This window comes from Tenrec ecaudatus, chromosome 7 (genome assembly GCF_050624435.1).
Source record: "Tenrec ecaudatus isolate mTenEca1 chromosome 7, mTenEca1.hap1, whole genome shotgun sequence".
NCBI lineage: Eukaryota > Metazoa > Chordata > Mammalia > Afrosoricida > Tenrecidae > Tenrec > Tenrec ecaudatus.
Window position 1 is genome coordinate 138,716,283 of NC_134536.1, and position 72,089 is coordinate 138,788,371.

At 39.6% G+C, this 72,089-nt stretch overlaps 1 protein-coding gene across 8 annotated transcripts; it reads right to left on the reverse strand.

Moving 5' to 3' along the window:
* Nucleotides 1-8,103: 8,103 nt before the first annotated feature.
* On the reverse strand, nt 8,104-57,618 carry LOC142453675 (histone deacetylase 8-like). Of its 8 annotated transcripts, none has more exons than XM_075555218.1 (6): nt 57,212-57,604; nt 56,674-56,726; nt 42,360-42,490; nt 41,284-41,425; nt 30,567-30,614; nt 8,104-10,453 (listed from the first exon to the last, which is right to left on the reverse strand). In XM_075555218.1, the coding sequence occupies exons 1-6, from the start codon at nt 57,311-57,313 to the stop codon at nt 10,387-10,389; spliced, it is 543 nt and encodes a 180-aa protein (XP_075411333.1). In that variant the 5' UTR covers nt 57,314-57,604; the 3' UTR covers nt 8,104-10,386. The 8 variants fall into 8 exon arrangements, with proteins under 8 accessions (XP_075411333.1, XP_075411340.1, XP_075411335.1 ...); XM_075555221.1 differs by lacking the exon at nt 8,104-10,453 and adding an exon at nt 10,461-17,338 and having other exon boundaries at nt 57,212-57,602; XM_075555224.1 differs by lacking the exon at nt 8,104-10,453 and adding an exon at nt 22,427-23,388 and having other exon boundaries at nt 57,212-57,602.
* Between the last annotated feature and the right edge of the window lie 14,471 nt (nt 57,619-72,089).

Here is a 72,089-nt window from a genome sequence, read left to right on the forward strand (position 1 = left end):
CAAATATGATGAAGAGAAAAGTATCCGAGCTTAAATTGTGAACACCCAATTTATAGAAGGCTGTGGAGGAAATGAGAGCCCAGAATCCATCTGCAGAGTATCTGGTCAGATTAAGCCTCTGGCAGATCCCTTCTAGCCAAAGGTGAGGAACTCAAACTGCTTTGCTAGCAGGCAGTGACAGTTTCTAATTTGATGGCAGTGGATTGAACCATGGTGTGATATGATACTTGATCAGTTGACCTCCCTCTTGAACCAATCTGAATTTGCTGTAGGCTCAAGTATTTCTTGCTTGTTCCATGATAGAATTTTTTTCTCTGGCTTTTAAAATATTGTCAGTAGTCTTTTCTTCCTTACTCTTTATTTTTGTTTTTATATTCTTATGATTTTCTTTCTGTTTCATTTTGTTTTATTGTTCTTGTTAGGTTCAGCACAGAAGGAGTGGATGCATAGAGACAATAACTGATAGAATGACTAATTGGGGATGGGGTGGGGTGGGGTGGACGAGGGTATTGAGGGAGCAAACAATGAATACAAGAGAGGGAAGGGAGCATTAGAACTGATTGTGATGATGTACATGTATATACAACTCTTTTAAAAAGTGATTTAATTATGGTGGTGTATGATTTGTGAATATTATATGAGGAAGACTTGAAAAATAAGAAAACAAACTTGAACAATGATTAGCAGAGATGAAGGAGGAAGAGTATTTTCTTAGCGGGCATTGAGTTTATGTTAATGGTGGTGGAATAATTTGGAAAAAAATCAGTATTGGTTGTACAACACAAAAAGTATAATTGATGACACTGAATTATACACATAGAAGTTGTTGAATTGGAGAATATTTAGTTGTGTATATTTTTACCACAATTAAAACAACAAATTAAACCATGAATAACAATGATTATAAGGAAGAAGAAAGTGCACTAAAATTGATTGTGGTACAACCAGAGGAAAGCTGAAGCAAAGGAAGGAGGAAGAACGGTACGGAGCACACCTGGGTCCACCAAGCTCAGAGGACGATAGCCCGGCTCGAAGGGCCCAATGTACAGAGAGGACCATATAGCTGGCCCCATGGCGAGATGCAACATCCTGCACTGACCCATGGCCCTACATGGGACAGCACCTGAGACACAGTGGGGGATGTGCGACTGAGCTGACCCCACCACACTGAGGCAAAACACTGGGGGCGTGCAATGGAGTGGCGGGGGAAGCAGAGTAAGGATGTCCCGAGGGAGTATAAAGAATGGACTTTGGGGCCAGGATGTGGCACCCCATCAGACTCATCCAGAAAACACTCCTGAAGGTCAATAAACATACCTCGAACTACTAACAGGTGTTTTGGTTTTTTTGGCTTTTTTTTCTTTCTCTTCTTTTTAAATTTTGTATGTTAGTGGCTTTTTTGTTTATCAGCGTGTTGGTGTTGCTGCTGTCGACGCCATGTTCTTATGTGCCACTTTGGTGCTTTCGAAGCCATCTGCATTTGTATGCACATATTACTATATCAGCAGGTCCACCTAGATAAGATAGGCTGGACAAACAATGTGAGAAGAAAATAGCGGGACCAACGGTCCCGGAAGAGGCACATGAAAGTGTGGGAGGTAGGGGAAGGGAGGAGGTGTTGGCCAACACAGGGACAGGGAACAACGAGTGGTTTAAAACTAGTGGACGGAGGGGATGGGAGGACTGGTAGGGAGTGACCAAGGGCAAGGTAACTGAAAGGAATTACTGAAACCAGAATGAAGGCTGAACATGGTAGTGGGACAGGAGGAAAGCGTAAGGAAATAGAGGAAAGGAGTAGGAGGCAAAGGACATACATAGAAGCCTAAATACAGACATGTACATATGTAAATATTTTTATAATTATGGGGAAAATAGACCTAGGTACATTATTTATAGGTTCAGTAGTAGGGTAGCAGATGGACATTGGGCCTCCTTGCGCATACTCCCTCAATACAATAGCACCTTGCTCAGGTCATTCCATGACACCCACCTTCCCGACATGATCGCTGAAGACAGATGTGTGCATTAGCAAATGTGGTGAAAAAAGCTGATGGTGCCCGGCTATCAAAAAGATATAGCATCTGGGGTCTTAAAGGCTTGAAGGCAAACAAGCGGCCATCTAGCTGAGAAGCAAAAAAGCCCACAGAGAAGAAGCACAAAAGCCTGTGTGATCACGAGATGTTGAAGGGATCAGATAACAGACACCAAAGAACAAAAACCATCATTGTGTGATCACCTTCTCCACATAAACGCTGAAGACGAATGTGTGCATAAGTAAGTGGTGAAGAAGGCTGATGGTGCCTGGCTATCGAGAGATATAGTGTCTGGGGTCTTAAAGGCTTGAAAGTAAACAAGCGGCCATCTATCCCAGAAGCAACAAAGCCCACATGGAAGCAGCATACCAACGGATCATGAAGGGCTGAGGGGACCAGGTTTCCAACAACAAAGGTGGGGGAAAAATTTGAGGGGAGTGCGTGATGGGAACCCAATGCCCATCTGTAGACCACTGGACATCCCTTGCAGAGGAGTAGTGGGGAGGAGATGAGTCACTCAGGGTTCAATGTAGCAATAATGAAACTCACAACCTTCCTCTAGTTCTTAAATGCTTCCTCCCAACTATCATGATCCCAATTCTACCTTGCAAACCTGGTTAATCCAAAGGATACACAGCGGTACAGATGGGAACTAGAAACACAGGGAATCTAGGACAGATGAACCTCTCAGGACCAGTGGTGAGAGTGGCGATACCGGGAGGGAAGGAGCGGTAGAAAGGGGGAACCAATCACAAGGCTCTACATAAAACCTCCTCTCTGGGGGATGGGCAACAGAGAAGTGGGTGAAGGGAGATGCCGGGCAGTGTAGGATAAGATAAAATAATAATTTATAAATTATTAAGGGTTCATGCGGGAGGGGAGAGTGGGAAGGGAGCGGGAGGACAAAAAGGTAAATGAGCTGATTCCAGGAACACAAGTGGAAGGCAAATTTTGAGAATGATGAGGGCAACGAATGTATAAGAGTGCTTTACTCAACTGATGTATGTATGGATTGTGATAAGAGTTGTGAGCCCCAATAAAATGATTTAAAATAAATAAGTAAAATGGATTGTGGTAATGATTGTACAACTCTTCTTGATATGATTGAACTATTGAATCACATGGTATATGGATGTAGTGCCAATAAAACTGTTAGAACAAAAGTGGATAGCATTGTGAATGATTGAAATCCCAGAACACCTATTTGAGTTCTCCCAGAAACTACTCATAGACCAATAGACAATTCTTCAAACAAAACTAGGGGATACTGCATGATTTAAAATCAGGAATGGTGGTGTAGCCTGTCATCGTACTTAAACAATGTGTGTGCTATGCAGATGATTAGAGAAACTGGACTGTGTGAAGAATATGATATCAGGATTGGAGGAAGACTAACTATCTGTAATATGCAGATGATACAACCTTGCTTGCTGAAAGCAAAGAGAAACACAACTGTTGAAGATCAATGGCTACAGTCTTCAGTGTAATTGCACCTTAAAATATAAAATGTAAAAGCACTGGTTTGACACAGTGATGTTGGTACATGGGATCTTGGGAAATCTTCAACTTATTAAAAATCTTTTATTCATTTTTATTTTTTTTAAAGATCATTTTACTGAGGGCTCATAACAAGCCATACATCAATTGTATCAAGCACATTTGTACATGTTATCATCATTATTTTCTAAACATTTACTTTCTATTTGAGCCCTTGACATCAGCTCTTTCCCCATACCCCCGTCCTCCCCTCCCACCATCATTACTCCTTGATAAATTATTATTATTTTCATATCTTACATGCACTGCTGTCTCCCTTCCCTGATGGTTTCTTTTTTGTTTGTGTTTATTTTTTAAACGTTTTATTAGGGGCTCATACAACTCTTATCACAATCCATACATACATCAATTGTGTAAAGCACATCTGTACATTCATTGCCCTCATCATTCTTTTTTAAACATTTTATTAGGGGTTCATACAACTCATCACAATCCATACATATACATACATCAATTGTATAAAGGACATCTGTACATTCTTTGCCATGATCATTTTCAAAGCATTTGCTCTCTACTTAAGCCCTTTACATCAGGTCCTCTTTTTTCCCCTCCCTTCCCGCTCTCCCCTCCCTCATGAGCCCTTGATAATTTATAGATTATTATTTTGTCATATCTTGCCCTATCCGGCATCTCCCTTCACCCCCTTTTCTGTTGTCCGTCCCCCAGGGAGGAGGTCACATGTAGATACTTGTAATCGGTTCCCCTTTCCAACCCACTCACCCTCTACTCTCCAAGTATCACCCCTCAAACCCCTGGTCCTCAAGGCATTATCCACCCTGGATTCCCTGTGCCTCCAGGTCCTATATGCACCAGTGTACAACCTCTGCTCTATCCAATTTTGCAAGGTAGAATTTGGATCATGGTAGTTGGTGGGGAGGAAGCATCCAGGATCTGGGGGAAAGCTATATTCTTCATCGGTGCTACATCGCACCCTGACTGACTCATCTCCTCCCCTAGACCCCTCTGTAAGGGGATCTCCAGTGGCCGACAAATGGGCTTTGGGTCTCCACTCTGCACTTCCCCCTTCATTCACTATGGTAATTTTTTTTTTTGTGGATATTGCCTTATACCTGATCCCTTTGGCACGTCGTGATCGCACAGGCTGGTGTGCTTCTTCCATGTGGGCTTTGTTGCTTCTGAGCTAGATGGCCGCTTGTTCACCTTCAAGCCTTTAAGATCCCAGACAGTATCTCTTTTGATAGCCGGGCACCATCAGCTTTCCTCGCCACATTTCCTTATGCACCCGTTTGTCCTCGGTGATTGTATCATGGATTGTATCATGCAGCCAATGATATGATATTTTGTTTTTTGATGCCTGATAACTGATCCCTTCGGGACCACGTGATCACACAGATTGGCGTGTTCTTCCATGTGGGCTTTGTTACTTCTGAGCTAGATGGCCACTTGTTTATCTTCAAGCCTTTAAGACCCCAGACACTATCTCTTTTGATAGCCGGGCACCATCAGCTTTCTTCACCACATTTACTTGTTCACCCACTTTGGCTTCAGCAGTTGTGTGGGGAGGGTGAGCATCATAGAGTGCCAATTTAATAGAAGAAAGTATTCATGCATTGAGGGAGTGGTTGAGTAGAGGCCCAAGGTCCTTTTGCCACCTTAATACTTAACCTATAAATATAGACACATAGATCTATTTCCCCATCCTCATATATGTATTTGCATGTACATGTCTTTGTCTAGACCTCTATAAATGCCCTCTGCCTCCCAGCTCTTTCCTCTATTTCCCTTGACTTTCCTCCTGTCCCACTATCATGCTCCGTCCCCACCTGGGTTTCAGCAATTCCTCTTGTTTACATTACCCCTTGATCATACCCTACCAGGCCTCCCACACCAACCTCACCACCAATTTGGTTCACTTGTTTCCCTTGTCCCTGGGTTTGTTAACACCACTTCCATTCCCCCCACGTGCCCCTATCCCATGTCCTCCTGGAACTGTTGGTCCCGTTGTTCTTTCTAGATTGTTCATCCAGCCTATCTACCCAGTAGTTTTTAAGCAGTTTACTATTCATTTGCTTATATTTTATTTATTTTTCTTGAGTTTCCTGTTGATTTCTAATAGTACAGCATTGTGATCTGAAATTGTGTTGTAGAAATATTCTGCATCTTTGTTGAGTATTTTTCTAGTTATTTTGTTCTTCATTGAAAGTTTATCAAATCCACCCAGTATTATTGTGGAGTTATCTATTTCTCTTTTCAGTTTTGTTAGAATTTGATTTATGTCTTTGGACTCTTTCATTGGGTGTGTAGATCCTTATCATGGTTATGTCTTATTGTTGGATTAACCATTTAATCATTAGATAATGCCCTTCCGTATTCTTTATGGTGTTTTCCTTGAAATCTATTTTACCAGAAATTAGCATTGTCACTTTGCTCCTATTTTGCTGCCATTTGCTCAGTATTTTCTTGTTCTTTCATCCCCCCAGCAATTTTATTAGTATATAATTCAAAAATCATGCAATTCAGTAGTTTTATCACATCAAGAAGAGTGTTACAATTATCGGCATAGTGTGTTTGGCATATTTTCTTCATTCTTGTACTAATCGCTATTAGCTCCCCAATTTTCCCCAACCTCTCCTGTCATATCATCAAGGAAGCAGTAATCTAGTTACTGTATCTATACATTTACCGATTCTGGGTATCATATATAGAAATGCACTATAAAACAAACCATCCTTTCATTTTTAGCTTATTTTCATTTTAAGATATGTCTTTTACAGATATCCTATTAATGGATCATGGTTGCTTATCCTTTGATTCTGTGTTTCTTGCCTGGGGCGTTTACTCCAGTTACAGTCAATGTAATTATTGATAGATATGTAGTTACAGCTTTCCTATTACTTATTTTAAAATGTTATATTTGAGATATAAAGAACATATCATAGAATTCAATAGTTTAATCATATTAAGAAGGGTAATATATTCTTCACCACAGTCAACATTGGAACATTTTCTTTCTTTTTGTACCCATTGCTGTTGACTGCCCATTTCCCCCACCTCCCCTTTTGTACCTCTCAATAATTATTAATAGTATTATTATCTTCATAGAGCCACCCTTCTTGACTTTCCTATACGGAAAAACATAAAGCGTGGACAAAGAACAAAAAAATTGGCCAAATAAAACAGAGACAACCTCAATAGAACAGATAGCAGAAAATATTTTAAAACCAGAATAAATTCAGGTGGGAGATATAATGACACGTTGTTACATTCTAGCCTAATGACAGCTGCCAATATCAGACAATACTCTTTTCCTGATAGTATGGCTATTGACATTCCTACATTATGGTCAGTGGGGACTCACCAGATACTCAATCCATGTGTGGATCCTGCAAATGGATTTAGGGCTTCCACTATTATTCGTAACATTTTAGGATCTGGTCCAGTTCCTTCCTCTGGGTTTTATTCTTTATGATCTTTGGATCACTCAAGCTGTCGTGCTTCTTTGTGGAGTAGCTGATTGCTCACTTAAGTGGCTGCATGTTTGGAGACAAGCCTTTAAGACCTTAGATGCTATTTTTCTAATAGCCGGGCACTGTCTAATTTCTTCACAACACTTTGCTGTAGTACGCTTATCTTCGGTGATCTCAGAGCAAGTACTGAGCATGGCCATCTCACAAGAACTAATTGTTCTTAAGGTCACAATTAAGTGGGAGCTCAAAATCCATTCATATATGTAATATATTTATATATCTCCCTGGTTTGCTTTGTAGATACCATTATCACTTTATTAGAGTGCATCATAAATCATCCCCTGAGGCATATAGTAATTCTATTGATAGTTACATTATTTTAGTCAGTGGTATAGAAAACACTGTTAAAAAAGGAGACTACATGTTTAGGACATCTTTTTAGACCCTATACTGTACAGCTTTGAAAATTAGGTGATTGGACACTAGTTACACAAACCATGAGGGTTAGAGATATGGCAATATTTTCAGTAACACTCATTTGCAAAGGAAGGACCATGCCTGGTTGGCTAACATGTCCCAAATAAGTAGAGAGAGCATTAAAAAGGCAAGTACATGTTGATCCTAGGTTGCCTTTTGTTGGACAACCTCTAAGCAATTGGTGTGAACCAATTTCCTAATCTTGGGATAGAAATCATCTGCTTCTTTCCCCATTAGATCATTTCACTTTTAAGTTCAAGAGAGTATTTCAGTCCTTTAGATCAGCTACAAGTGAGTTTAAGGTAAATCCAGTTCCCTTAGTGGAATTTCCCATTCAAATTCTGCTGTGGTGTGGTCTGTGAATGGGTATTGTGTATCTTGAAAGGACAGTCTAGTGTTACAGTTGTCTATAATATGTTGTGCGGGTCACGAGAGGTTGGAATAGAAACTAGGTCAAAAGTGCCCACTTAGGAACATAATACTGGGTGTATTTGTGTCAGTGGTGGGTTGCCTCACCAGATTGACCCAACATCAGAAATGTAATCTTCTCTAATACAGACATGTCCCACCCTTCCTCTTGATCTGAGTTCCCAGTAAGGTTCACTAAATACTCTTTAAAAAAAACATTTTATTAGGGGCTCATACAACTCATCACAATCCATACATGCATCAATTGTATAAAGCACATCTGTACATTCATTGCCCTCATCCTTTTCAAAGCACTTGCTCTCCACTTAAGTCCTTTGCATCAGGTCCACTTTTTTCCCCCTCCCTCCCCGCTCCCTCCTCCCTCATGAGCTCTTGGTAATTTACAAATTATTATTTTGTCATATCTTGCCCTATCCAATGTCTCCCTTCACCCTCTTTTCCATTGTCCGTCCCCCAGGGAGGAGGTCACATGTAGATCCTTGTAATCGGTTCCCTCTTTCCAACCCACTCTCCCACTACCCTCACAGTATCGCCACTCACATCACTAGTCCTGAAGGGATCATCTGCCCTGGATTCCCTGTGCTTCCAGCTCCTATCTGCACCAGTGTACATCCTCTGGGCTATCCAGACTTCCAGACTTGCAAGGTAGAATTCGGATCATAATAGTGGGGGTGGGGGTGGGTGAGAAGGAAGCATTTAGGAACAAGAGGAAAGCTGTATTCTTCATTGGTGCTATATCACACCCTGATAGACTCATGTCCTCCCCTAGACCCCTCTGTAAGCGGATCTCCAGTGGCAGACAGATGGGCTTTAGGTCTCCACTCTGCACTTCCCCCCCTTCATTCATTATGGTAAAAATTTTTTTTGTTCTGATGATGCCTTATACCTGATCCCTTCGATACCTCGTGATCATACAGGCTGGTATGCTTCTTCCATGTGGGCTTTATTGCTTCTGAGCTAGATGGCCGCTTGTTTACCTTCAAGCCTTTAAGACCCCAGATACTCTCTCTTTTGATAGCCGGGCACCATCAACTTTCTTCGCCACATTTACTTATGTACCCGTTTGTCCTCAGCGATCATATCATGGAGGTGTGCACCCAGTGATATGATTTTTTGTTTTTTGATGCCTGATAACTGATCCCTTTGGAACCTCGTGACCACACAGGCTGGTGTGTTCTTCCATGTGGGCTTTGCTGTTTCTCAGCTATATGGCCACTTGTTTATCCTCAAGCTTTTAAGACCCCAAACGCTATATCTTTTGATAGCCAGGCACCATCAGCTTTCTTCACCACATTTGCTTGTTCACCCACTTTGTCTTCAGTGGTTGCATCGGGAAGGTGAGCATCACAGAATGCCAATTTAATAGAAGAAAATATTCTTTCATTGAGGAAGTACTTGAGTAGAGGCCCAATGTCCATCTGCCACCTTAATACTAAACCTATAAATATAGGCACATAGATATACTTCCCCATTCTCATATATATATTTGCATATGTACACGTCTTTGTCTAGACCTCTATAAATGCCCTTTGCCTCCCAGCTCTTTCCTCTATTTCCCTTGACTTTCCTCCTGTCCCACTATCATGCTCCATCCCCACCTGGGTTTCAGCAATACCTCTTCGTTACATTACCCTTGATCATGCCCTACCAGGCCTGCCACACTCACCTCACCACCAATTTGGATCACTTGTTGTTCCCTTGTCCCTGGGTTTTTTTGTTTTTTTTAAATTTTTATTTATTTTTTATTTTTTTAAATTTTTTTTTTAGTCCCTGGGTTTTTTAACACCACTTCCTTACCCCCCACGTTCCCCTATCCCATTTCCCCCTGGAACTGTCGGTCTCGTTGTTTTTCCTCCAGCCTATCTTATTTAGACAGGCCTGCGGAGATAATAACATGCACAAAAACAAGACAGAGCAAAACCAAGCAGCAATATACAACAAAACAACAACAACAAACCAATGACAAAAACAAAACACAACAAGAAAGAAAAGCTTGTAGTTAGTTCAAGGATCATTTGTTGGCCTTTAGGAGTGTTTTCCAGTCCAGTCTGTTGGGGCACCACACCCTGGCCCCAAAGTCCACCTACAGCATTCCCTGGGGACCTTGCCGCTCCATTCCCTTGCTTTTCCGCTGTACTCCTCCAGTGCTTTGCCTGAGTGTGGTGGGATCAGGTCGAGCGCAATTCCCACACTGTGTTTCTGGTGCTGGCCCCTGCAAGGCCATGGGTCAGTGAGGGACGTCAGGTCTCATAGTGGGGCTGTCCATGTGGTCCTCTCTGTGGACTGGCTGCTCTAATTGGGGTTATCATCCTCAGGGCCTGGTGGGCCAGAATGTGCTCCACTCTCTCCTCCCCCTTCATCTGCTCCCGTGTGTTCTGGTCAGATATGTCCCTCTCCTGGAGCTGCAGATTCAATGCTGTCCTTTGAAATAAATACTTCTGGGGGGAAGTTCAAGTATCCACTTAGTATTCGGTACTGGGGCCAACCCCCCAGACTACTCCACGCTGGAATGTTGTACATGGTAGACAACTGGGGAGGAGGTGGGGAAAGGAAAAAAAGGATGAAAATAAGGAAGAAATGGGTAGCGGGGGCAAAGGGGTGCTTACCCACTAAATACTCTTATAGGTGTGTCTGCTAATTTGTATGATCATAGTACACTTCTCCCATCCAAGTACTAACCAGGCCCGACCCTGCTTAGCTTTCAAGATCAGACGAGATCGGGCGCGTTCAGGGTAGTATGGCCGTGGACGATCATAGTACACTTCTATGGCAGGAATTGATTGATCTTCTCCCGCTCCCCCAAACATGGGAGATTGACCCCATCTGAGGTGAGGCTACCTTACTAGAGGTGCTTTTTAAGATACTGAAATATGTGGTTTATAGTAACTAGGCAGGCACACTACGTTGTTGTTTGGGGGCCGTATTAGAAGACTACATGACCTGAGAACAGTAGCTTGCCTTTGTCTTGTTTTTTATCCTTACAGTAGTAGACTCATACAAGATATGTCCTTTTCAACATAAACATTTCCAAGTCCATCCATGTGAAAAGATGTTTTGTTTTTTCATCACTGTGTGTACACTGTGCATGTACCAGTTTCTTTATCAACTGATGGGCATTTGGGCTATTTCCAGCTTCTTGCTAGTGTGAACTGTGCTGCAATGGACAAGAAATAGCATGTGTCTGTTCGTGTTTTGTCTCCTACTCTTTTGGGATATATGCTCAGCAGAGGTATTGCGGGATTGTGTGGTATTTTTATTCCCAGTTTCAGTAAGTGCCATATTGCTTTCCACAGTGGTACATGTTCACAGTCCTGCCAACACTGTATGAGAAATTCCAATCTCTTCATACCCTCTCCAGCATTATTCATTCTCTGTTTTGTTTGTTTTTCAATTAGGCTATTGTTATGGGTGTCAGATGGTATCTCATTGATTTTAGTTGCACCTCCCTGAAGGCTAGTGATCCCTGAGCATTTCTTCATGTGGTTGTTAGCTGTTCGATGAATTCTATGTTCATGCTATTTGTCAACCTTTTAATTGCATAATTTGTTTTTTTTTCTTATTGAAGTATTGCAGAGTTCTGTAGATTTTAATGATTAGCTCCTTATTTGTTGTATCATTGCGAAAAAAATTCCAGTCTGTGAGTTCTTATTTTACCTATTTTGTAAAGTCTTTTGATGTGTGTGTCTTGTTTTTATTAAGTCCCAGTTGTCTATTTTGCCTTATATGGATTGTGTTTCTTTTATTGTATTTGGTAGTGTATGTATGCCCCTGCTGCATGTGGACCCTTACATTTGTCCCAGTTCTCTTGTTGGTGATTCATCTAGCTCTGGAGTTTACATTTAGGTGGTCTCTAATGCACCTTGAGTTTGTTTTTGTACATGGGGCAAGTTATAGGTCCTGTTTCATTTTTCTGCAAATGCAGATCCAGTTTTTTCCAGAACTACTTGTTGAAGAGGTTATCTCCCATTCAATTATTTTTGGTCCTTTGTCAAAAACCAAATGTCTGTTGGTGGATGCTTTTATTTTTGGGTTTTCTATTTTGTTAACATTGATTTATTTATCTATCATTGTATTAGTACCAGGCTGCTTTGACTACTGTGGCTGTATAATAAGTTTAGAGGTTAGGTCGTATAAAGCCTCCTACTTTGTTCTTTTTTGTGAAGTTCTTTGCTTATCCTGGGCCTCTTCCACACCGTATGAAGTTGGTTATTAGTTTTCCATTTCTTTAAAGAATGAAGTTGGGATTTGGATTGGAATTATGTTGTATTTTTAGATTATTTTAGGTAGTATTGACATTTTTCATATTATTAAATCTTCCTATCTGTGAACACAGGATATTCTTCCATTTGTATAAATCTCTTTGGTTTCTTGTAATAATGTTCTGTAGATCTCTTTGTATAGGTTTTTTTTTTGGTGTGTGTTTGTTTAGGTTTATTTCTAGGTGTTTCATTTTTATGTGACTATTTTAAATGATTTTGTTTTCTTGATTTTTTTTCAGGGCTGTCATCGTTATATAGGAATGAAATTTATTTCTACTTGCTAATTTTATATCCTGCTACTTTACTAAATCTCTCAATGGTTTCCAACAGACTTTTTGTGGACTCCTTTGCCTTCTCTAAATATAAGATTATATAATCTGTAAATAGTGGGAGCTTTATTTCTTCTTTGCCCAATTGTATTCATTCCCTTGATTTCTTTGGTGATTCTGGTTAGGACTTCCAGCAAAATGTTAAGAGTGGTGATGAAGGCACCCTTGCTTAGTTCCCATTCTCAGGTAAAAATACACTTTCCCATTGAGTGTGATGTTGGCTATTGCTTTTAAAAAATATGATCATTATTATGTTGAGGAATTTCCTTTGATTCCTAGTTCATCGAGTGTTTTCTTTATCAGAAATGGGTGTTGGATATTGGCAAACACCTTTTCTGTATCTATCAATATTATCATGTGACTCTTTCTTTGCCTTGTTTATGTGGTGCGTTACATTAATTTCGATATTTTTCTAATGTTGAACTCTGTCCTTGCATCCCTGTTATAAATTGCAATAGGCCACAATGAGTTTTTTTTGGATATGTCATTTGTTACATCGATAAAAATTATGTTGAGAATTTTATATCTTTTCTTGAGGGATATAGGTTTTTAATTTCCTGTCTTTGTGGAGTTTTTGCTTGGCTTTGGTATCAGGGTTATGCTTGCTTTGTACAATAAGTTTGGGAATTTATTGTCTCTATATTCTGAATAGTTTTTGCTGAAATGGTGACAGTTCTTCACTGAAAGCTTGGTGAAGCCATCTGGTCTTGGACTTTTCTTGGTTAGGAGTTTTTTTCTTCTTTGGTTAATGGTCTGTTTAGATTTTCTACTTTGACTGTGTTCATTTGGGTAGATGTATATTTCCAGGTATTTTGTCCACTTGTTTTAGGCTATCAAATTTGTTGGACTACAGCTGTTTGTAGTAGTATGTTGTTGTTCTTTTTATTTCTTTTGAATCTCTTGTGATGTAGCCCTTTACAACTCTAATTCTAGATATTTACATCTTCCTTCTTTCCTTTGGTGTGTTTGCCAGTAGTGTGTCAATTTAGATGATCCTTTCAAAGAAGCATTGGAGCCCTGGTGGCATAGTGGTCATGTGCTATCTACAAGGTCAACGTTTTGAAACTGCCAGCTACTCTGAGGGAGAAAACGGGGCTTTCTACTCCCATAAAGAGTTACAGTCTCAGAAACTCACAGGAGCAGTTCTACCCTGCCCTATTGGGTCACTGTGTGAGTCAGTAGTGACTTGATGGCAGTGAGTTTGATTTAGCTTTGGTTTCAAAGAATCACCTTGTCTTGTTGATTTTTCCCCCGTTGTTTCCCTGCTTTCCAGTTAATTATTTTTTGTACTAATCTTTGTGATTTCTTCTGATATTGGAGGGTTTATGCTGTTGCCCTTCTTCTATTGTTGGAGGCACTGTGTTAAGGTATTGATTTTGTTTCTTTCCTCTTTTCATGTGTGCCTTCATTGCTATAAATGGCCTTTTGATACCTGCATTTGTTATATCCTAAAATATTTGATATTTGTTTCAAGGAAATTCTTAATTTCATCCATCATCTGTTTTATTACCCTGTCATTTTTAAGGTGTGTCTGTTCAGTGCTTGTCTTTATGTTCCCGTTATTTCTTTTTTTAAAACAGCCTTATTAGCTCTTTATCCATGTCATAAAATTCAATAATTAAATCATATCAAAAAGAGTTGCATAATTATCTCCACATTCACTTCTAGAAAATTTTCTTCTTACTTGTACTCATTGCTATTCATGTAAATTTTTTTCTAATTGTGGCCAAAATATCCACAACAAAACATTCTCCAATTCCATAACTTTACATGTATAGTTAACTGTGTTGATGCACTTCATGTTATATAACTTTATTGATATCTTTTTCCAAATTATGCCACCACCATTGACATAAACTCAATGTCCCCTAAGCAACAATTCCTTCTCCTTCACCCATGGTAACCCTAGGTCAAGTTTGGTTTCTTTCATTTTTTAAAGTAGTTTTCTTGATATAATAGTCACATATCATACATTTCCATGGTTAAATTGCTTTAAAATTGTATATACATCATTATAATGAGTTCTAATGCTCTCTCCCTCCTCCCGCATTCATTATTTGCTCCCCAAATTCCTCAACCTCTCCCCCTCTAAACACCCTCCATTGACATCACTGATAAACTATTTCATCAGTTATTATCTCTATGAATCCATCCCTTCTGTGCTCCACAAACTGGGAAACCCAACAGAAACAAAAATAAAACAGCAAGAAGTAATATAATAATATATAAGGAAAAATACAAAGAAAGAAGAAATTTCTGTCATGGAACAAGTGAGAAATACTTGAGCCTAGAGAACATTCAGGTTGGGTCAAGAGGGATTTCAACTGACCAAGTATCATTATTACTGTATACCATGGTTGGATCCACCATAATTAAGGTTACAATGATCTCTGTCTGATAGTAAAGCTGTTCCAGTCCCTCGCCTGTGGTAAGAGGGGATTTGCCAGAGGTGTAATCTGACTAGATACTCTATATATGGATTTTGGGCTCCCACTTCCTCCATTGCCTTCTATAAATTAGCTGTTCACAATTTAAGCTCTGATACCTTTTCCTTCATCATATTGGGATTTTGTTATCATCATCTTTGGATCACACAGGCTGGTGTGTGCACTTAGTTGCCGCTTCACGTAGATGGCTGCTTGTTTGAATACAGCCTTTAAAACCCCAGACACTATTCCAGTTGATAGCCTGGCACCATCTGCTTTCTTCACCACACTTTGCTATCTTTGATGATATTTTCATGAAGGTAAGTATCCAGTAAATGTTCCTGAAATTTCTATAGTTGATATCTAGTTTTATAGCATTGTGATATGAGAAAAATGGATCATAGGATCTCAATGTATTTGACTTTTTTAAGGCTTTCTTTGTGGCCTAGCTTGTGTTTTTTTACTTTGGAGTATGTACCGTGTGTGCTGCAGAACATACACTGTACAATTGTCAGATGGAGTGCTTTATGTATATCTAGGAGTGACCTGATTGTATTGTTTAGTTCTTCTGTTTCTTTATTGAATTTCTCTCCCAATGATTTGTATTTCCTTGAGAGCAGTATATTGAAATCTCCTATTATTGTGAAATGGTTGCTTTATCTCTTCAATTCTACAAGGATTTGGTTAATGTATTTTGAGGGTCTTTCATTGGGTGTGTATGTGTTTTTTATGGTTTTATGTTCCTGGTATATTATTTCTTTAATCATTATGTAATGTGTATTCTTTTCTCTCATTATGTTATTTGCCTTCATGTCTATTTTACTGGAAATTAAATTTTACTACTCTAGCCTTTTTATGGTTGCCATTGGCTTTGCAGCTTCCCCCCCCCCCCCAATCCTGTGGGTTTCTAAGACTGTAGCTGTTTATGGGAGTAGAAAGCCCTAACTTTTTTTCTGAGGAGGGGCTAATGGTAGACCTTGCAGATGACAGTCCAGTGCCTAACCATTATGCCACCAGAGGTTCCTGGGTTTAATCATTTGGCTTACTGGGGTGTTTGCCACCGGTTTCTAGGTTGATTTGGTAGTGGGGAACTCACGAACTCCTTCTGGGTAAATTTGGTAGTGGGTGAGAGTGCTGGCACAAGTCTCTAATCATGCAGAGCAGCATAACACAGGCTGTGTGGTGTTGGCTGCCATCTGTTGTTGATCCAGTGGTGCCAAAATAGGTAGTGGCATTTGCCTAGCCACTGGTGCAGTAGATATGGTGTGTATGGCTGAGTAGGGTCTCTGGCTCCTAACTGTTAGGGAAAGAGAGGGGAGGAAAAAGAAAGTAATTATAAAAAGGGGGATGTGAAAGAAAGGAGACTTAATAAGAAAGGAAAAGAAGAAAGAATAAATCATCAAAAGCAGAATAATATTTGCATAAGTGCTAGCTGCCAAGTGGGAGTGGTGTCAGGGAGCAGTGTGCTTACTCGATGGATTGGAAAAAATGAAGAAGGGAAGAGATAGTGGAAAGAAACTAAATAAGAGAAGGTAAAGACAGAATAACTAAGACGAAAAGGAAAAAATGGCATCATACTTGTACAAGCCTTAGCCACCAAAAACAGCTGCAGCTGGATTGTGGAGTTTACTCTGCTTTCCATGGAGGGATGAGTGGGTGCTGCTGACCCTAGATGCAGGGGGCATGGGTATAGGCTCTTGCTTCCTGGCTCAAAAAAAGACTGGGGGAGGAAAACGAAAATGAAAAAGAGTAGAGGGAAGAACTAAGAAAGAGGAAAGAAGCATAGTACTGGTTAAAGTGCTAGCTGCCCCATCTAGGAGGGATGAGGGTTGGCACTACTAACAACAGAGTCAGTGGAGGGAGGAACATCTGCTCTATGAGAACAGAAAAGAGGAGGGGTAAAGGAAGAGGGAGAAAAGAAAAATAGAAACGAGGACAAGAGGGAAGAACTATGGAGAAAGTTAAAAGGAAAGAAAAAGTCGCTTAACATTGGCAGTATATGTGGGGGGGTATAGTTGGGCTGGCTGCCAGGTGGGGAGACTGGTCTCTCCCTCTGGTCACTGGGAGGTTTTGCAAAGTAAGCAGAAAGATCACACCGCTCCTGTCACTGATCACTGATGTGGGTGCGGGTACAGTTGTAGGCGAGTAGAGCCCATTAATCTGGTTCCTGCTCAGATCAGATTCTACTTGCGATACCAGTTGGCGGTTCACTGCTCCATTTGCCTATTTGCCATTTTTGTTTCATTCTTCCTTGTCAATGTTTGATCTACTTCTTTATCCTCTCCTTTGAAGCTGTGGGTTCAAGGATTATCATCAGGATCCCTTGGACTTAGTTTCTTGAGCCTTTGTTTTAGAAAGTCTGTGTATCATATTTGCCTAGTCCACTATGTTTGGATCATCCTGTAATGATAATATATTAATATATTAATAGATATGAAATTCCCAGAAAGACACACAGCAATTCACTGCACATAACAGTCAGAGATTAGAGTGCTCACAGATTCAAATAAGCAGAGTTTCAGCATAGTGGATGTTAAAAACCAAAAATACCAAACTCAGTGCCATCGAGTCAATACTGACTCATAATGACCTTATGCCCCTATGAGTTTCTGAAGCTGTAACTGTTTATGGGAGTAGAAAGTCCTGTCTTTCTCTGTCAGAGGTGTTGGTGGTTTTGAACTGCTGACCTTGCATATCACAGCTTAACACTTAACCACTACATCATCAGGGTTCCATTCAAAGTAGACATTACCAAACTGTTATGTAAGCTTCACATTTTAACCGAGACCACTAGAGGGCATGTGATGTTAAATCAAGAATGTTTCCTATTTAACAAGATTTTATTAATGTGCTTCACATTTCTATTTATTGATTTGATGTTCCTCTAAACTATTTCATCAGTTCACAGTGTTCTCTTGAACTAATTTATTTTCATCAGCCTAATATCTGGCTCATAATAGATCTTCCATAAATATTTATAATTTGAACTAAGGGATTCATATTTTGAATCAGTAGATTCCAAATCATGACATGTGCTTTCTATTAATTAACTGTGGTCAGTAGTTTCAAGAAACTATCAGTTTTTATAACCTGGCTAATAATACAATATCCATGATTTTTATTACCTAAACACATCTACGAAAGAGGATGAAAAGATTCAAGCTTGGAATTTATATTCTTTATTTGTGCAAATGATAGTATCAGACAATGATATATGTTGTAATGTGTGAGTTAATAGTCATTAAAGCCCCATGAACGGACTCTGCTCTTGCACTAAATTCCTCTCTCCAGGGTTTGCCAGCTAATAGAGGATATAGTTCAATTAGAGTTTTTGTCCCTGCCAGAATTGTTAACTCTGTTTCTCCAAATGGGGATTAAGCTGCTCATGAAACCTGATTTCCACGATGTGTTTTAGAGCTGGAGGGTTGTTTGGGATAAAGAAATTTATCAACAACAAGCTTCCCTGGCTGCCTTTTAATAATTAATTGCTTTCATTGAAATTCTCCACTGAAGGGATTTTGGATGTCTGGCCTGGTTCTATTGGCACTGGTGGCTGAAGTCTTTGACTGTCCTTGATCTAGCCCCATGAGCCTAGGCCCTCAGTATTGCAGTACCGTGCAACCATTTCAAATAGCCTGAGAAATACAGCCCAATTTTTATGTTTTGATAGACTATTTTTTCAGAGTAGTTTTAGATTTACATCAACATTGAAGAGACTATAGAGAGTTCCTACCCATAGCTTAACGTCTTGCCTTAGTATGATATATTTATTATAATTGATAACTAATGTTAGAACATTATTATTAAGTGAAATTCTAATTTATCCAGATTTCCTTAGTTGTCAGTTAGTGGCCCTTTATTGTTCCAGAACTTCACATTACATTTAATCACCATGTCTCCTCTTTGGCTGTGATAGTTATTCGATATTCTTGCTTTTGATAACCTTGATAGTTTGGAAGAATGGTTATAGTTCTCAATATTAGCAATTTTTCTATTTTACAAGGAGACTTCAAGAAGTTTTGTGGAAAATGGAATTAAATGATAGTGGAATTTTCCATGAACTTTTTTGAAGTCCGCCTTGTATATATTTAAAAATATTTCTCAATATGTTTAATGGGATCAATCCAAATAGCCTGAGAAATGTAGCCATTTTTATTGTTCTTTCTAGCATCTGATTTTAAAATATGAACAGTTCTTGAAGCTGCTTCTTGCTAGAGAAGGGTAACTGCCCATGCAGTTGTTTCCCAACGTGGGTGATACTGCCCCCCTGGGGTATGTGTGTGTGTGTGTGTGCTGCAATGATCCATCAAATCCAAACTTACTGCCATCCATTCAATGCTGACTCATAACCCCCCTGTGGGGTTCAGAGACAGTAACTGTTTATGGGAGTAGAAATCCCAGTCTCACTGAGTTGCTGGTGGTTTTGAACTTCCGACCATGTGGATCACAGCCCAATGTCTAACTACTACACCACCAGGGCTCCAGGGGTCTGCAAAAGCAGATACCTATATTTTATCCTGGATTATGGACTACAGGACATAAGTTTTTGATTGCCAGGGGGGTTCTGAATAATATTTTTCTGGAAAGGAGGCAGTAGATCAAATAAGTGTGGGAACCTATGGTTTATGGTTTATGGCATTGGCAAATGTTCTAATATAGAATGCCATAGGAGTAAACTTTTCTGTTTATTATTTATAGTCACCAAACCCACTGATGTGTTCATAATTTTTTTAAAGAAAACAAAATGGAAATTATTGGTTGAAATTCAAAGCCAATATCTAGAACTATGGTGTTTTATTCCCTACCCCAACATCTGAACTATAGTGAGAGTCTTAATTTTTAGTGTCAGAATTTAAATATAAGAACTTAAAAGAAAAAGAAGAAAGTATCAACTAGATAAGTCACATATTGTTTCATAGCTTTACCTAAATTTAATTTTTTATCCCAACCTGTCTTTACTATGAGATAAAAATTCAGCTTTCTTTTTAAAGCATAGTTTCACATGTTTAAATCCAATACTGACACAGATTCTTATACAAGTGATACTACTTAATTTAGTTGGAATGCTAGTATGGTACATTAGCTTTCTAAATTCTTTGTTAGAGTTCAATGAATTTTTCTTCTGTGAATCTTTACTTTCCGTGCCATATATAATTTAGTCTAAAAAAAGATATGGTCTTTTGAATTTTAGTAAAAATGGCTCTTTAAACTCTTCTGGAGACTTGAAGCAAATCAGGGTAAGGTATAGATTGAGAAGAACTGAAATAACTAATCTTTTGACTTATGTGCTTTATAATAATAGTAATAACAAAACATACAGGATGAGTCAAGTGGTAGTTGTGGACTTTATTCCAGACAACTAACAAAATGTCTATGAGGGATTATTACAGCTTCCTCTAGGAGTTAGCTTGAAGATTCTGAAGCTTTTATTAATGCCTGGGCCCAGGATTCCTTATCTGTAAAATTTCTATAAGAGGATGTACATTCATAAAGAACTTACTAAACACTTGTTAACTTTATAGACTTCTGTTTGCCCTTCCAGGTGTACTTCATTTTAAAGAATGGCAACATTTACTAAAATTTTCTTTAAAATGTATATTACTTTTGTAGTAAATGTGGTGTGAATCTTTGGAATTTGCATCATTCAAATGAAATAAAATTGTTAGGAGGAATGATACAAATTGTGGAAAATTTAAAACTGTTCAGATAAGTCAGAAGTCTTTCTACCCTATTAGATTATAATTTTCCAAAAGGCTCAACATTGAATGCAGTTCATTCAGGTGGGATGATTTACCTCACATTACATGCTTGAATGGATTTTTGTTCCTGATGAAAGATTTGTTTGCTTTCTGGCAATATCTGTGGCTATTTAGCTCAGGCAGTTAGAATATAGTGCTAACAAACCCAAGATGGTGATTTTAGTTCCCGTTTTAGTAATCTTGTTTAGTAATCTGCTATAACAGAAACTATACAAGTAAAATTGCTTTAACAAAAAAAATCCATTTTTTTCAGTTAAGGAGGCTAGAAATCTGAATTCAGGATGTCACCTAAGGAAAGGTCCTTGTCTCAACTGTGGGGCTAGTATTAAGTAGAGATCTGCAAGTGTCTTGCTTTCATTCTTTCCCATGGTGTCGTAATCCCCATGTTCTAGGGAAGTACTCAGCACAAGGTCTGGATCTAAAGGTCACGTTCTTCCCTTAGCTGTTTTTTCTTGGCAGTGGTGAAGCCCATCTTTCTCAGTTTGCTTTTCTTTCCATGCATTTCTTGTAAGATAAAATGTGTGACTTTAATCAGAGTGGCGACTTGAGTCAACTGGTGATTTGAGTAATGGAGGGACCTGACTCACACCCTCTAGCAAGTCTGTGACTCTAGGTATACTTCACACTAATCATGCCTCATTAATGTATAGAGGTTAGGATTTTAAATGACTAACAAAAGTGGAGGATAATTATATCAGATACAACCTGGAGAACAATGACACAAGACTAGGTATTGGGAACTGATTACAAGGATCCACATGTGACCTCTTCCCTGGGAGAGGGACAGCAGAGAAGGGGGGAAGGGAGACTCCGGATAGGGCAAGATAGGACAAAATAACGATGTATAAATTACCAAGGGCACATGAGGGAGGGGGGAGCAGGGAGGGAGGGGGAAAAAAAAGAGGACCTAATGCAAGGGGCTTAAGTGGAGAGCAAATGCCTTGAGAATGATTGGGGCAGGGAATGTATGGATGTGCTTTATACAATTGATGTATGTATAAAAGAAATGGAATCCTTAAGAAAACCTAAAAAAAAAAAGACTAGGTATCATGGCCTAGCTATGTTGAGACATATTTTGGGGGAACATAATTCAATTCATGAAATTTCCCTATATAAACTGGTTAGTTTTGGCTCATTTTCATGCTGCTAACTATAATTTACCTTAGCCAATCATTGCTTAAAAAATAAAGCATATCTATATTACAAGGGAGACCGAAGTTGAGATGTAGCTATTGTCATTATTGTTAGCTACTGTTGAGTCCACTCTATCTCACAGTGACCCTATGTGGAACAGAAGAAACCATCTCCTATTTCTACAGCATCCTCACAATTGTTCTTATGTTTGAGCCCATTGTTGCAGCCACTGTGCAAATTTCATCTCATCAAAAGTATTCTTCTTTTCCCCTACCTCTCTACTTTGCCAGGAACAATGTCCTTCTCCAGGGACTGGTCTCTCCTGATAATATATCTAAAGTATAAGATGAAGTCTCACCATCCTTGCCTCTAAGGAGCATTCTGGTCGTACTTCTTCTTTTTTTTTTTTTTTTAACATTTTATTAGGGGCTCATACAACTCTTATCACAATCCATACATATATATACATCAATTGTATAAAGCACATCTGTACATTCTTTGCCTTCATCATTCTCAAAGCATTTGCTCTCCACTTAAGCCCTCTGCATCAGGTCCTCTTTTTTTCCCCCTCCCTTCCCACTCCCCCCTCCCTCATGAGCCCTTGATAATTTATAGATTATTATTTTGTCATATCTTGCCCTATCCGGCGTCTCCCTTCACTGCTTCAAGACAGATCTGTTTGTTATTTTGGTAGTCCATGGTACTTTCAATATTCTTCACCAACACCATAGTTCAAATGCATTCAGTTTTCTTTGATCTTCTATGTTCATTGTCTGACTTTCACATGCATATGAGGTGATTGAAAATACCATGGCTTGGGTCAGCTGCACCTTAGTCCTCAAAGTAACATCCTTGCTTCTTAGCACTTTCAGGAGGTGTTGTGTAGCTAATTTACTTAATGCAGTGCAGCATTTGATTTCTTGACTGCTGTTTTCATAAGCATTGATTGTGCATCAAAGCAAAATGAAATCCTTGGTAGCCTGAACCTTTTCTTCATTTATCATGACGTTGCTTATTGGTTTGGTTGTGAAGATTTTGGTGTTCTCTTCATTGAGCTGTAATCCACAGTAACTATTTCAATCCATGAACTTCATCAGCAAGTGCTTGAAGTCCTCCTCACTTTCAGCAAGCCAGGCTGTATCATCTGCATATCACACGGTGTTAATTTAAGCCTTCCTTCAATCCTGATACCACATCCTTCTTCATATAGCCAGCTTCTTTGATGATTTGCTCAGCATACAGAATGAATAAGTATGGTGACAGGATGTAACCCTGATGCACACCTTTCCTGATTTTAAACCACGCAGTATTCCCTTGTTTTGTTTACACAACTGCCTCCTGATTCATGTACATAAGCATAATTCCCATTCTTCTCAGGGCTATCAATAGTTTGTTTTGAGCAACATAGTTGTATGCTTTCCATAGAGTTTTCACAGACTTTGGAAGCAGAGGACTGCAGAGTTTTGCTCCAAATCGTGAGGGTGTGCACTGGTTTAGAGCACATCCAGCTCCTGGGCTGTACTCAAAGCTGGTAGCTCTTCAACTCACTCGGTGTATCTAGGCGAGAGTAGCAAACCCAAATGAGGGACATGTTGCTTCCAAAATCCAAAGATGCCCACTAGGTGCTATGCCTCCCTCCTTTCCTTTCTTCCTTCCTTTAATAAAACCTGTTTTATTGACATATAATTTGTATAACATTCTATTCAATAGTTTAATCAGATTTAAAGAGTTGTACATTCGTAACTACGATCAATTTTAGAACATTTTTTCTTTATTGTAAACATTGTTATTAGCGCCACATTTCCTCCCATCCTCTCTTGCCATACTGCTAAGCAACTCTCTAAGGTGTTTATATAGCCCCGTTCTGCTTTAGTGGTAGTATTATCAGCTTTTTGAGAGATAATAAAGTAACTTCCATGGGGTCTGTCCTGTTCTTAATGGAATTATTTGGCTTTTATTTGTTTAGGTGATAATGGTTTCTTAAATATTTTCGAAATTAGTCCTTTGTCCAATGTGTCATTTCCATTTTCCACCCTGGTCTCTGGGTTCTCATTTTATTCTTTTAATTAAAATGTTTGCACACAAGTGCTTTATTTTTAGTAGATTCCAGTTACCTAGTTTGTCTTTCTTTATGGTTGGTAGTATGTTTCTGCAATAAATTAGGACCCTTACATGTGTCCTTATTTTCTCATCGATGATCTATATAATTCTTGGATTTACATTTAGGTCTTCAATACATCTTGAGTTTATTTTGTATATTGCATGAGTTATAGGTCCATTTTTGTACAGGTAGAAATACAATTTTGCCAGCACCAGTTGCTGAAGAGACCATCTCTTACCCATTGAATGTTTTTAGTAGCCCTTTCTCAGTGATCAGTTAGGTAGAAGGTTCCATATAATTTACTTGAATATGGAAGACCAAAGGAAATTCAGTACCTTTGAACTATAGCATTGGTGAAATTATACCATGGACTGCCAAAATTATAAACAGATCTGTCTTGGAAGAAGTACAACCAAAATGCTCTTTAGAGGCAAGGATAGTGAGACTTTGTCTCATGTATTTTGAACATGTTATCAAGAGAGACCAGCCTCTGGAGAAGGACATCATGACTGGTAAAATGAAGGGGCTGGGAAAAGGATAAAACTTTTGATGAGATGAATTGAACAATGGTCTCAACAAGGGTCTCAAACTTAAGAACAATTATAAGGATGGTACAGGAATGGGAAGTGTTTCCTTCTGGATACCATGCACCTTATTTACATTATTGGCAAGCTATGGAATCCCCTTGGTGGGCCACAAACACTACAAATTTGCATACTGTTACTCAGTGATTTAGTTGCAATTAGAAAGATTCCAAGTGGAAGAGCCATATTTTGTATTTCATTGCTTACATTTCTTAAAAGCTTGTGATCAGTCATCGAAGATTTAGCTATTTATCTCTACTCATCTAGAACAAAAGGGAAAGAAGGAAACCTAAGAGTCAGAGAAGGGACCAAACTGTAGGACTAATTGTCTCCATAAACCACAGCCTCTTTTCCCCTGACGCCAAAAGAACTAGATGGTGCCTAATAACCACTACCAAAGGTTCTATTCAGGGTTACAATAGATGGATCCTGAAAGAGAGGGAGAGAAATGTGGAACAGAACTTTAAATTAAAAAAAAAAAATCCAGATTTACTAGACCCATTGAGGCTGGAGTAATCGCTGAGCATATTGCCCTGAAATACAACTTAAACCTTGACCCAAAACTAACTCCTGAAACAATCTTTTAACCAAATAACAGGTTATCCTAAAAAGTCAAAAATGTTACTCTCGAGTACTATACTCTTTTAAATAAATTAGCTGTATGAGGCCAAATGAACACAGTTAATTTAAAGCAAAGATGAGAATGGTGGGGCAGTGTGACTAAGCTAATGGCAGTGGAACCCCTAGAATGGAAAATTAAGACTATTGATACAATGTGCAGAATTGAACCAATGTTAATGAATATTATGCGGGGAAATTGACAATGGGAACCTGTTTTGCTATATAAGCTATGAAAAATACTATTAAATATATTTTAAATATTATGCTAAAAAGAATCTAGTCACAAAGGACCATAAACTGAATGATTCCAAATGTATGAAATGTCCAGATTAGGTACATTTACAAAGACAAAAATTAGTGGTATTCAGGGGCTGGGTGTGGTTGTAGAAAATAGTGACTGCTGATGCATTTGGGATTTCTATTTAGGGTGATGAAAATGTTGTAAAATTGATTTTGCTGATGAATGTCTGCATGACTCAGTGAATATACTTAGAGGCACTGAATTGTGTACTTTAAATGGGTGAATAGTGTAGTATGTGAATTACATCTCAGGCTATTTTTAGAAAAGAAATATCAGATCTTTTAGATATTGTAGTATACTCATGTATTTTAACGATCCCAGATTTTTTTCCCCCTGAACTATTAGCATTCTGTTTTTCTCTTCAGTATAAGAATGGGTAGAGGAAAATGAGGACTTGGGAATTCTTCAGATCTACACTTTTCAAAAAACTGAGTCTGTTCATTATTTTGTTTACAATATAGGGTTTTATAAAGTAATTCCCCAGTTGAGACACACTCTTTGCAGTATAACATTTTAATTAAGAGATGGCTTTTGCATAAGGGAGAATTCAGGTTTATTGGTAATGCAATAATACAAAATATGAAGGTGCTTCAAACATTCTTGGAAAATGAAATTAGAAGATAAAGAGAAAGTATAATGTTTATTTCACAACATAGGATCCATCAAGATCAAAGCACCTTTGTAAATAATAATACCAGCCAATTAGTACATATCTGAACAACTGAGGATGTTGGGAATTTAACTATGTCAGTGCTGTCTGATTTACATTTTAATTGAAGAAAAATGGATGTCCTTTAAAATATTTTTAAGAATAGGAAACAAAATGAAGTTAGAAGAAGCCAAACCAGGACTATAAAGTAGCTTCCTGTCAGAAAATTGCCCTTGTTTGATGAGAGGAACAATCAGGAACATTATGATGACGGAGACTGGTGAAGTCTTGCTGGGCATGTTTTTCTGCCAAAGCTTTGGCTAATGTTCTCAACACCCTCTGGTTTTTCAGAAAGTCAACAAGCAAAACGTCTTGAGCATCCTCAAAAAAACTGTTGCCATCACCTTTAATTTATGACTGGTCCACTTTTGCTTTGACAAGAGCACTTCCATCTCATGATAGTCATTGCTTTGAGTGTACATTGTTTTCAGAATTATACTAGTAAAATCATGTTTCATCTCTGATTAGAATTCTTCAAAGAAATGCTTCAGGTTCTTAACTGGTTAAAATTTCCACAGAAAGCGTTCCTCTTTCTATGATCAGGACACATAGTTTTGGCACCCATTGAACAGAGCATGTGCTCCATTTTAATTTTTCAGTCAGAATTGTGTCAACTGAAACAATCTGCGGTGTTGGCTATGGTTTCTACTGTTAATCTTTGTCTTCTCAACTCTCAATTAGAATACCAACAAGATTGTTTTTTCGAAACTTGATATGGATGGTCTACTTCAGTGGGCTTCATCCTCAGCATCATCTTATTTTTCTTAAAACAAGTTATCCATTTGTAAATTGCTGATTTCTTCATAGCATTGTCCCTGTAAACTTCTTGTGAAATAGCAGTGATTTCACCATTCTTCCATTCAGACTTTACCATAAATTTGGTGTTTGTTCTTGCTTCAATTTTAGTAGAATTCATGTTGCTCTGATAGGGGCTCTATTCAAACTGATGTTTTAACCTACTTAGTGCCTCAATCTAGATCCTGTTCATACGTGGTATAAAAACTTAGTTCATATATGTGATAAAAAACAGCATATTTTGCTGTAAACTTTTTTTAAACCAGTGTAGTTTTTTTTCATAATAACAAATTTTTCATGAATTTTTGAAGACCACTTGTATGCAACTTTAAATAACGCTCACTAAGGCAGAACTATGCCTGCTGGGATATATGTCATAATAAAGAGTATGAAACAAGCAATTATGTGGTAGTTTTAGGTTGCAGATTTTTGTGCAAGAGATTTTAACCGAAGTCCAATAATTTTCAATTCCCTAACCTTAGGATAGTACTCATGTACTTATTCTCACACTAAGGAATTTCAGCCTTAATTCCAAAGGATTATTTCAGTTCCTTTAATTTGTTGCAGGTGAATTAAAGGTAAAGTCCAGTTTGCTTAGTGGGATTTCCAAATCTGATTCTTCTGGCGTAACCTATGAAACACCTTGAAAGAACAAAGTCTAAAGTCCAGGCTGTCTATAGCATGCAGCCTGGGTCACCAAGGGCTGGATAGAAATTTGATTAAAAGTACCCAATTAAGAACATAATCAATAAATACCAGGTGTATTCTCCTGTTGGAGTAATATTAAGCATTTTTCCCAATTGAGGACTAGTTTATCCATCAGCCAATGTGAAGTCACCTCCTCTGAGACAAAGATCACTGTCCCCCCCACCCCCCGCCACCCCATCAGCATCACCTCTGCACTTGAATTTCTATTGGGGTTCATTGAGCACCCTTGTAGAAGTGTCTGTTGATTTGGGGTAACCGTAGACATGTTATATAGCAGGGACTGATTGTTCCACTCTCTCTACTCCAGAAACTGACCCGAGCTGAGGTGAGGCCCCCTTTGTTGAATTGGTTATTAAGATATACAAACAGGAGGGGAGAAGTGGATCATGAGGGGGAGACCAAATAAGAAATTACATGACCTGAGAACAGGTGCTTGCCTTTGTCTTAGTATTTGTCCTTTTGTGATTGACTAAGTATAATAGTTTCTAGACCCATCCTTGTCATGTAGTGTTTCGTGGTTTCACCAGTTTTGTGTATGTACCAGAGTTTATTTATCCATTCTACTGATGGATGTTTGGGCTGCTTTTCCTATCTTGTTATATGTGAACAGTGTTGTGACGAACATGGGGCCATACATTTGTTTGTATTTTGTCTCTTCTTTAGGTACAGCAGAGGTATTGCTGGGTCTTAAGGGATTTCTCTTTCCAATTGTTTTAAGTAGCTATTGCTTTCCACAATGGTTGTACATATTTATAAGCCCACCAACAGTGTATTTTCAATCACTCCACACACTCTCCGGCATTTGTTGTTTTGTTTCTATTTAAAATTTTTTAATTGGGCTATGGTTGTGGGTGTAAGGTGGTGTCTCGGTTTGATTTGCATCATCTGGATGGCTAGTGTTTGTGAGCATTTCTTCATGTGTTTGTTAGCTATCCACGTGTAGCGTGTTGTCTCCCGTGAATGCCTATTCATGTCCTTTGCCCACCTTTTAATTGGATTATTTGATTCTTTCTTATTGAGATATTACAGAATTCTGTAGATTTTGTAATTAATTCCTAGTCTGTTGTTTCATTGCTAAAGAATTTTTCCCAATCTGTGGGCTCTTATTTTATTCTTTTGATGAAGTCATTTGATGTGCTTAAGTGTTTTATTTTTAATAGATCTTTATTTCTATTATATTCTATTCATTCTATTTTGTTTTCTATTATGTGTGCCTCCTTTATGATATTTGGTAGTCTGTGTATGTCCTGCAATAGGGCCCTTAAGTTTGTCCCAATTTTCTCATTGATCATCCTTACAGCTTTGAGATTTACATTCACGTCTCTGTTTCATCTCCAGTTAATTTTTGTACATGGACTAAGATATGGGTCTTGTTTCATTTTTCTGCAGATGGAGAGCCAACATATCAAGTACCATTCATTGAAGAGAGTATCCCTTTGACATTTAATATTCTTTGGTTATTTGTTGAAAATCAGTTGCCTGTAGGTAGATACTTTTATTTCTGGGCTTTCTATCCATACATTGGTCTATGTATCTATCAGTATACCTGTACCAGGCTGTTTTGACTACTGTCACTGTGTAGTAAGTTTTGAGGTCAGGTAGTGCAAGACTTCCTACTTTGTTCCTCATTTTCAAGAATTCTTTGCTTACCCTGGGCTTCTTCCTTCTTCATATGAAGTTGGTAACTAATTTTTCCATTTCTTTAAATGAATGAAGTTAGGAATTGGATCGGAATTGTATTTTATTTGTAGATTGTGTTGTGCAATCAGCAGTACATTTTCACAACATTACGTCTTCCTAACCATGAACATGGCATTGTCTTCCATTTGTGTAGATCTCTTTTGGTGTCTTGTAATAACGTTCAGTATTTTTTTTTGTATAGGTCCTTTGTTTCTTTGCTTAGATTTATTCCTAGGGATTTTATCTTTTGTGTGACTATTGTAAATGGTATTGTTTTCTTCATGTCTTTTTTGAAGCTTTCACTGGTATATAAGAATCCGGTTAATTTCTGCTTGTTATTCTTGTATCCTGCTACTTTACCAAATCTCTCAATTGTTTCCAAGAGTCTTTTTGTGGAGTCCTTAGCGTTTTCTCTCTATAAAATCATATCGTCTGAAAATAGCGAGAGCTTTACTTCTGTGTCCAGTTGTACTCTCCTAATTTCTTTTTGTTTGCTAAGACTTTCACATGATTCAATGTGTATTTTGGACCGACACAGTTCTATCGATAATACTTGCCTTTCTAACATTACTACCTACCTACCACTCCTTGCTCAAGGATTATACTAATCCTCTGTGTCTTCTGACTTTTTCCCTACCTGCCTCTTTTCTTTCTGGGCAGCTGATTTTCTTTCACAGTACAACTTACTTGTCACCTTTGTATTGGTTCCTGTCTTTCATAGACAGAGTTAATTGCTTTCATTTCGTTTAGGAGTGTCTGGCTTTACCAATAGTATATCATGTTATATTTTAGTGTGTTAATTAATCAGCCTTTGTCATTCAAGCCTTCAGTAATAGAGACCAAATTTTATTTGTTTTACTTGTGTATACATTGACTGTATAAAATATAGGCCTAGCCCATATTAGAGATAGCAATTCATGTTTGATTGCTGAGTAAAGTTGGTCATCTAGTTAGTTATGGCCTAAAAATAGAAACACAAAATAGCACTCCTCTACTCCCTGTACCCAGCTTCTTGATTATTAGCAATAAATAAATATTTAGTGAGCACCTCTGGAATAACTAGTATTATGAAAGATACCAAACTACACTCACCACCCTCGAGTCAATTGCAGCTGATTGTGACCCTATAGGGTAGAGGGTAGAACTACCCCTGTGGCTTCCAAGACTGTAACTCTTTACAGGAGCAGCAAACCTCAGCTTTCTCCTCAGAGCAGCTGATGATTTCACACTGCTTACCTTTCGGATAGTGTCCCAATGCATATATACTGCGCCACCAGGACTCCTCTGTGGAAGGTACAGACATATATAAATCCCGGTCCTTGTCTGTAAGGCTCTTGTTATGTTTTCAACATGTTTGAGAAAACTTGAAAACAACATAAAATACTATACGAGTGGGTACTTTACAAAAAAGAGGTTGTGATATGAGGGGTGATAATGCATTTGGAGTTTGTTCCACCAGGTCAGACTGTTAATCAGCCTTTCTATTTACAGGCTCTGAAAAGATTGCATAACAAAAAAAGGCCTAATTTGTGGCAGATGGAACTGGTTTTGCCACCACAATAATGCACCTGCTCACGCAGCCATCTCAGTGCGCCAGTTTTGGGCAAAAACCAGCATTCCTCTTGCCCCACGTACCTTACTCACCTGACCTCTCTCCATGTAACTTTTGTTTCCACAAATGAAAGGACAGCGATTTGATGACGTTAGAAGAGGTGAAGAAAAAAACAAGAGAGGTTCTGTCAACCATCCAGATGAGTTTGAAACATATTTCCAAGAATGGAATTTCAGATTTGACAAATGTATTAAGAGTAATGGAGAGTGCTTTGAAGGTGATACGGTTATGTTGTAAATGCATACATACATACATACATACATACATACATAGCTTTGGGGAGAGAATCCGGGTTTGGGGGACTACCCCTCATATAATAAAGCATTAAACAGTTTAAAGCAAATAGGTATTGCAACTCAGTAAAAAAAGAAATTCGCTGGCACAGCATTCAGGCAACTGAGAGTCCTAGAACTAACACTAAGTAGATTTCCAAAGTGGCAACAGGAGGCTAACAGTTTTCAGGAATATTATTGGCAAGCTGCTGTTGCTAGCTGCCATCCGGTCAGCCCATGTACAACAGAATGTGCACTCATTGTGATCCATATAGTAGGTTTGGCTGGCGAATTTTCCACTCAGACAGTTCTGTGCCGTAGCAGCACCACCTACACTGGCTGCGCTCACTCCCCTTGAGCAAACTATGAAGTCCACTATAATCCCCTAGCTGACTTGATTAAGGGGAAAACTAGTTGTATGGACTGGGAACATTTTTGAGGCTTTTAGGCTCTCGCCTACTGTGTAGGGAACCTCGTATCTTTACTTCTTTTATAGAACTTTTAAAAATCCCATTTCTTCAAAAATATTTATTGAGTGTCATATTAATTTCCTATTGCTGCTATAATAAATAACTTAAAACAACATAAATATATTCTCTTACAATTCTGGAAGCTAGAAGTTTAAAATGTGTCTGGCAGGGCTAAAATCAAGATGCCTACAAGGCTGTGCTACCTTCAGAGACTAGAGAATTTGTTTTCTTGTCTTTCCCAGGTTTTAAAAGCTGTGTTCCTTGCAGCCCTTGGCTTGCTCCTTTCTCCAATTGCAAAACCAGCAATGGAGCATCTTCTCTGACTTTGCTTCCACCTTCTCCTCTGTGTCAAATCTCCCTCTTATAGGATACTTTACAATTAGGTCTCACCCAGGTCATCTGAAATAATATCTAAACCTCATGATCCTTAATTTAAGCACACTTGCAAAACCCCTTTTGCCATATAAAGTAACATTCACCGGCTCTGGAAATGAAGACATGGAGGCCAGTATTCAGCCTCCCACAAGTAGCTAGTACATTGCGCGCACGGTGCTAAGGACTTTCTACCTTGTGCTATACTTATTGTGGCCATAGGTTTTCTCTGGTGCAACAATACGAAACCCTGGGGGATAGAATCTCTTGTTTCTTTCTCACAAAACCTAGTAGGTGGCCTTGCTTATAGTATGTACTCAGTATTGAAATAATAATTAATGATGTGAGTCAAACTTTGTTCCATAAATATAATTTTCATTAACTTCATTCCACAGGCATTTGTCGAGGTAGAAAGAGAAGTGTCTTTGATATCTGGATAATCATATACAATTCAGCCAATCGTTGCTGAGCTTTACTATATACTAGCTAGTAATGACAGTGCTAAGGAGGATGGTTAACATACTCCTGCCCTCAAGGAGAAATGGTGAGTAGCCCCAGGTGCCCCGGGTGACTAATAATGGTCTAGTTTGTGGAGAAGCACTTCTCCAAACCAGGGCTGTTCTGAGAGAAACCGTTTAATAAAGAAGCCCTGAGCATCACTTATCACCATCACTTTCCTTTCTACTATTGAAATTTCCTCCCCCAAATCACTGCCAAGAATTCTCCACGGGGTGATTGAACACCTCTTTATTACAGGGATCTCACTTCTACCCAGTGCTTCCAATTTGATCCTAATTCATTAAGAAAATTAGCAAAATCCTTTCTTCCACTGAGCTAAAAATTATTCCTCCCTTTGACTTTCACCACTACTCTTATGAGCTCTTCTTCCTTCCGCAGCCACATACCTACTTTGCCCAGTCTTATGGCAGTCATTCAAGTATTTCTAGGGATTCATTTCTAGGACTTATTTATTCATTCTGTATTTTTCTGCGCGTTTCTTATATGCTTGATACGGTGCTAGGGGCTCGAGATATAAAGATGAATAAGATGAAATTCCTGTTTAAGGACAGCCTAGCAAAGAGACAAACATGGGAATAGTTCACTTTCACAGGTATTCTATGAGAAGGAAATACAAATGCTCTAGGAGCTGGAGTTGGAGACCAGCCAGCTAACCCTAGGGCTGCAATGTCAATGATATTGTTCAATAATTTCTACATTCCATTGTATCATCTTTTGGGGGGTACTAAGAATGTATGATGCGTATGGTTCTCTTCTAATTAGCTTAGATTAGTGAATGCTTCCAGTACTATATCCATTTGCTACAATATCTCAATTAGAATTCTGTCGACTCCTGCAACCTTGCTTTTCACCAAAGAGTTCAATGTAGTTTGGACTTCTTCCTTCAATACCATTCGTTCTTGATCATGTACACCTCCTTAAATGATTGGATGTCATCTAATTCTTTTTAGTACAGTGACTCTGGACCAATGAGCACAATTCAACCAATATGCAACATCAACATAAATGGGGGAAATACTGATATTGTAAAGGGTTTCATTTTTCTTAGATCCACAATCAATTCTCATGGAAGCAGTAGTCAAGAAAGCAAACAGCATACTGCATTGGACCAATCTGCTGCAAAAGACCTCTTTAAAATGTTAAAATTCAAAAATGTCTTGAAAGCTAAGGTGGGTCTGACTCAAGCCATGGTATTTTCAGGACATTCATATGCATGTGAAACCTGGGCAATACATAAGGAATCCTGATGAATAATTGATAACTTTGAAATATGGCATTGGCAAAGAATACTAAATATATATCATGAACAGCAAGAACAAATACTCTTGAGAATCAAGAATGGCAAGATTTTATCTCTTGTAATCTGGACAAGTTATCTGGAGAGACCAGTCCCTATCATGCTTCGTAGAGAGTCAGTAGAAAAAAGGAATATCCTATAGGAGGCACACTGACACACATCTAAGGTGCAACTTTGGCTTCTCCTCTATGGAACAAAGAAGAGTGAAGAAAATCCAAATGCATGGGAACAATTAATCCAAGGGACTAAAGAGCCTCGACAACCCTGAGACCAGAAGATTGTTGCTTGGCTACATTGTTGCTTGGCTACCACTGCCAACTCCTCTGAAAGAGATGATCACCGGACAGTTCTAATCTTGCCCTTTCAGATTTGTTTTTGTTTCCCACACTCAAATAACATTGAAAAGGAACACAATTTGAGTCTCTCAAGGATGCCAAAGCTGCAGTTCCTTCACAATGTAAATCAAACAGTATAGAATTCTTTGGGGAAAGTTTAAGGAAGCAGAAACAATGCCTCCATACATACAGACATAGATGGAAGATGTGTCCAGAAACAACAACTTTGCATTTCTATGTTTTTTATTAATAAAGCTTCTATGATGGTTTTAGCCGTCATTTTTGGCTTACTTTCATATAGGAGAACAGGAGTTGTCCACAGAGAAACAAGAGGACATATGGCAGAAACTGAACAGCAGACAACTCAATCTCCTCTGTCACATCTTTCTTTTTCTCTGGCTTCAGAAGAGGTGGGTCCCATCCTCCCAAAGCCATTTTACTTGCTTCTTTCCTGTAGTCTTCTCTGCACTGTTCATCCATCTCATATGCATTTCCAATATTTTCCTTTCAACCTTTAAATGTACTTAAATATTTTCAAATGGATAATACAAACACTATTGTGTTAGAAAGGGTTCTCTGGTTTGTCTCTCAGGAATGAAGGTCTGGGTCAACTATGCTTTAGCCTTTAATTTCTCTTGGCCACACCTCTCTTCTTTCCTTTCTCATTCAAACCTCTGGAAAACAGTCATCCTTTCCTAGGTATTTCTTTACTTTCTACTCATTACTTTCTCCAAAATTCTCTTATAAAGACCATTAACCTTAATTGCCAAATATGACTGATCCTTTAGTAACTAGCTGGACTGACCAGATAGTACATGGGATCTCTGAGAACTCTGTATTTTAAAAAGCTTTTGATATCTTGACATTCCAAGACCTCTCTAGCTACTCTTAATTGTTGCTTTTCAGTTGAATTCCCTAGTCTTTTCATCTGCTTGCCCATTAGAAATCAATGCTTCCTTGGGTTCTGTGTTCTCTTATCTTTCTTTTTGTACTCTCTTATTTGTCTTTCTCCTCACTCTTTTTATTTCACCTCAGTAATCTCATCCACTTTCAGAATTTATACCACCATTTGTTATATCCATAACACTTTTATTTCTATTTCCGCTTCTACCTCCATATACAACTCCGAATATCCAATTCACCTGAGTATTACTTCCATTGCATACCATCATCCACTCCTTTTTATTGTAGTAGAATATGCAATGGCTAATCACACAGAATTAATAATCAGATTGCTTGTGTGTTGAGTCTCAACTTTGCCACCTAAAAATCCTGAACAAATTGTTTTTCAGTATTTCTGTATCATGGAAAATGGGTAACAATACCAAACCTCCTAATGTTCTTGTGAGGACAGAAGAGCAAAATGCAAGTCACTAGCACTTAGCTTAAAATATATTAGCTATTGTTAAGAATTGCTTGCTTGTATGGGCCATACCCAAACAAGCTAAACAGAAACCTGGTCATCTTCCTCTTCTTTCACCTCCTCCCACATGCAACAAGAGCAATAACGGGTGCCCTCAAGCTGATTGCAACTGACATCACTTCTCATGCACTATTCTTGGTAAAGAGCCCTGGTGGCTCAGTAGTTGAACACTGGGCTGCTAACACAAAGATCTGCTCCTCCAAAGGTTACAGCCTAGAAAACTATGGAGGCAGTTCTACTTTGGCATATTGGGTTGCTATATGTCAGAAATTGGCTTGATGGCATATAACAACATTCCATGTTCATGGATAAGACAATATTTTTAACATGGAAGTTCTTCCCAGAATGATCATAGATTCAAAGCAATCACAAATCCCCAGTAAATTATTTTGTGGGTATCAACAAACTAATTCTAAAGTTATATAGAGAGGGAACCAAAACCCGCTGTCATTGAGTTGATTCCAACTCACAACAACCCTTTATAGAATTTCCAGGGCTCTAAATTTTTATGAGAGCAGACCAGCCTTAACTTTTCCCTGAGTGTGGCAGTGCGACACTTACTTGACAGTGCCACCAGAGGTCCTGGAAAGCAAAAGAGTTAGAAAAACCAACACAGTATCTAAAAAGAAGAACACATCAGAAGACTGATGCTATATAACTTTAATACTTAATATGCCTCAAGCCAAACACAAAAATAAATTTACAATGCAGTAAGGACCTAACTGTGCATTCTAAAACCATAAATTCTTAGAAAAATTCAGAAACAACCACATCAGGCTTATTTTTTTAAAGTAGACTCACTAATAAAATAACAAATGTACAAATAGCAAAAGGCAAAAAATAAATGAATGTGATATCATAAAAATTTCAAAATTTTATCCACCAAAAAACTGTTACCAAAAATATGAAAAGACAAGCTACTAACTGGTAGAATATTTGGGGGAACTATATATCCACTAAGAATCTAATAACATATATATATGTAAAACTTAAACAACTTAACAGGAAAACAAATAAAATAGGTAAATGACTTGAATAAACACTTTACCAAAAAGGATATTCCAATGACCAACACACACATGAAAAGATGTTTAATATTATTAGCCACCAGAGAGGTGCAAATATAAACTACATGAGATGTGTTTTCACTCCCATTGGGATAACTATGGTGAGATAAAAACAAAATCAAACAGAAAATATGAAATGTTGGCAAGGATATGTGGAAATTGAAACTCTTACAACACAAATTGAAACGCACCACATCACTGGTATTTCAAATATCAACAGGGTCACTCAAGATGAATATGCTTCAGCAGAGCTTCCAGACTAAGAACAGACCACAAAAATGGAAGAGGCTGTTCAATTCTGAGGGCTAGCTACAGAAAACCTTATGAACAGCAGTGGCTTATAGTGATGGAAAATGACCCCCTCTAGTTGGAAGGCACTTAAAATGCAACTGAAGTATTGCCTCCTCAAAACAGAATCCACCATAATGATGTGGATGATGAAGTAAAGCTTTCAGGACCTTTATGTGCTGAGGCATGGCTCAAAATCAAAAGAAACAGCTGAAAATAGCTATTAATAATCAGAACTTGGAATATATGAAGTATGAATCTAGGAAAGCTATAAGATGTCAAAAGTGAAAATGGAATGCATAAAGATTGATATCCTAAAAAATTGATATCCTAAGCATTAGTGAGCTGAAATGTACTGGTATTGGCCATTTTGAGATTGACAATCACATAATTTACTGTACCAGGAATAATAAGGTCAAAAAGAATAGTATCATAATCTTCATCAAAGAGGAAATTGCAGGATCTATCTTAAAGCATAATGCTGATGTCATAGGATAATATCTATATGCCTACAAGGAAATCTAGTCAATACAAATAATTTACACACCAACAACTACAGATAGTGTTGATGAAACTGGGGGATTCTACTAAATTCTTCAGCCTGAAATTGATCAACCATGCAATGAAAATAGATTGCAAATGATAGGTGATTGGAATGCAGAAGTTTAAACAATGAAGAAGGAACAGTAGTTATAAAACATGGCCATAGGATGGAAATAACGCTGGAAATCATATGATAGAATTTTATAAGGCCAATGGCTTCTTCATTGCAAATACCCTTTTTCAACAACTTAAACAGCAACTGTATGTATACAGTTCAGCAACAGAATACAAAGGAATCAAACTGACTACATCTGTGGGAAAAAAGTATGAAGAAAGCTCATTATCAGCTATCAAAAGGAGGCCAGTTGTGGAACCAATTGAAACAAATTGCTCATTTGTAAATTCAGGTTGAAGGTGAAGAAAATTAAAACAAGTCCATGAGAGTCAAAATACAACCTTGAATATATCTCAGCTGAATTTCAACATCTGAAGAATAGATTTGCTGCACTGAACACTAGTGACAGAAGGTCTGATGAGCTGTGGTAGGACATCAAGAACATCATTTATGAAGACCACAAAAGGTCATTAAAAACACAAGAAAGAAAAAGTCAAAATGAATGTCAAAAGAGACTCAAACTTTCTCTTGAACACAGAATAGCTACAGCCCATGGAAGAAAAGATGAAGTAAAAGAGATGAACAGAAAATTTCAAAAGGCAGCCCGAGAAGACAAATTACTATGAAAAAATGTGCAAAGACTTGAATTTAGAAAACCAAAAAAGAATACACTCAACATATATGAAGTTGAAATAACTGAAAACACATTTAAGCCTCAAGTTATAATATTGAAGGATTCCATGAACAAAATATTGAATAATGCAGGAAACAACAAAAGACGATGGAGGGATTACACAGTCACTGTACCAAAAAGATTTGGTTGACATTCAATCATATCAGGTAGTAACCTATGATCAAGAACCTACGGTACTGATGGTCCAAGCTGTACTGAGGGTGTTACCAAAAAGCAAGGCTCCAGTATTTGACAGAATAGTAACTGACAAAATAAAAATTGAAATGTCTCAACAAGGTGATGAAGCACTGAAGAAAACTCAAAGATAGCTACCTGGCCAACTGACTACAGTATTTGTGTTGTGCCCATTTTGAAGAACAGCGACCCCACAGAGTCACAGTTTCCTTACTTCTTTGCATTGATGCCTGGGTTCTCGAGCTGCTTTTTGAAATCATACAGAAAATTTCAAACAATATTAATGTCACATGCAAGTAAAATGTTGATAATTCAAAAACAGCTGCATTGATAGTACATCGATAGGACACTGCCAGAAATTCAAGCCAAATTCAGAAGGACATGGCATAAGAAGTATCACTGCTGATGTCAGATGGATCAAGGCTAAAAGCAGAGACCACAAGAAAAGTGTTTCTTGTGTTTTATTGAATATGCAAAGGCATTCACCTATGTGAACCCTAACAAACTATGGTTAATATTCAGAAGAATGTGAATCCCAAAAGGTAAGTCGTTTGAAAAGAACTGAGAGGTTTAAAATCAGAAGAGGTCTGTCAGGGTAGTATACTTTCACAATTCTTATTCAATCTGTAAGCTGACCAAATAATTTGAGAAGCTGGTCTATATGAAGAAGTACACAGCAGCAGGAGTCGAGGAAGATTTATCAACAACCTGCAGTATGCAGATGACACAATCTGGCTTGCTGAAAATGAGGAGGACTTAAAGCACTTGCTGATTAAGATCAAAATGATTAGGGCAAAGAATGTACAGATGTGCTTTATACAATTGATGTATGTATATGTATGGACTGTGATAAGAGTTGTATGAGTCCCTAATAAATTGTTTTTAAAAAAAAGAATTGTATGAGCCCCCAATAAAATGATTTTTTTTAAAAAGAAGAACTTAAGTACGGATTACAATTCAATTTTAAGAAAACCAAAATCCTCAGAACTGGACATATAAACAACAGTACGATAAAAGGAGAAAAGAACAATTATCAAGGGTTTCAGTTTGTCTGGAATCATTTCATTCAGACAGCACACTGATAAATTGTTTTTAAAATCCTTTTCTTCCAACATTCGTTAAATACTACAGACATATCAGAAAAGATGCTGAGTACTAAAAAGGCCTTCTCAAGAGTATTACTGCTTGAAATGTTAATATAAACCTCTATGAAGACTTTTTCCTCTAATCCCAAGCAATACCTAAGAATAGCTTTCTCCTTAGAGAATTGCTCATTTCTAGGTTACTACTTTCTTTAGAGATGGAAGCGTACGTTTGCTTCTTGATTCCTCAGTCTTCCAATTTCGAACTATTCTCATCAATTCTCTATTTGAAAATGTTTGCAACTTCTTTCATGAACGATCTCAAAACTAGTACTTATAAGACTTTTTTCTACTGCTAAATCTCTTCAGTTCACACAGGTATTCAACTGATACCATTATTGATGTTGTTCCCTACTTATTCTTATCTTGCTAATGTTCCTCAAGTGAAATATCCCCAGGAAATTTTCAGAAAGGTGAAGAGGAGTTTAGAGATTGTGCAGTTATCCTTCACACTGCCCATTTCACTGATGAAAAATTGAGGCCTACAAAGTAAGTTACCTTGCTATGAGTAAAACTAGGCTTAGAACCCGGTTATCTTGACTTTCAATAGTATAGTATTCTTTCTACTATGCTGTTATTAGTCACCTTCTATTTCCATTTGTATCTCTTCAGGATGCCTAATACATACAAATCTCTCAGCAGATGTCAATAAAATAAGCATAAGCTTTTACGAGGAGGTACCCCCCAAAACCAAGAGCTTTTGTAGTACTCATTTTTTCATAGTGCTCATCCCTCCACCCCCCGCCAGGTGAGCATGGAGCAACTCGCACTTAATACACCCAGTGGCATTGCCTGGGAACGTTCTCTAGTCACAGTGAATTTTTTGTGTGTGAAAGCAGTTTTGCTTGAATCTTTCATTTTGGGGGGATGGCCGATTTAAGAGAACAGTGTACAGCTGTGAAATTTTGCTTTCTGCTCAGGAAAATTGCTGCAAAAACTGTTGTGATGTTGAACACAGCTAACAAAAGGAGTGCTGTGGGAAAAACTCAAGATGAGTAGCTTTCTCGTTTAAAAAAAGGTGCAATGTTGATTGATGACAAACTTTGTTCTGGGTGTCTGTCAACTCATAGTGCACTTGGGAGTTTGTTCCACCAGGTTAATCAAGTTTTCACATTGCAGAACAGTGTGCGACCAAAAAAAGGCCTGATTTGTGGCAGACAGGGGACTGGTTTTGCCACCACGACAATGCACCTGCTCATGCAGCCATCTCAATAGGCCAGTTTTTGTCAAAAAAAAAAAACAAAACAAACAAACTAGCATGCCTCTCTTGCCCCACGCACCTTACTCTCACGTGGCCTTGCTCCATGTGACTTCTTTTTGTTTCCAAGAATAAAGAGGGACATGAAAGGACAGCAATTTGATGAAGTTAGAAAAAGTGAAGAAAAAAACAAGGGAGGTACAGTCAGCCATCCAAACACGAGTTTGAAAAATATTTCCAAGAATGGAATTGCAGATTTGACAAATGTATTAAGTATAATGGAGGGTAGTTTGAAGGTGATAAGGTTGTTTTGTAAAAAATTTAAATACATAGCTTGAAAAAAGTTTTCATTTTGGGGGGAGAGTACCCCCTTGTACATAACAGGAAAATTGATTCAGGTACAGTCAGAAAGTAGGAAAGCAATTTTCTTACTTCTTTGCATGATGCCACCCTCCAGACCAGTTAATTGCTATTTTGCTCTTTCCATCAATCAGGCATTGGGCAGCTGTGATTGTAGCTCCTCCTACAGCTGCTGCACAGTCAAATATCCCTTCAGTGGCTGGGCAGTCATAACCTTAGGGCAAGAATCAGATTACTTTGTAAGAAATGAATTTTACAACAAGGAAAATGTGTTTGAGATGAGACAATTTACCGAAAAGTGACTGCGCTGGCATGAGCTGCAACTGAGACAGAAACATTCTAATAATAGGAAAAGGATTTTTAAAATATTAGAGCTTGAGAGGAAAAAAAACCTTACACGTTAACTAGTCATAACCAATAGGTGAAGAAATTGAGGCCTGAGAAATGGTATCTCTTGCTTACATAGCAGAGAGTCAGGTCTGCAAGTGAGGTTTCTTGATTCTCAGTCCAGTGTGCTTTCTACTAAACCATGGTGATAGCCATTTAGTTTTTAAAATGTAGTTGTTTAATAAAGGATACAGTAGAAAATTTAGCTAGGCCATAAACCTGTATTCAAGGACATCCAAGTCAGCACATACACAATCAGACTAGATATAGACACCACAATTAGAGCCTAACAGGGGTCCTGGTGGTTATGTTTGGAGCTGCTAACATAATAGTAAGGTCAGCAGTTTGAAACCACCAGAGGCTCCACAAGAAAAAGATGAGGCTTTCTACTCCCATGGAGATTTAGTTTCAGAAACATAAAGGGGAAGTTCTATTATGTCCTATAGGGTTGCTATGAATCAGAATGAACTCAATGGCAGTATAGTTTGGGTTTCATTTTTTTTTTATGGTTTATCAGGGCCTAAACCATTGAAAGACTTTCCCCCATCTAATCCATCACTCAGTTTCACAAAACCCATACCGTTTTCTCAAATGATGTTACGTAGCTAAACCAAGAGATTAATGATTAACACATTATTTAACTGGAGATTTATTAAAAATCACAATGCAAATTATAAATAATTAACTAGTTACAATCTATAGATGAAAGTGTTCTACCTCTCATCATTGTCTTGTTAGTCATTGTCTCATTAGAACCTTACCTAGCCCATATTCTATGGAGTCGGGGTGGCCATCATCACCATCTTGGCTGACCATCTGGAGATGCTGCAGATAGGCATCTGTATGAAAGGAGGCCATCTCCTCCATGGACGCCACTTTGGGCTTAACAATCCTAACAACAACAGAGAAAACAAAGGAATGTGAATGAGGCAGACCCAGATTATGTTAAAAGTTGTAAAGGAGTCAGCAATCTGAGCAGAAAATACAACTCTCAGATTCTGATTTCAGTAAGCTGAAGTGATACGCACAATGTGTTTTTCTATCGCACTATATAATCTATACTTCCTCACATCATGTTAATGTACTCACAATGTGAACAATAAGGGGATTGGTTTTCCTTTTGAGTTCATAGGTAGGTAAAAACGAAAGAATATTCATACTTAAAATAAAAATTTTAAATATGCATCAGAAAACTTGTGCTCCACAAGTTACAGCTTTTTTTAATTAATTAATTTACTTATTTTAACAATTTATTGGGGCTGGTACAATTCTTCTCACAGTTCATACATATACATACATCAATTGTATAAAGCACATCTGTACAGTCTTTGCCCTAATCATTTTTTTCTCTTTTCTTCTTTTACATTTTATTAGGGACTCAAACAACTCTTACCACAATCCATACATATACATACATCAATTGTATAAAGCACATCCATACATTCCCTGCCCCAATCATTCTCAAGGCATTTGCTCTCCACTTAAGCCCCTTGCATCAGGTCCTCTTTTTTTTCCACCCTCCCTCCCCATTCCCCCCTCCCTCATATGCCCTTGGTAATTTATACCTCGTTATTTTGTCATATCTTGCCCTATCCTGAAAGTTACAGCTTTAATGGCAAACCCATAGGCGGAAATGCTTTCATTTTCATTTGAAATACTTTCATTCCTAAGTGGCCATTATAATGCTTTCTGATAATTTTTCACTTCGGTTCTTGTTCCAGCTCTATATTTACTAGCTCAATAACCTTAGGTGAGCTATTTGACCACTCTGCAGCTCAAATTAACTCATCTGTAAAATGGGGATACATTATGAGATGCATATGGAGATTATACAACAACATATGAATATGCTTTATGTATCCCTATCATTATTAATATTAAGGGATAAAAGATAGGCAAAATAAAATGTAAAAGTCCCTTTACTTGTTCTCTCACGTCTGTTTCCAAGAGAAGGAACAGAAAGATTATAACCAGGCTTCACTCAGAATCCGTTAAACTCACAAGCAGTAATAAACAGGATTAAGTGAGAGAATAAAGGGAGTTCACCTAACAACAAAATTTACCACTCCCTACCACTAGGAGCCCTGGTTGTATAGTGGGTTATGCACTGAACTGATAACAAGTTCATACCCCAAATCTCAGAAATCCCAAATAGATGTTCTACTCTGTCCTACAGGATCACTAAGAGTCTGAATCAATTCTATTACAGCAGTTTGGATTTTTTTTACCCCTGTCTGTCCCACATTTCCTCTTCCTGGCCTCACTACTGTCATTACGTTCTCTAGCCCTTGCCATTTAGGTCCAGAGTCATGGTGGCATAGTGGGTTACATACTAGGTTGCTAAGTGAAAGGTTGGCAATGAAAAACCACCAGGAGAAAGATGAGGCTTTCTACTCCCTTCAAGATTTACACTCACAGAGAGTCGGGGGAAGACGGCTGCCATACAGGTAGCTCACATCCAGAACTCAGTGAGTGGCGAAATTTAGGGGCCTAGTAGGGGTATCAAGTCTGTCTGTCGATTCCCAAGACAACTCAGAGTACTTCTCTGAAGCAGAAGCGGACACCCGTGGTCTCTTGCGTGATGCTCAGAGTGCCCACTCTGCTGGCACCACAGGGCAGCCAGGAGCATTGCGGAGGCAGCTGCCCTGCCTCGGCGCTCTGTGCAGAATCACCAGCTAGTACCCCCTACTCTGCCCATGATGCCCGGGGTCCCATGTGGGTGCTCCAGCCGGTATATCGCCCCCCTGCAGAGATTCATGCCCCATCTGGGCACCCCTTGCTGACCAGCCAGCCAGACGATCCCCGCCTCCTCCTGGGAGGCTCGTGCCCTGGCGCCACAGCATAATCAGGTAGATGGCAGATGATGCTGCCATGCCTTTGTGCTCCCACAAACCGCCAATCAAACTGCCTCCACTCCCAGAGGTCTCAACCCAAAGGTGCCCACCCCATCTCTGCGCTCCTCACAAATCGGCCATCCAGCTCCCTCCCTGGCTTTCTTCCCCCCACCATACATACATGCAATGCACACGCACACACAGAGGTTCCCATCCTGCCACACCGTTTCAGGCATGCCAGGGAGCGGACACAAGTCTGGCAGCATTTTCTGCAGTTGTAGCATAGGGACCCAGGCCTTTGGGACTTGCCTACTGCATTCTCCCTTCTCCCTGCTCAATCCACCCCACCCTCTGTGCTCCAAGCAATGGATCAGCACACCAGTAGCGGCCCCCCCTCCCACCCGCCTACCTGTGGGAAGTACTCCTAGCCAGAAGTAGATCACCAAATCCCCAACCCATCCCCAAAATATGTTCCCCTTCACTTGAGTCAACACTTTTTATCAGACCGCAGTGTGCATAGCTGCAAACAACAGCCCCTAAGGAGACCTGAAGGTGGCTGGAGCACAAACCGTAGTTCAAGGGGAGAGGGAAACCCCAGCAGGACAAAGGTGAAACACAACCTTACAAGGAAGTTGGCTAAAAGCAGCCTGCTGAAACACCAGTACCAACCTCCCAAAGAGAGAGCCCAGGGCTCTGAGACACCTGGGAAAATGGTACCTAGTTCCAATAAATCGACCAAATACCAGCAAGCTGCTACAACAGTTTCAACAAGAAAAGAGAAACAAAATCCAATGCCAGAAGACCACCTGGACCTACCACAGAAAGAAATCTTCAGGATGCTGCTTGGAGCTATACAGGACATGAGGGAAGCATTATAGAAAAGGGAGAAAATGATAGAGAAAATAAAGGCCATGCACCAAAGGGAAATACAGGAGTTAAAGGGCGAGATAACAAAAACTAACAGCAAACTCACGGACTTCGCCCAGATATGGAGGAGGCAGAGAACCTCACCAGTGACCTAGAGGATTCTCAAGAAGAATTTAATAAACATGAGAAAAAGTCTCACAAGCCCATCAGAGAAGCTGAAGAAAACCTCAGAGCTATGTCTGACGCTATGAGAAGGAACAACATCAGAACTATTGGCTTGCCGGAGGAATCCACATCAATGAAGCCAACATCCAAAATAGTGATGGAATGCTTGGAGGAAATTTTCCCTAGCTTAAAGAATGAAAACCAGGCAACTATCCAGGTGGCCGAAAGAATACCAGCTAGACAGAATCCCAATAAGAAGGCACCACGACATAAAGTTGTTAAACTAACTATGAGGAAAAGGGGAAAATTGTAAGAGCAGCTAGGGAAAAACTGGCAACCATATATAAAGGCAAGCAGATAAGAATATGCTCAGATCTATCAGCAGACACTATAAAAAGAGCAGACAATGGAGCAGCATATTCAGAAAATTGCAGGAAAATACCGCAAACCCAAGAATACTCTATCTTGCCAAATTAGCTATCAAAATTGATGGAGAAGTGAGAGTCTTCCTGGACAAGGAAAGTCTCAAAGAATATGCTAAAAGGAACCCAGCACTACAAAAGATCCTCGCCAACCCAGTATGGGCAGAAGAACAACGCTCACCAAGCACATGCAAGAGACCATCCCACAGAAGAACTCCAACCAGAGACCACCAAACGGAAAACAGCTCCCTAGATAACACAGGTTCAACAATGGAAAGAAGGCAAGAATGAACCACTAACACACATATGCACAACCCATGGAAAAGAAATGGAGGTAAGAAAACACCCAACATAAGAGGGATAAAATGATATTACAGAGTCCACAAATAGATGTAATAACCCTGAATATCAATGGATTGAACTCAGGCTTTAAGAGATAGAGACTAACAGACTGGCTTAGAAAACACAATCCCTCCATCTGCTGCCTACAGGAGTCACATCTCAAGATTACAGACAAAAATAGGCTGGGAATCAAAGGCTAGAGAAAAACATACCACGCAAACAACAATTCAAAAAAGCAGGGGTTGCGATCCTAATCTCACATAAAATTGACCTCAAAGGACAAGGGACACTATATAATGCTCAAGGTAACAGTACACAAAGAACTACTATGCATTCTAAACATTTACTCACCAAACAAGTGTTCAGCAGAATATTTCAATCAAACGCTCCAAAAGATGAAAAAAGAAATTACAGCCTCAACAATTATGGTAGGTGACTTCAATACACTGCTCTCTGAGAAAGATCACTGGGAAAGAAGCTCAACAAGGAGGCTAAAGATCTAAACACTAAAATAAGACAATTTGACCTGATAGATATTTACAGAGCTCTCCACCCAAATACAAAAACAATCACATTCTTTTCAAGCCCACATGGCATATATTCAAGAGGGACCACATGCTAGGGCGTAAGTCGAATCTACATAAATTTAAGCACATGGATACCACACAGACCTCTCTCTCTGACCACTGTGTGATAATATTGGAAATCAACAAAAGGAAGATAAAGAAATCAAGGGAAAAAATTGAAGAATGAATAACTCTATTGCAAAAGGAGTATACACTGGTTCAGATCAGAGATGAAATTAGGAAATTTCTAGAAACCAATGAGAATGAAAACATGACATACTAAAACTTATGGGACACAGCAAAGGCAGTCATCAGAGAAAGTCTCATAGTTACATGCTCACATAAGGAGGAGAGGCTTATGACAGATACACTGGCACAACATTTACAGCAAATAGAGCAGAGTCAACAAGATAATACAACTAATAGCAAAAGAAAATAAATCATAAAAAGTAGATCTGAGATTCAGGAGAGAGAAAATAAGAAAACTATGGGGGGTGGGGGGGGAAATCAATGCTGTTAAAAGTTGGTTCTTCGAAAGGATACACCAAATAGACAAACCTCTCACGAATTTGACCAAAGAAAGAAAGGAACACATTTTAACAGCAAGGATGAGGGGTGAAAGAGTAGATATTACAATGGAACACAGTGAAATCAAAGGATACTTACACAGTACTATGAAGGACTGTACTCCAATGAATTCAAACACTTGGAAAACATGGACAAATTCTTGGAAAAACAATTCTTCCCTAGATTATCACTACTGGCCGTCAAGAACCTCAACAGACCCTTATCAATAGAAGAAACAGACAAGGTTATCAAGGGATTACCAAACAAAAATCACCTGGACCAGATGGGTTTACAGGAGACTTCTATCAAGCATACAGGGAAGAACTGACACCAATCCTACACAAACTCTTCCAGAACATAAAAAAAGATGGCAAACTCCCAAATTTCTTCTATGAAGCTAGTATAACTCTGATACCTAAACTGGGCAAGGATCCCACAAGAACTGAGAACTACAGACCAATTTCCCTAATGAATATTGATGCAAAATCCTCAACAAAATACTCGCCAAGAGAATACAAAAATATATACAACAAATAATTCACCATGACCAAGCAGGATTCATACCAGGGATGCAGGGATGGTTCAGTATACGAAAGACCATTAGTAGTATTATAAGCCACACTGAAATGAAAAAGTATAAGAACCACATAATATCGATAGATGCGGAAATAGCATTCGCCAACATCCAACACCAAATCATGTTTAAGACACTCAATAAGCTAGGAATGGAAGGAAAATTCCTCAATATAATAGAAGCTATATATATAAAAACCAACAGCCACTGTGGTAGTCAATGGAGAAAAGACAAGATCAATTCTTCTGAAAAAGGGAACTAGGCAAGGATGTTCCTTGTCCCCATTAACATCGTACTGGAGGAAAAGAAAGGACATCAAAGTTATTTGTCTGAGGAAGGAAGAAGTGAAATCATTGTTATTCACAGATAATATGATTTTATATATGGAAAATCCTAAAAGTTCCACAAGAGGAGTACTGGAAGCAATAGAGGAATATGCCTATCAGGTTACAAGATCAACAAACAGAAGTTTATTGCAATACTGTCCACATCGGACAAGGCCACAGAAGAGGGGATCAAAAAAAGGGGTACCCTTCACAATAGCCAAACACACATTGAAATATCTAGGGATATACCTAACTCAAAAAACAAAAGATGTGTTCGACAAAAACTACAAAACACTATTAAAACAAACCAACCTCAACAATAAGCGTGACCTCAACAAATGGAAGGAGATCCTATGCTCGTGGATCAGTAGACTCAATATTGTAAAGATGTAAATTCTACCTAAAGCACTATATAAGTTAAATGTTATCCCAATCCATATTGCAGCATGTTTCTTCAAAGAGTTGGAAAAACAGATTACCAACTTCATATGGAGAAGGAAGAAACCGCGAATTAGCAGAGAACTGCTCAAGAAGGACAAAGTGGGAGGGCTTGCTTTAACCGACATTAATATAGACTATACAGCCACAGTGGTCAAAACACCATAGTATTGGTGTAATGATAGATATTCAGACCAATGTAAAAGGATTGGAAACCCAGAAATAAAATCATCAGCATAAGGACAACTAATCTTTATTAAGGGGCCCCCAAAAGATCAAATGGAAAGTGGATGCCTTCTTCATTCCATGGTGCTGGAAAAATTGATACATAGCTCCAGAAAAATGAAGCAAGACCCTTACCTCACTCCATACACGAGAATAAACTCAAGATGGATCACAGACCTTGAGGTACAACTATTAGGGCCATTAATGAGGGCATTGGGACAAAGTTGAGAATCTTGGCTCAGGGATTACATACCGTATATACTCGTGTGTAAGCCAAGTTTTCAGCACAAAAATGTGCTGAAAAACTGATGTTCGGCTTATACACGGGTCAGTGGTACGAATGGATGTCATCTGGTCAAGCCTGACTAACAAAAGGAGGAAATCTCATGAAGCCTGCCATAGAGTTAATAGCAAAGTGGGTTTGAGATGCATGGAAAGACATTCCAGAAGACATGGTACAACGTGCCTTCCAGAAATGTAGTATTAGTAATGCTATGGATAGCATATGGTAACCCACTAAAAAGGAGGGGGGGGGAAGACATGGGTAGCCTGGGGAACAGGGCACTAACCCACACAGGGGGAGGGTGCTGATTGTGTCTCCACAGGGAAAGAGGGACCAGACTTCAACCCGGAGCTCCAAAACAAGAACACAACACACTGACATGAAGCAGGGAACCGATAGAGAGGCCTGAGGGGCCGGCCCCATTACCAACTGAGTATACAGCACCTTCCCCCTCATAAGAATTAACTTCAGAGGACAGCACTGAAGCTAAAGCTCAAGGAGAGGGAACTGTCTAATTAGAGCACACAGGAGCCAATGAGGGGGGCAGGGGAAAAAATAGTGAAGCGCATCCTGGCTGACCAAGTCCTGAGGACAATGTTTCTGCTCAGAGCAGCAATGCAAAAAGACGACCACCAGGCCAGCCTCATCACAGGACACAGCATCTTCATTGACCCATAGCACCAATGGGGAGGACACTAGAGACACACGGCGGGAATTGTGCCCGCCCTGAGTCACTACAGCAAAGCCAGCCTCTGGTGGCATGCAGCAGAGCAGCAGGGGGAGCAAAGCAATGAAGTCCCCAGGGATAGATGTGGGGCCAGGGCATGGCACCACACCAGACTCGACTGGAAAGCACTCATGAAGGACAACAAATAAACCCTCAACTGTTTATAGGGTTTTTTGTGTTATTGTTGTTGTTGTTGTAGCTATTGTTTTATTTTCTATTGTTGCTTCATTGTACTCGGTCTTGTGATGGTACATATTATTGTCGCTGCATGTTTACCTGAAAGGGATAGGCGGGATATACAAGCCGGAGGAGAGAACAAGGGGATGATAGTTCCAGGGGGATGTGGGAGAGGGGGAGGAGGGGGAAAGGAAGTGGGTGTGAACAAACCCAGGGACAAGGGAACAAGTGATCCAAAATCAGTGGCAAGGAGGGTGTAGGAGGCCTGGCAGGGCTGGATAACGGACAATGTAACCAAAAGGAATTCCTGAAACCCAAATGAAGGCTGAACATGATAGTGGGACACTAGGAACATACAAAGAAATAGAGGAAAGAACTAGGAGGCAAAGGGTAGTTATAGAGCTCTAAATACAGGCATATGCAGATGTAAATATAATTATATACGATGAGGGGGAAATAAATCTATGTACATAAATTTATAGGTTTAGTATTAAGGAAAAAGATAGACAGTGGGCCCCTATGTACTCCCTCAACACAAGAACACTTTGTTCTAACAATTCAGTAGTATGAGATGCTCACCTTCCTGGCACAATCACTGAAGACAACAGGTGCACAAGCAAATGTGGTGAAGAAAGCTGATGGTTCCCGGCTACCAAAAGATATAGCATCTGAGGTCTTAAAGGCCTGACGATAATAAGGCAGCCATCTAGCTGAGAAACAACAAAACTCACATGGAAGAAGCACACCAGCCTGTCCCGACTAGATCGCTGAGGACAAAGCAGGTGCATAAGCAAATGTGGTGAAGAAAGCTGATAGTTCCCGGCTGTCAAAAGATATAGAATCTGGGGTCCTAAGGCTGGAAGATAAACAAGGGGCATCTAACTGAGACACAAAGAAGCCCACATGGAAGAAGCAGACCAGCTTGTGAGATCACAAGGCATCGAAGGATCAGGTATCAGGCATCAAAGACCAAAAAAAAAATAATAATAATAATCGTAGCATTGTGAATGAGGGGGAGTGCGGAGTGGGGACCCAGAACCCATTTGTGGGAAATTGGACATCCCCTTGCAGAAGGGCCATGGGGAGGAGATGAGCCAGTCACGGCACAGTGCAGCAATGATGAAACATTCAATACTCCTCTAGTTCTTGTACGCTTCCTTTCCCCCTCCCCCCATTATCATGATGCCCATTTTACCTTACAAATCCAGCTGGACTGGAGGATGTACACTGGTACAGATAGGAACTAGAAATGCAGGGAATCCAGGACAGATGGACCCCTCAGGACCAGTGGTGAGAGTGGTGATACCCAGAGGGTACAGGAAAGGTGAGGGAGAAAGGGGGAACAGATTACAAGGATCTACATATAACCTCCTCCCAGTAGAGAAGGGGTGAAGGGAGACTTTAGATGGTGTAAGATGTGACAAAATAATAATGATTTATAACTTATCAAGGGTTCATGAGGGAGCGAGGAGAGGGGAAAAATGAGGAACTGATACCAAGGGCTCAAGTAGAAAGCAACTGTTTTGAGAATGTGGATGGCAACAGATGTACATATATGCTTGACACAATGGATGCATGTATGTATTGTGATGAGTTGTACGAGCCCCCAATACAATGATTTTTTAAAAGAAAAAAAAAAGATTTACACTCTGAGAAACCCACAAGGTCAGGCTAGCTAAAATTTAAAATATACATGACAGCCATGGGATATACTGTTGTTTATAGCCTACTACTAGCATCAAGAAGGACAGAAGAAATCCTGTAATTCAACCTCAAATGTATATTACTGTAGTTCAATCTCAAAAATAAAATCCATTTGGTCTCACACTTAATTCTACCCCCAATCTAAGGATAATTAGTTCTTATAATGAGGTCCTGCTGAATGCTCACCCTCACAGAAGGTATAGTTGCTATAGCAAAGTGTGGTGAAGAAACTAGATGGTGTCCAGCTTTAAAAAAAGAATAGCATCTGGAGTCTTCAATCAAGCAGCCATCTAAGTGAGGCATCAACTAAGTCTACATGGAAGAAGCACAGCAGTCTGTGTGATTCAAAGACTAAGCAAGAAAATCCAAATCTAAAGGAGTGAAAGTTATCAGGGCTTAAATTGTGAATACACAATTTGCAGAAGGCTATGGATGACAATGAGATCCCAAAATTCATCTGCAAGGCCCCCACATGGAGTGAGTCTCCAGTGAGCCCTTCTGACCAGAGTCCAGGGATGTGAATAGCCTTGCTCTTAGAGAGCACTGGAAACTTAAGATGTAAGACCTCATCATTTGATCTACTGTTTGACCCATTTGAAAGTTGTCATAGTTTTTAATACTTCCTTTCTTTTTTACTGGAGTTTTTCACTAGTTTACTTTGTTATTATTGTAGCTCCTTTTTTATTTTGCATGTTTTCCAGTTTATGAAACCCCGGGTAGGTAAATCTATGGGAACAGTAACTGAGTTAAGGGATTAATAGCTTACTGAGGATATAGGAAAGGAGTTTGGAGGGAAATGGGGAGAATAATGAGTGTAAAAAGGAAACAAAGTTCTAGAACTGATTGTAGCAATAATTATACAACTCTTTAATATTAGTGAACTATAAATATTAATGTATGATATGTGAATTATATGTCAATAAAACTATTGAAAAAAATAAGATCCATACTTCAAGAAAAAAATGTCTGTATCATCAGAGGTGATTTTTTTTTTTAGTTTCTTGGACCATGTTCCCAGATCCAATAGCTCCAATTTCTACTACTTTTCTATTTATTTAATAAATATCAAAAATCAAAGTCACTATTAATAAATATCTCCCAACTTAACAGTAAAGAAATAGGACATCTTTGCTATGCTTTCTGGTTTGTCATAAAGGTTTTGGGAAATGGTAAATAACTTTAATGGAAAGCATATAATTTTTATGTTTGCCAAATACATAGATGGCTTCAAACAATGCCTGAACACACCAAACCATGAGAGCAATGTAACCGCAAGCAGGAATACATGAGAAGATTGGGCTACAGGGCCAGCCCCAACCAGAGCCAAACTGACCCCCTCCCTAAATGTATGTGCAACAGACCACACTAAACCTACAGGTGAGGTGAGGGGCCGGCACATCACGTCCACATGGAAGCAAACTGAAAAAGAAAAAGATAAAGGGATAGTCGGTCTAGACCCCATTATCGGCACACCAAGCCCCGAGGATGACGTTCCTGCATGGAGCTGCTAAAACACAGAGATGTCTGTAGGGCCGACAACAGCTCATAACATGTTGTCCCTTACTGGAGCATACTGCAATAGAGGACAATACTGGGGACATGTGGCAAGGAGGTAGTGCGGTCTGAACCCCCCACAGTGGGGCAAATCAAGAAAGGAACACAACAGATCAGCAACTGAAGCAAAGCCCCTAATGAGCTACCAAAATAGACTTCAGGCTAGGAGTGGCAAATCCTGGAATTCCCCCAGGACCAATGGGGGAGTCATAAAGGTCAGTGGAAAGACCTGGAAGTATGTATGTTTTTCCTGTTTTTCTTCTTTTCTTTTTTCAATCTTTTGTTATCTTTTTGTTTGGTCGATGCCATTGTTGGTATGCCCACTTACATAAGACAGGCATGGGACCTGTCTTGAGGAGAAAGCTTGAGGAGAAAGCAATGGGACCAACAGTCCCAGAGGGACCTGGTGGGGGAAGGGGGCAGGGGAAGGGGGCGGGGGAAGGATAGTGTGAGCAAACAACGCCATAGACAGAGGAACAACTAGGGAATTAAAACCAACAACAGGAGGATATAGAGATCCTGGGGGTGTTAGAGCAGCAGCAATCTAGCTAAGAGGAAGTACTATGAGGCAGAAGTAGGACAAGCATGATGAGGCAGAAGGAAGGTAAAAAGAAACAGAAGAATTATCTAGGAAGCAAAAGCTATGGACAGAGGCATAAGCATAGATGTGTCCATATGTAAATACATTAATCCATAAAAATAGAAGTATTGGCCTATGTACATATTTTTATAAATAATACACTGAAGTAGTGGATGGACTTCAGGCCTCAGTTCATACCCTTCCTCAATACAAGAACACTTTGTTCTGTCATTCTGTGATGCCCACCCTCCTGGTACAATCCCTGAAGACAAAATGGGTGCATAAGCAAATGTGGTGAAGAAGGCGGATGGTGCTCAGCTATTAAAAGATAAGTGTCTAGGGCAGAGGTCCTCAAACTTTCTAAACAGGAGGCCAGTTCACTGTCCCTCAGACCCATTGAAGGGCTGGATTATAGTTTTAAAAAAAACTATGAACAAATTCCTATGCACACTGCACATATTTTTTTAATTGTTTTGTTAGGGGCTCATACAACTTTTATCACAATCCATACAAACATCAATTGTGTAAAGCACATTTGTACATTCATTGCCCTCATCATTCTCAAAACATTTGCTCGCCACTTAAGCCCCTGGCATCAGCTCCTCATTTTATTCTCCCCCTTCCCTCATGAACCCTTGATAATTTATAAATTATTATTTTGTCATATCTTGCCCTGTTCAGCGTCTCCCTTCACCCACTTTTCTGTTGTTCGTTGCCCAGGGAGGAGGTCACAAGTAGACCCTTGTAATTGGTTCCCCCTTTCCAACCCACCCTCCCTCCACCCTCCCGGTATCGCCACTCACACTATTGGTCCTGAAGGGATCATCCGCCCTGGATTCCCTGTGTTTTCAGTTCCTACCTGTACTAGTGTACATCCTCTGGTCTAGCCAGAATTCGGATCATGATAGTGCGGGGTGGTGGGGAGGGGAGAAGCATTTAGGAACTAGAGAAAAGTTGTATTTTTCATCGGTGCTACATTGCAACTTGACTGGCTCGTCTTCTCCCCTAGACCCCGCTGCAAAGGGATCTCCAGTGGCCGACAAATGAGGTTTGGGTCTCCACTCTGCACTCTCCCCTCATTCACTATGGTAACACTTTTTTGTTCTGATGATGCCTTATACCTGATCCCTTCAACACCTCATGATCGCACAGGCTGGTGTGATTCTTCCATGTGTGCTTTGTTGCTTCTGAGCTAGATGGCCGCTTCCAAAAGCAGAGCTGATATCAAAGAGTTCAAGGAAGAAAATGTTTTGAAACTGATTGTGGTAGCGATTTTACAACACTGCGTGATATGATTGAACTACAGAATGGTGTGATGTCTGGCTTAGCTCCTAATAGAATGGTTTGGGAAAAAAATGAAACAGGTCTCACACCTCACATTATATACAAAAACAAACTCAAGATGAATCAAAGACCTAAATATAAAACACACAACCATAAAAACCATCAATGAAAAATAGGGACATGCTTAAGGGCCCTAATGCCAGGCATAAACACACTACCAAACGTAATGAAAAATAGCCACACTACAGAAGACAAAATAAAGGGCTGGGGCCTCCTAAAACAATGACATTTATGCACATCGAAAGAGTTAAAAAAAAGAAGCCACGTATTGGGGGGAAAAATTACTAATGACACATCAAATAAAGGGCTAATCTCCAAAATTTACAGAAAACTACAACATCTTAAGAAGAAAAATACAAATAACCCAAACAAAAATTGACCACCCTGACAATTTACCAAAGATGACATAGAGGCAGACAGCAGCCCTCTGAAAAATGTTCATGTTTATTAGCAATAAGAGAAATACAGATTAAAACAATGAGAAAACACCTCACACCGACACTTCTATCAATCAATAAAACACAAAATAATAAAGAAGGGATGCAGAGAGATTGGAACCCTCATACATTGCTGATGGGACTGTAGAATTATGCAACCACCAGGGAAACGAGCATTGTTCTTCCTGAAACAAATGCAAATGCAATTACCTGATGATCTTGCAATCTCTCTACTGGGCATGCACCGTAAAAAAATAAAGAATAAAGCACAAACAGACATCTACGCACTATGTCTACTGCAGCAATTTCCACAATAGCAAAGAGCATGGAAACAATCCAAAACACTAATTACAGAGGTGTGAATAAACAAACTCTGTTTCACGCATACAATTTAAAAAGACGACTCCTGTGAACACCCAAGGGCAACGCTAGAGAACATTGTGCTTAGCAAAGTTAGCCACTCTTAAAACAGATAAAAAATTAATGACACCATTATTACAGGAAGAGTGAGCTTTACCCTAAAAGATAAGACTCCGAAGACGGTGCCTCCCCCAGGAATAGGGGTGGGGGCAGGGGCAGGGAGAGAGGAGGGAAAGGAAATTATAAAGGGAGGACAGACAGAAGGGAAAAAGAGAAAGTCACATTCATGGAAGGTTTAACGGGATATTTATTATTGATTTCATTTATTAGCAACTATATATAACATGCTTCTTATAAGCCAAAATAAATATATACGTAAATAAATAAAAGCAAGAGCAAAGGGTCACAGCCTTAAAACAAAACAAAAAAACACTCCAGATTCCTTACCCCGCAGATCTAACTATTGGTCTGAGTGGCTTAAAAAAAGGAGGGAAAGTAAAATTGCATTTAGGAGTCTTTAGTGATAAGCAAGTTCATTTCAAACATATGAAAAAAAAGACTATGCTCAAGAAAAATAACTTACCTCATTTGCTTATGCAGCGCGTATGCTTCAATCAGAGAATGTACCATACTGGCCTAAAAAAAAAAAGCAGCATGCAAAAAAAAGGCAGAAAATAATCTGTGCTTAATTTCTCTTGAAAGTGTAATTGAGCACAATCCTATGTTCTCATCCTCTTGAACCTACACTTTAGACAATATAGGTATTACCTAAATGGCTAAAGCGAAAACACCAGACCTTAATTAATTTTTCTCCTCCAACTTCTTCCATACGACTTCGGAGATTCTCAAGTAAAGCCACACCATCCTCTCTGTGCCAACCTCTCCCTTGTGCCCCCCACCCCACCTGTCCTTTGGCACCCCGCCGATAAACGCTGCTCTCGGAGAACACTTCCTCCACCCAATATTACTTCACAAATTTGTCACGAAGATCTTCCCAAACTCTAAAATCCTCGGCGCTTCCAAAAGCCGCCCCACCCCCACCCCCTCTGCCCGGTCGACTGCCTCCATTGCCGCCCGCCTCCACCAAAAAGCCCACGATTTTTCGTCCCCAACTTTCTCACCCGTTTGGGGACTTTCGACAAGGAGTCGCACATCCTGACATACTCAGGACTGTAGATGTAAACCGGGGCCAGCGACTGCCCACCATCCTCAGACTCCTCCATCTTCCACTGGCAATCCTTCCGTTAAGATCCGGCTCCTCGCAGACTCAGTTCGAGACGAGTTCCTGCTCCTGTGAACCGTCGCAGGTGCTCTCTGGTCAACATTCCCTCCTATTCCCGAGCTCTCCGGAAACGCTTTCCCCGCCCCACATCGACTGAGAGAAAACAATGCGCCTGCCTCCGTGGAAACCATCCAGTTCAAAAGAAGGTTTGGTAGCTATAAATTTTTTAAATTCTAAATAGTTGTCCAAAGGGATAGAAATTTACAGCAAAAATAAGTCCAGTCAAAGCCAACCATCCTTGTTGCCCAACGGGGCTATTTGTGATTAGGTCAAACCACCTGCAGAGCATGCTGGGAGATGTAGTTTCCAGTAGTTTGAGGCAAGGAAGAGTCGCGGCTTGCCGCCAATTTGATTTTTAGGGCTAAAACACATAACCTCGGCTCTTTATAAAGTCCTTGCAAATACATACTTTTAAATACTTAAAGATGTAGCTATTCATGAGTTTACCATAACCTATTTCTATCAGCCGTGTCTTCCAATGACAAAGTGGGGGCGGTGGGGAGGAGGGAGAGGGGAGAGGGACAGACAGGATTTAGCTCATACAAGGAATCAGGAATCCTAGTAGCACAGTAGTTAGCGCTGAGCTGCTAACCAAAGGATGGGCAGATTGCACCCGCCAGCTACTTTACTTACTTTGCTTCTAGAGAAGAGGATGTGGCAGTCAGTTTCCATAAAGGTTCTAGCCTTTGAAACCCTGCGAGGCAGTTCTATTCTGTCCTATAGGGTAACTATGGTTTGGGTTTTGTTTTTGTTTAATGAAAGATATAAACGATTTTTAAAATTTGACCAGTAAATCCTCGTATTAATATTAGTTCATCAGTTCTCATCATATGGTAGTTAACAATTTCAAATAATTTACTCTGGCAAATGTTTCCCAAGACACTGGCAGGTTCTGATCAGTATATATGTACTAGAGTTTATTTATACATTCCTCAACAGACAGGGATTTTGGTTATTTCCATCATTTTTTGCTATTGTGGATAGTGTGCAATAAACATAGGTGTGCATATAGATGCTCGTGTTTGATTCTTTAATTTTCTAGGATACATGCCAAGTAAGAGATTGCTAGGTCATATGGTATTTCTATTCACATTTGTTTAAGGAAGTGCCATACTGTTATAAATAGTGACTGTACAATTCTGCAACGCCACCAGCGATGTATGACAGTTCCAATCTCTCCATATCCCCTCCAGTATTTATTATGTTTTTTTTTGTTTTAAAATATTCCTATTAATGCTAGATTGAGGTGGTATCTCATTGTTTTGTTTTCATTTGCATTTTCCTTCTAGCTAGTGATCTTGAGCATGTTGGCTGTCTGTATGTTATCTTTGGTGAATTGTTTGTTTATGTCTTCTGCCTATTTTTGAATTGGAATGTTCATGTTTTTCTTAGATGCTGCAGTTTTCTACATATTTTAGAAATTGGGTACTTATTTGATATATCTTTATCTGAATTTCCCCGCCTCCCAAATCTATAGGTTCTCTTTTTACTCTTCTGAAATCCGTGGCTATGTAATAGGTTTTAGAATCAGGAAGTGAGGGGTCTCCTATTTTGTTTTTTAATAGTGTTTTCCTTAAACATACTAGCATGAAGAAAGGAACCAATAAAGAGGTCTGCAGGGCCGGCCCCAATCCCAACTATGTGGATACCCCATCTGCAAGAAAATACACGTCACAAGACAGCACTGAAGCTACAGCTCAGGGAGAGGGGCATCTGATGAGAGCACACAGGAGCAAACAAAGATGGAAGGAGAGAGTAAAACACATCCTGGCCCAAGCCCTGAGGAAAATATTCCTGTTCAGAGCAGCCAATGCATAGAGAAGACCATAGGGCCGGCCCCATCACGAGACCTGATATCCCTCATTGTCCCATAGTACTACAGAGGACAACACTGGAAACATAGTACAAGAATTGTACCCCATCTTACCCCACCACACCAGGGCAAAAACACTAAGAGTGTGCAACAGAACATCAAGGGGAGAAAAGCAATGAAGTCCCCAGAGAATGTCAAAAATAGACTTTGGGGCCAGGATGTGGCACCCCATCAGGATCCACAAACAGATCAACAAACAATTTATAGGCTCTTCTTTTCTTGTAGTTGGTTTTTTGGTTGTTTTTGTTTTGTTTTTCTCTGTCTTGTTTTTGTGCTTATTATTGGCTCTGCATTTTATCTAGATAAGATAAATGGGATAAATAATCCGGAGGAGAAAACAACAGAAGCAATGATTCCGGAGGGACACGTGAGACGGGGAGGAAGGGGAAAGGAAGGAGGTGTCAACAAACCCTGGGACAAGAGAACAACAAGTGACCTACAATCAACGATGAGGAGGGCATAGAATGCCTGGTGGGGCATGGGTAATGTAGCTGAGAGGAATTACTGAAACCTGAATGAAGGCCGAAAATGACAGTGGGACAAAAGGAAACTAGATGGAAATAGAGGAAAGAACTAGGAGGCAAATTACATTTGTAGAGGTCTAAATACAGACATGTATGTATGTAAATATATTTTATATAACATTAGGGAAATAGATCTATGTACATATTTAATATGTTAAGTAGGTAGCAGATGAACATTGAGCCTCTACTCGGGTGCTCCCTCAATGCAAAAACACTTTGTTCTAATAACCTGCCACTCTATGATGCTCACCTTCCCTGACAAGATCCCTGAAGACAAAGCAGGTGCATAAGCAAATGTGGTGAAGAAAGCTGATAGCTTCCAGCTATCAAAAGAGATAGCGTCTGGGGTCTTAAAAGCTTGAATATAAACAAGCAACCATCTAGCTGAGAAGCAACAAAGCTTACGTGGAAGAAGTACATCAGCCTGTGTGATCATGAGGTGTTGATGGGATTAGTAGCAGGCATCAAAGACGCAGAACAAAAAATCATATCAATGTGAATGAGTCTTTTATGCCTGTAAACCATTGGATATCCCCTTACAGAAGGGTCACAGGGAAGAGGAGAGCCAGTCAGGGTGCAGTTTAGCAACGATGAAACATACAACTTTCCTCTAGTATTTTAATGCTCCCCCCACCCCCTTGCCCACTATCATGACCCCAATTCTACCATACAAATCTAGCTACATCAGAGCATGTACACTGGTACAGATAAGAGCTGGAAACACAGGGTATCCAGGACAGATAAACCCTTCAGGGCCAATAATGAGTGTAGTGAGAGGGAAAGGTGGGAGGAGAAAGGAGGAACCAATCACAATGATCGACATATAACCCCCTCTCAAGGGGATGGACAACATAAAAGTGGGTGATGGGAGACAGTGGTCGCTGTAAAACATGAAAAAATATATATAAATTATCAAAGATTCATGAGGAAGGTTGGGGATGGAGGGGGGAAATGAGTTAATACCAAGGACTCAAGTAGAAAGAAAATGTTTTGAAAATGATGACAGCAACATATGTACAAATGTGCTTGACACCATGGATGTGTACATACATTGTGATAAGACCTTTACAAGCCCTCAATAAAATGGTTTAAATTTTTAAGAAAAGAAAAAAACATTGTTTTGCTTATCCTGATTTTCTTTCCTTTCCATATAAAGTTACTGGTTAGTTTTTCCCTTTTCTTTGAAGGATAGTATTGAGATTTGAACCAGAATTGCATTGTATTTATAGTACTTGATGTCTAATAACTCTGGCTAAGACTTCCTGAACTATATTAAATAAGGGTCGTAATAATGTAAATCCCTTATCTGGTTCCTGTTCAGAGAGGAAATGCTTTCAGTTTATCTCTGTTGAATAAAGTGCTAGCCATTGGTATTATATATATGAACTTCATTATGTTGAGGGATTTCCCTTTTATTCCCATTTTATTAAGCATTTTTATAAAAAATCTATGTTGGGAGGGGAAATGGATGTTTGATTTTGTTGAACAACTTGACTGCCTTGATTGATGTAATCATATGGTTCTCTTGTTTTGATCATATGGTGGATAACATTGATTGTTTTTCTAATATTGAACTATGCTAGCATACCTGGTATAAATCCCCCTTGAACATGTTGTATTTTTTAAAGTTCTTGTTGAAATCCATTAGCTGAGAATATGTTGAAAAACTTAGTATCTATGTTCATACGGGATATTGATCTGTACTTTTTTGTGATGGGAACAACTTTACCTGGTTCCGGTATCAGTTAAACTTCTTAAAATGAGTTTCATGGTGGATTGCACTTTTCTGTATTCTGGACTAATTTGTAAAGTATTGGTGTTAAATCTTCTGTGAATGTTTGTTAAAATTCTCCAGCAAAACCATCTAGTCCTGGATTTTTTGTTTTGGAGAATTTTTTAATGATCTGATTTATTTCTTCTTGTGTTATAGGTCTATTAAGTTTTTTATATCAGTTGTGCTAATTGAAGTAGGTAACATGTTTCTAGAAATGTGTCAATTTCTTCTAGGTTTTCAAATTTGGTGGATTATGGCCCTTCATAATATTGTGTAGCTATCCTTATTTCACTTGGTTCTTTTATGATGTCTCCTACATCATTTCTTTTTTGCAATCAGATTACTTTATTGAATCGACACTGAAGTATGGAAGGGGTGGGGCAGTGAGGTCTGATGACTGAGGCCCGACCAGATCACTCAGATCTCATAGCCGCTGAACATTTCATTTCTTATTGGTAGTATTTATTTCTTCTCCTTCTTTTCCTTTACATATCACTTTGTTAATCCTTTCAAAGAACCAACTTTGCTCATTTTTGTATTGTTTTGATATTTTCTGATTCATTCATTTCTGGAATCATTTATTTATTTATTTATTTATTGGTTGGTTTCAGCATTTTGTTCTGACACAGTTTAGGCTAAAAGTCTGAAATCAAGGTGCCAACTTTAGGGAAAGGTTTTCTCTCTCTGTTTCTGCAGAGGAAGGTCCTTGTGTTATCTGAGCATCTGTTCTTGGTCAATCTCCATGTGGCTTAGCGTTTCCCTTCCCCATCTCTGCTTCTCTCTGTTCATTTTATCTCTATTACATCTCAAAAGAACATGCCTCAGGATACAACCTACATTAACAATGCCTCATTAATGTAATGGCATTATAACTAAATGGAATTATAACCACAGACATAGAAGTTAAGATTTACAATACATATTTCAATCTGACATAATTCAATCTATAACAGTCATGCATAATCATCGCTGCCCTCAGATTCCACTCCACAAAGTGATGCCCTTGTTGGTTATAAATTCTGCTCCCCTTTAATTATGGGATTGTATGCTCCCCAAAGTATAGTGTAAGTACATCTCTCCTCCTCCATTGATTTATATATGGTTTCTTGGTGTTTTAATACACTCTAAACTTCATCTTACTCTATATGTTCAATTCCTTTATTTATTTTTATATTATAACAGTTTTAATGTAAATTAGATGGGAGATTATCTTTTAGCTCACCAATTTTGTTTAACTTTTTTATGAATTAGGTGAAGGTTTACAGAGCAGATGATCATTTTCATAATCAAAAATTCATACATTATTTTGTTTCACTTTATACATTGCAATCCTTTTGATGCATCATCACTCATCATAATTCCTCCCTATATTTCTTGTTTCCATTTCTCCTTCCCTAATCCACTGAAATTTGTCCTTTGGTAGATATTGCCCATTAAAATATCACCAATTGACTCACTCTCTTACTCAGTCTTTCACTGTCTCCCTTACTTTCTCACTTTCTCATTCTCTCACTCACTCTCTCTCTCACTAATTTTCTCCCTCACTCACTCACTCACTCACTCTCTCACTTTCTCACTAACTCACTCACTCTCACTGAACTCTCTCACTCACTTTCTCACTCATTCACTCCCTGAATCTCACTCTCTCACTCACTCACTCATTCACTCACTCACTCATTTTCTAACTCACTCTGACTCGCTCACTCTCTCACTCTATCTCTCACACACTCTCTCAGTCTCTCACTCTCTCACTCTCTTACTCACATACTCACTATCCCACTCTTAGTCTCTCACTCACTCACTCACTCACTCACTCACTGTCTAACCTGCTCTCTTACTCACTCTCTCACTCAATAACTCACTCACTCTGTCACTCACTAACTCAATTGCACTCACTCACTGACTCTCTCACTTCCTGTCTCACTCAGTCTCTCACTCTCTCACTGACTCTCTGACTCACTCACTCACTGTCTCTCTCTCACTATCTCACCCTCTCAACATATTCCTTCAATCGCTCATTCACTCTCACACACTAACACACTCTCTCTCTTACTCTCTCACTCACCTCTCACTGACTCACAGAAAAAAAATCACCAATTTTGTATTCAGCACTTTAAACTACTATCAATGCCTCCAATAGTTTAATATGTATTTTCTCCTGGATTTCTCTTCTTCCTTTTTGTGTTAGTCCAGGTAAACTAGATAAATGAATTCATAGACACACATGTTCTTTCCAGAAAACCCAGTAAACTGCATGAACATGCCTGACCTCTGGCTAGCCAAAGAGAAAACACTATCGTCAGGCAGAGGTCAAACAAGGATCCACTCTCCATCTTTATGATTTGTGTCTATAGTACCCCACGCCCAATGCACCATAATATGCTAGTGTCGGTTGACTACAGAAACAAATCCAGAGAGACCCTCATATGTGTATAAGAAAGACCTTTACATAAAGGTAATTATACATTAAGAAAACATCCTAGCCCAGTCCAGATCAAGTCTATAAGCCCAATATTAGTCCATATGTCCAATACCAATCTATAATTCCTCTTCAGACTTACAAAACACATGCAATGATGCCAAATGCAGGAAAATCACAGGCCAGTGTATGAGGAGTCTTATGGATCCAGTAGTTGGTGTTGTTAGCATCTCATCACTGTCAGGGGTCTCCTAGTGGCTCCTCCAGCTCCACTCTGGCTGCATCAGCATAACTCCATCCAGCTCATTGTCCCTAGTGTCTCACAGGGAATGTGTGTCCCACCTCCAATGAGCTATCTCCTTTGTGCCTCCAAATGAGGTCAGCAATATGGGGCCTTACTGACAGGCTAACCTCCACCCCTTCACTCTTAATCCTCTCAAATCGACAACAGATTATATAACTAGCACACTCTTGTGAAATCTTCCATTTCACCCAAGTTAACACCTTATAACAATCTAACATATTTCTTTTTAAAATAGTTTCATTGTGATACACTTTATCTTAAAATTTAATCATTCAGTCATATTAAGACGATTTGTGCAATCATCACTACAGTCAATTTCAGAATACTTTCTTCTCATACTCATTGTTGTTAGCTCCATATTTTCTTCCATCCTCCTTTGCCATATTCCTGAGCAATTATCAATCAAATTTCTGTCTCCTATCTTGGATTTCATATACAGAAAATCATACAAAACACAAACAGGAAGTAAACAAACAAAGTAAAGCCCAAAAACGACGACACAAAACAGAAAACCCTCTATCAAAAACAAAGCAGAATATAGAAAGTACCCAAATTACTCCACATAGAGATGGTTGTAAGCACTTGAGAGGCTTGGTAAAGTAACAGCATACAAGATTAACAAGCAGAAATTAATTGGATTCCTATATACCAGCAAAGAGAGTTCTGAAAAAGATTAAAAAAATAAACCATTTAAATAGCTACATAAAAGTTTAAATACCTAGGAATATACCTAACCAAAGAAACAAAACACCTGTACAAAGACAACTACAGGACATTATTACAAGAAACCTACACAAATAGAAGGATATCCTGTTCTCATGGATAGGACTTAATATTGTGGAATGTGAAAATGGCAATATTACTTAAAGCAATCTACAAATACAACACAATTCCAATACAAATCTCAACTTCATTCTTGATTTAAACAGTCTAATTGGCACTTCAATTACATATCCTACAATTCAATAGTTCAATTATATAAAGAATTGTACAATAATTACCTCAATCAATTTGAGAACATTTACTTCTTCCTTGTACTCATTACTTGTGTAATTATTTTTTTTAGTTATGGCAAATGTGTACACTACAAAACATTCTCCAATTCAGTAATTTCTACATGTAAAATTCAGTGCCATTGATTATACTCTTCATGTTGTATAAGCATTATTGATATTCTTTTTCAAATTATTCCAACTCCATTAACATAAACTCAATGCCCCTAAATAAAAACTCTTCCTCCTTCACCCATGGTAACCACAGGTCAAGTTTGGTTCATTTTTTCTAGCAGTTTTCTTAATATAGTCTTCCCATATCATACACTTCCATAGTTAAATCGCTTTTGAAAAGAGTTGTATATGCATCTTTACAATCAGTTCTAATTTTCCCTTCCCCCTCCCGCAATCATTGTTTGTTTCTCAATTCTCCACACCCTTTCCCCAACTACATTCTTTAAAGAAATTAAAAAGCTAATTACCAACTTCTGAAGGAAAAGGCCCAAGTTAAGCAAAGAACTTCTCATAAGAGAACAAAGTGGAGGGAGGAGTCAAGATGGCGTCCATGTACAATCACCCGCCTGGTGTACCTGTTGTTAGATCAGAAAATTGAGAAGTACAGAGGCCAATAGATTCAGTGTACTAAGGTGGCTGACTCAGACCCACCCCCACCCCCAGCCACCCCCCTAGATAGGACTCTAATCCCCAGAGTGCAGCCTAGGATTTTGCTGAGGGAGCAGGGCACTAATCCACCCAGTGAGAGGGTATTATATATGCCTCCACAGAAATGGGAGTGTGAATGCAGACTCCACCACTGTACGCCAAACTTTGAGGGTAATGTAGCCGCATGGAGCAAATTATGAACAGAGAGGTCTACAGGGCTGGCCCTAATCAGAGCCAATCTGACTCCCTCCCCAGCAGTATGTGTTACAAAGGACAACACTAAACCTACAGGCTGAGGAGAGGAGCCCTCCTGTGATGCCTACACGGAAGCAAACCAAGAAGGAAAAAGAGAGAGGAACTAGACCCCACATCACCATACCAAGCTCTGAGGAGCTGCTAAAGCACAGAGACAACAGCTCGAGACATGATGTCCCCTTGATGGAGCATACCGAGACAGAGGACAATACTGGGGACACACAGAAGGGAGTTAGTCTGGTCTAACACCTTCCCCTCTCCCCCCGTAGGGCAAACCAAGAAGGGAACATGCAATGGGAGAAAAGCCACAAAGCCCCTGAGGATACCCCCACAGTGACTTCAGGGTAGGGGGGACAGTTCCCAGAACCCTCCAGGTCCTGTGGGGAGACAGTCAAAAAGTAGAAGACAGACCTGGAATTATGTGCGCTTTTTCATTTTTTCCCTAATTTTATTTAAGCTTGTGTTTTCCTTTTGTTGTGGCTCTGTTGTTGTTGTTTTGCCTACCTATGAAAAATAGGCATAGGAAGCAAGCCCAAGAAGAAATCAGGTGAACTGAGGGTTCCGGAGAGACTTGGGGGAGTAGGAGGTAGGGGAAGGGAGCGGTGAGCAAACAATGCCATAGACAGGGGAACAACTAGGGAATTAAAATTAATAATGAGGAGGACATAGAGATCCTTGGGGTGTTGGAGCAACAGCAATCTAGCTGAGAGGAATTACTAAGAGACAGGAGAAGGGAGAGTGTGAAGGTGGGGCAGGAGGAAAGTAAAAGGCAACAGAAGAAAGATCTAGGAAGCAAATCTATGGATAGACATATAAACATAGATGTGTACATATATAAATATATTAATTCATAAAATAGAGGTATTGGTCTATGTACATATATTCATATGGAAATACATTGATGAAGTGGACAGACATTGGGCCTCTGCTCTAGCCCTCCCTCAATGCAAGAACACTTTGTTCTAACAACCTGGCATTCTGTGATGCTCACTCCCCCAGTACAATCACTGAAGACCAAATGGGTGCATAAACAAATGTGGTGAAGAAAGCTGATGATGCCTGCCTTTCAAAAGGTATAGCATTTGGGGTCTGAAAGTTTGAAGTTAACAAGCAGCTGTCTAGCAGAGAAGCAACAAGCCCACATGGAAGATAGCACACCTGCTTGTTAGATCATGAGGTGTTGACAGGATCAGGTAACTGGCATCAGCGGACCCAAAACAAACAATATTGTTGACAACAAGGGGGCTCAGAGCAGAGACCCCAAATCCATTTGTAGGCAATAGGACATCCCCTCACAGAAGGGTAACAAGAAAGGGATGAGTCAACCAGGGAGCAATATAGCACCGATGAAACACACACTACTCCTCTGGTTCTTTGAGGCTTCCTCCCCTCATTATCAGGACCCCAGTCTTGCCTTTCAGTTCTGGCTGGAATGGAACATGTTCACTGGTACAGATAAGAGCTCATGACATATGGAATCCAGGTCAGATAAACCCCCAGGGACAGAAATGGGAGTAGCAATACCAGGAAGGCAGGGGGAAAGTGGGGGAACCAATTGCAATGATCGGCACATAATTCCCCCACCCAGGGGGAGAAACAACAGAAACATGGGTGAGGGGAGATAGCGGTCAGTGGCAGATATGAAAATAATAATTTATCATTTATCAAGGAGTCATCAGAGTAGGAGGGGGACGGGAAGGGAGGGATAAAAAAGGAACTGATATCAAAGGTTCAAATAGAAAGAAAAATAACTAGAATATGATGGCAACATACTTGATATAACTGATGTGTTATAAGCGCTGTAAGAGCCCCCCAATGAATTGATCTTTGTTTTTTTGATGGATGAGGTAGTTAGTTTATTGTGCCAACCTGACAGATAAACACATGTGGGGTTAATTGAAGGGGGCAGAGGGATACATGGCTCCGTGAGCCTCACCTTTCTAGTTCTCTGGTCTCTTGCTTTGTGTTGGTCAGACCAGGGTGCAGCTGCCTTAGCAGTTCCCTGCTTGAGCCGCCAAGGCTCACTTCCTGCAGGACATCCCCAAGGAGAAACCGCATAGACCTACCCCAATGCAGCCCTGGGTGGTGGAGCAACCTGTGGAGACCCCTGCCAGCACTGAGGTGTTTACACGTTGTTCACTGGCTGGGCTTTCCTCCTGCAGTTGGCGTCATTGCGTCTGGAGTTCTGCAAGTTTCTTAGATGTTGGTGAAACAATAGTACAGTAGCCGTTGATTTGATGGGTTGTAGAAAGCTGGGCTAGCCCACTGATCTGAACTCCACCGACTGGAAGACGGTGGAATTTGGTAATGACGTCCAGAACCAGCACTGCCATCTCTGTTAGATAAGAGGTAAATGGCTTCAGACCGCACTGAATCGCGTATCGTGTGGTGGTCCTCACAGCTTTTGGCTCAGTCTGCAAAGCATCCCTGGGACAAACAAGGGTCCCATCTGATGTCTCTCCCCATCATCTCACTCGGACGAGTACACAGGCGGGAGGCTTTGCAATCTTGCACATGACTTTAGGAATAGTAAGTTTCAGAAAGCAGCGTAGCTAGCCTTCAACCAGAGGTGGTAGAAATGTCACTCAAACCTCTCTTCCTGTGGCCACGGCCACCCCCATCCCCTTGACCTTTTCGTTGTTTCATGCTGAGTCCGAGCTCTTTTTCACCAACTTGGCTCCGGACTCAGCTTGGACATCTTATCCTCCCGCCATCCCTCCACACCGCGCCAGCGTTCCCCGGCAACCGTCGCTGCTGGGAATTCTGGGAGGGAGGAAGAAGACACTCTTCCTCCAACAGTCTCTGGGAAGCCATGAAACAGCAATCTTTTTAAAAATAATAATAAAAATTAAAAATGTAAAAAGAGAGCAAAGTAGAAGGGCTTTCACTACTTGACCTCAACTTCACTACTTGACAGCCAACGTTGGCAAAACAGCCTGGTACTGGTATAATGATAGATACATAGACCAATGGAACAGGATAGAAACCCCAGAAATAAAAGCATCCACTTAAAGACAACTGATTTTCACCAAATGACCACAAAAACATTAAATGGGAAAAGGACACCCTCTTCAAAAATAGTGCTGGACCATCAGAGAATCTTAATCTTCCCAGATCCGTGCCTCAAGTAGCAAAGAGAGGAGAGTCCATGCCATCCAAAGACCTGAAACACCTCAACAGAAGTGCTACAGCAATGAGAGCAGAACAGAGATTATTAATTAGACTGTTAGCCCAGTGACCCTGGTGCCTGTTTCATGGGACAAGTCAGAAGTCAAGGGACCAAGTGACTAGGAGGCTACAAATCAGGGAGAGACCTGATGGCTGGCTAAAGAGAAGTATTGTGTGGTGAAGAAAGCTGATGGTGCCCAGCTATCAAAAGAAATAGTGTCTGGCAAACAAGTGGCCATCTAGCTCAGAAGCAACAAAGCCCACAGAGAAGAAGCACACAAGCCTAAGTAGACACGAAGTTTTGAAGAGATCAGGTAGCAGACACCAAAGAACAAAATCCATCATTGTGTGATCACCTTCCCCACATAAATGCTGAAGACGAATGTGTGCATAGGTAACTGTGGTGAAGAAGGCTGATGGCGCCTGGCTATTGAGAGATATAGCGTCTGGGGTCTTAAAGGCTTGAAAGTAAACAAGTGGCCATCTATCCCAGAAGCAACAAAGCCCACATGGAAGCAGCACACCAACATGTGTGATCATGAAGGGCTGAGGGGACCAGGTTTCAAGCACCAAAGCCAGGGGTGGGGGGGAATCATATCATAGTGAATGAGAGGAGCACATGATGGGGTCCCAATGCCCATCTGTAGACAACTGGCTAGACCAGAGGATGCACAGCGGTACAGATGGGAACTGGAAACACAGGGAATCTAGGACAGATGAACCCCTCAGGACCAGCGGTGAGAGTGGCAATACCGGGAGGGAAGGGGGCATAGAAAAGGGGAACCGATCACAAGGCTCTACATATAACCTCTCTGGGGGATGGGCAACAGAAAAGTGGGTGAAGGGAGATGCCGGGCAGTGTAAGATAAAATAATAATTTATAAATTATTAAGGGTTCATAAGGAAGTGGGGAGCGGAGAGGGAGGGGGAGGGAAAAAAAGGAAAATGAGGAGTTGATTCCAGGAACCCAAGTGGAAAGCAAATTTTGAGAATGATGAGGGCAATGAATGTATAAGTGTGCTTTACCCAATTGATGTATGTATGGATTGTGATGAGTTGTATGAGCCCCAATAAATGATTTTTAAAAAGAGAGAAGTATTGTTTTTACCAACAAGTGTCCATTAACCATATATCACTCCCTCTGATGTTCGCCTTAAAAACCACTTTGACAGAGGAGACCTCACCTCAGCTGGGGTCAGTTTATCAAAATGGGGGGGAGGGAGAAGACCATCAGTTGCTGCCATACAACATTGTGCTGTCACTCCAAATCAACCCAGACCCCTACAAGAGTGATAAACAAACGTTTCTGGAGATTCCAGTTTAGATGGGGAGAAAGAAGCATGCATGTCTCTGAGAAGATGATTGCATTACTATTGGGTCAACAGGAAGGAGCAACTTCACATTGGGAAAGAAATACATAACAGTGTGTACATAGAACCCAAAGGAAGAGTATGCACTATACTAATTGGACAATTTTGACCTCGTTTTCATCTAGCCTTGGTGATCCAGGCCATGTGCTATAGTCTAACAAACTTTGGACTGTGCGCTTTCAAGGTGAACAACATCCTTCATAGCAGGCCACACCAGAAGGACTCAATGTGGAAACTCCACTAAGTGAACTGGAGTTTACCCCAAATTCACCTGTAGCCCTCGGACTTAAGGCGGAAACTCCCTAGTGTGAAAAGAAGGAGATGACTGCTATCTCAAGGGTATAGAATTGGTGGCTGTTGGACTTTGGTTCAGATATTTTGCCTTGATGGTGCCCAATGCAGGGTGAGCCGGAACTACCATATATTTGCTATTTAAAAAAACTTTATTAGGGGCTCATACAGCTCTTAACACAATTTATACATGCATCCGTTGTATCGAGCACATTCGTGCATATGTTGCCATCATCATTTTCAAAACATTTCTTTCTATTTGAGCCCTTGGTATCAGCTCCTCATTTTCCCCCTCCCTCCCCCACACTCCCTCCCTCATGAACCCTTGATAATTTATAATTTTTTTCTTTATGTCCTACACTAACCAATGTCTCCCTTCACTCACTTTTTTATTGTCCATATCCCTAGGAGGGGGTTATATGTCGATCATTGTGATTGGTTCCCCCTTGTCCCCTCCACTTTGCTCTTCCCCTCCTGGTCTCATTATTGGTCCTGAGGGGTTTGTCTGTCCTGGATTTCCTGTGTTTCCAGCTCTTATCTGTACCAGTGTACATGCTCTGATCTAGCCAGATTTGTATGGTAGAATTGGGGTCATGATAGTGGGGGGGGGTAGGAAGCATTAAAGAACTAGAAAAGTTGTATGTTTCATTGCTGTTATACTGCATCATGACTGGCTCATCTTTACAGATGGGCTTTGGGTCTCCATTCCTTGCTCGCCCTCATTCACATTGATATGACTTTTTTGTTATGGGTCTTTGATGCCTGATACCTGATTCCATCGACACCTCATGATCACACAGGCTGGTGTGCTTCTTTCATGTGGGCTTTGTTGCTTCTGAGTTCGATGGCTGCTTGTTTATCTTTAAGCCTTTAAAACCTCAGATGCTATATCTTTTGATAGCCAGGCACCACCAGCTTTCGTCACCACATTTGCTTATGTACCCGCTTTGTCTTCAGCAGTCTTGTCAGGGAAGGTGAACATCACAGAATACCAGGTTACTAAAACAAAGTGTTCTTTCATTGAGTACTTGACTAGAGGCCCAAAGTTTGTCTGCTACCTTAATACTTAACCTACAAATATATG

Excerpts from the sequence above, each read along its gene's own strand:
- LOC142453675 (XM_075555218.1), bottom strand. The coding sequence starts at position 57,313 with ATGGAGGAGTCTGAGGATGGTGGGCAGTCGCTGGCCCCGGTTTACATC. Across the intron at positions 41,426-42,359 it reads CTCCATAGAATATGGGCTAG|GTTATGACTGCCCAGCCACT; the intron begins GTAAGGTTCTAA and ends TCTTGCCCTAAG. Across the intron at positions 10,454-30,566 it reads ATTGGGACACTATCCGAAAG|TTGTCTACCATGTACAACAT; the intron begins GTAAGCAGTGTG and ends CCTCCTCCCCAG.